This window comes from Argiope bruennichi, chromosome 7 (assembly GCF_947563725.1).
Source record: "Argiope bruennichi chromosome 7, qqArgBrue1.1, whole genome shotgun sequence".
In the NCBI taxonomy this organism is placed as follows: Eukaryota; Metazoa; Arthropoda; class Arachnida; order Araneae; family Araneidae; genus Argiope; species Argiope bruennichi.
Window position 1 is genome coordinate 48151048 of NC_079157.1, and position 69057 is coordinate 48220104.

Sequence of the window (69057 nt, forward strand, 5' to 3'; positions counted from 1 at the left end):
AATATGCAATGTACTTTGAAAGAAAAAGTCAGTTGAAATTATCAATAAAAGTCAACTAATTCAAAAGAACAAATCCTGCAAAAAGTCTTTTTAAATAACGTTTATGCATTAGTAACTTATTAATTTATCTAGCCGTTTATGACGACTAGTTTCTTTGCCTAGATTATTGACTTTTCGGGCTTTTAATCCATGAATAGAAAGTACTTTTTTAAAATTTTGCCTTGTTACTAAATACGACTAAAATGAAATTAATTGAATCAATTTATTATTAATTATTGTGGGTGTTAATTAAAAAATATATATGTTATGGCTAGGGAGTGCAATACCGGTATACCGGGATACCGAATACCGGTATTTTGAGCCATTTGTACAATTTTGTAATACCGGTATTCACAAGTTTAAATACCGGTCTTTCGGTATTTACAAGAATTTTTTAAAATTGACTCCACTATATGTTCAGGGATCACGAACATAGCAAAATAGTATACGTTATTGTTTTTATCTCCCTAACGGGCGAATTTAATTAGCTAATGAATGCCTTAATTAATTGCTTAAATCTGAATTAACGAAACATGGATTATCCCTGAAAGAAAATATTGTATCCATAACGACTGACGGGGCAACATTTATGAAAAAAGTTGGAAAGTTGATTGGTGCAAATCAGCAGTTGTGCTATGCACATGGAATTCAATTAGGAGTAATAGATGTATTATACCAAAAAAAAAAGAACAGAAGAATCCAAATACTGTGGATATAGAGACTTCGAATTCCAACTTTGAAAATAATAAGAGTGAGAGTGATATTGACACTGAAGATAATGACAATGTAATTGTTGAAGAAGATATTGCTAATGAGGATGAAATAGTAACCTATCAAGAATTGCTTCCTATAATTTATAAAGTTCGAAAAAATGTTGATATTTAAACGTTTCCCTATAAAAAGAATATATAACTAAAATATATTCTTACTGAAAATAAAACAGAATATATGTTAATATTAAATTCTAAAACACGTTGGAACAGTTTACTCCTAATGATGGAACGATTTTTGAAAGTGAGAAATCCAATCCAAAAAGCAATAATCGACTTAAGCCTGTAAATTAATTTTTCAAATAATGAATTCGACTTAATATCCAGAACTATATCAGCTCTACTTCCAATAAAACTGACTATTGAGACATTATGTCGGAGAGATTCTAATTTATTAACAGTTAATGTAACAATAAATTTCATGTTACAGTCACTGAAAGAACAGCACACATCACTATCTGAAGAATTATATATTACATTGAAAAATCGCACAGAAGATTGGCATACCGAAATAGAAAATGTCTTATGGTATTTACATAATTATAATGATTTTAAAAATGAAAATGAGAAAGAAGAAAAGAAAATAACCAATTCAAATTGAATTAAGTTTATAGTAAATTTTCTTAAAATTGTTTACCCACAAACCTATCCACATTCGGAAGAATTCGGTTCAATTATCGAAGATTATGACGTCACTACTGTTGATGAGGAAAAGGAATTGTCTCTTGAACAAAAATTAGAATTAGCGACAAATAAAAAAAAATTTCAACGTTCCAAAATACAATACAGAAATCAGCTATATCCAAAACCATCCGACGAGAAATCGATTTATTTGAAGATGAGGGATTTAGAGGTAAATACTTGGAAAAAGTATATCGCGCATTGCTAACAGTACCACCCACTAGCGTAGATGCCGAAAGAGTTTTTTCGACAGCTGGTAATTTTTGCACAAAATTACTTTTCTGGCTTAATGACAGCACAATTGATGCATTATGTTTTTTTTTTAAGATCACATTTCAAAAATCTGTAATAGTACCACAGACTGAATAGAGATATTTACACCTTTTTTGTGATTTAAATAAATAAGATGTTTCTTTACTTTTTTGTGATTATATACTGTTATAATTTATAAGTTACAAATTATTTTTTGTGATATTTACACTCTCTAACAAAACTGGCAAATGAAACAAAGAAACACCTGTGTTTTCTTTCTTTTTCTAAAATTTCTAATACCGGAATTAAAACCGGTATCCCGGTATTAAGATTTAAAAAATACCGAATACCGGTAGTGAAATTTTGGTCCGGTATTGCAAGCCCTAGTTATGGCCAATGTGAATAATTAGTTGTTATTAATACTAACCGATCATTATTAATATTAACCGGTTTGTTTATTATTAATAATGACCGGTTCATATTAATAATAATCAATTACTCACAACATAAACACTACGAAATAAAAGTGGTAGTAAAAATACTATTTTGGAGTTGATATCCAAAGGGATTCCATTTTTTTTTTAAATTCTTAATTCTAATACTGGCAAAAGCACGCGAATGTATATTAAGATGATGAATTTGAATCTCATTATAACATAAAAACGTCATAATAATACGTGTGGTTAAACCACAATGGTTGGTGATTTGTTCAAATAGTTTAACTATAGGAAATAAATCGAACGCTTAATTTTCTACTTTATCTAAACGATCACTCGCAAAGCATTGTTTGGCCAGCAGCTTAAGTCAGTAAAATTCAATTTATCATCGTTACAAAATGCGTATGCATTTTAAAAATTTTACTAAAAATAATGAACAAAATGTTACGGAAAGGAAATTTAAATCATAAAAAAATAGATGTTTTAAATCTTCAGTTAATGTTTTTTTTTTTTTTTTTTTTGTAAAATAACAGTTTTGGAAGATAATAACCTCAATTTCCAAAAATAAATCATTGAGATACCTGTCTGATGACGATTAAGCGTGTTTTAGTGCTGGAAATACCTTTCAGTTTGATACCAGTTTCTCGATTTCTTTTACATCTTCTTTCCTTAATTTTTGGAGACACGGTGAGTTCTCCCCAGAGCATTTCTAATAATATTTTATAGTTCCATTAATTAGCGATGCGTTGAATAAATTCAACTCTAAAAACGTTCAATGAAGCAGGGTGAAAAAATAATATAACAATTTATTTACATTTACTCTACTGCTATTCGACGACAATAAGCAGTAAATGCGATTTCTGTACCACTTATTTTAGCGTTTTATGTATGTAGATTGCTGTTCTGTATTTCGTGTACATGATACACACAGACAGAAAGCATGGTGTGCGTCAAAAAATCCGGCCTTCGTAAATAAATTGATTAAACTCCATTATAGCTCCTAAAATCGATAAAAGTATTTTTTTTTTTTGAAATTTGTCCGTCTGTCTGTAGACACGGAAACAGAAAAATGGAACCATTTTGATGTAAAAAAAGGTTATGTTGTCTAAACGTCAAAATTGGTGATATGTATCTAAATTTGAGTACAGTCATCAAAGAAAGCTTGTCTATCTGTGTTGCATGCGAAGATCTCTCTCTCTCTCTGTCTGTCTGTCTTTGTGTGTGTGTATAAAGCTAACGCACATGGCACATAAATCGTTCTTATTATTTATTGCCGAATGTCAACAGTAAAATGTAAACAAGCCATCATAGGAATTTTAGATTACTTGATTGAACATTTTTGCAGCTGCATTGAATTCATTGCTTCGCCTATTTAATTGATGGAGCTACAAAATATTATCAGAAATGTTCTGGAGATAATTCACGGTGTCTCCAAAAAATTACATTTAGTCAGAAGAAAGATATAAAAGAAATCAAGAAATAGGCTTCAAACAGAAAATTTAATCGAGCTCTAAATTAGACTTAACCGTCTGTAGATGGCTTGCCTGTTGAAATCGATATTGATATTTTCCAAAATAATTATCTTACAAAAATAATCATTACAAGATCTTGAGACTAAATAAAAAACTGCCTTTTTAATGATATCAAATTAATTTTCATGTAAAATTTATCTTAATTTTTATATTTTTAATTCAATTTGATAAACTGTTTATAACAATGCCTTTGATGCTATGACGGAATTCAAACTTATCCATCAAAATATTCTGTACCATGTTTTTACCAGTACTAACTCCTTAGAAGAATACTCACAATCACTTTTATTTCATAATATGCACATTTTTTTTATTTGCAGTAAGTTGATGAAATTCAATTCATATTTTTCAATAACATCAAATAACGAGATGATTGTTTTTTTTTAAATACATTCCATAAATCATTTAACAATATAATAAAACAATAATCTGGATTAAAAGACTGGTCGTCATAGGAGGCTAATTGTTCAAAAAGCAATAAATAAGCTGGAAGAAATTTTATATAAGGTCTTATTTAAACAATGATACATATAAATGAAATTTTTGACCAAGTCTGTTGAATATTTGTCTAAAAATATGCAATGAACTATTGTCTATTCTATTGATCTATTAATGTGTACTATAAACAATGTGTAAAAACAAAACTATATAAATAAAATTTAGGATAAAATCTTAGCAAAAAAATTATAGTATCAAAATTTGAAACCAGTTAATAAATAGAACTGGATCGAAAATGTATTCTGTAATATCTTAATTTATTTGTTACACTAAGCATAAAACAGTTCACAGAGTATCAATAATCCAGAAAGAGGAAGTAAATAACATACATAATTGTTGTACACACATCTTAGATTCCCTAATAAAAATACAATGTGAATTGATAAATGGCAATTATTTACCGCGTTTTTTTTTAAATTTTGAATAATTTCATTGAAAATAAAAGAAACAAATATTGCAATTAGTTAAAGAAATTAAGCAGAACAAATATTTGCCTATACATCGATATAAAATATACTCGTGTGTGTCCAAAATGTAGATGTGTTTCAAAAAGTGAAAGTTATTAAAATTTTAAGAAAGCATTTTGAATGAAAATTTATTATTGGCGAAAAAACTCAAATGACTATTGCTACTAATTCTACAAACATATCACCATATTTATTTCTCTCCATTTCAAGAGAAAAGCAAGCTTTAATTTATCTAAGTCACGTTAACACGGTTTTCGTGCACGCGAGCTCTTAGACGTAAATAAATTAACGACCATTTTCTAATTAGCTAACCATTTTTTTCTGGGCATAAAAGAACAAGATTGTTGTGAAAAAACTGTCCGAATGCCTCCGTGATATTGGCATGGCAAAAAAAAGAACGTTTTTAAAAAATAGGAAATATTCTCCCCTCTCGACATTTTTGTATTCTTTCATTTGAGATTATTTTCTAAAATGTGCATATATAATGAAACCATTTGCTAGAGAATACAAAAAAAAAATTATAAAACCGTTTTTTCTGATAGTTTCAGCGTGCTGTTTTTCAATTTCACCATTTGTTTTCTCCTAATAATTTTTTTAAAAAATTAACAAATTTTATGCGATAAAATATTATTCTCTCAATAATATCAATTTTATAATCAGTCTGTAATTAAATATTAAGGATATCTACATTAAAATAATGTTTTTAATTAAAACCTCGAAAATTTGAACGCAAATAAATGTAAGCATATTTTTACATAAAGAAATGGCAACACATATGGAGCAATTACAATATATCGTTAAAAACGCACATAATGATTTTTGTAAAATAAATATTAATAAGTAGGCACATTTTTTTTGTTTTGTTTTTTGCTTTCTTGTATACGTAATATAAAGAAATTTATTGTAATCTTCAAAAGATTCGAACTAGATATTTTGACGAATCCCCACGTTGTAGATCTTCCTGAGTTTGAAAAACACATTTTTGGAAAATGACCGTCTGTCTGTCTGCAAAAAAAATAACTAAAGAATACTTTGATCTAGAAGGATGAAATTTGGTATACGATCTTAACACCAAATTTGCGTATTTCTATCAAATTTAGAGTAAAATCTGTTCTGTGAATGTCTGGCTGTTCGAATATAAATTAACGCGATAACTACAAATCGAGGAGAGCTAAATTGATAAGATTCAGTACATACAGATTTAACATATATAGTGTAGGCACTTGCCAAATTGTGAGTGAAATCTAACTACTGGTAGACTGTCTGTCGGTCCGTACTTTCAGAAATAAGTAAATGCGATAATTCAAAAACGTAATCAATTAAATATATCAAATTTGATATAAGAATTTATGACTATAACTGCAGTTTTGGGTCAAAATTTTATTTCATCCGCTTGAGAATAGCGCGCCTATTCTAGCGCGAATTCGATTCTTGAATACTATTAACTGAATGCCGGGGATATAATCGACAAATAACTCGCCCAGGAGAACGCTATAGATTTATTAAAAACGCTAAATTCACGCCAAAGGTTAATATTTAGATAATTATTTTATGCCATTATCTGGCATTCTCTGGAATAACGCTTTTATTAAATAGTTCGTGAGAAAGTTTTGAAAAAAACACTTCCAAGTTTGTTTTTTTTTGGGGGGGGGGGGTTTGGTTTTTTAATATAACACTTTCTTGAATAATTTCATAGTATGTTAAATAGAATCAAGCATGAATTGTGAAAATGCATTTCTTCCCTTGATCAGGTTGGGTCAAAAAATCGATGTGTATCAAAAGTTTTAGTTAAAAAAAAAATATACTGAATTCTGTCTATTCACTGCGTTTTTGAGTGATTGTATTAATCCAGGCATTTGCAGCTGACAATCTTCTCTTAGATGATTTTCATCAATATTGACATTTAATTCATACAAAAAGTGTTTAATTAATCCTTTAAAAGACAAGAATTTTCCTAAATATTTTGAAATAGCGATGGAATTTCAAATTGGAGAAGTCGAAAACAACTGTACGGTTATCACGTGACCATGAATTTATTCCCATATTTGAGATGCCATTCTGAATCATAAATAAAATTCCTGCTTCTTTTTTGCTATCGTTTTATTACAGAATAATACACGAGAAAACTAACTATTGAATTTAACCGACAGCAGAAAATTCTGATTCACGACGCAAACGATAAAGAATAAATAATATCGTGAGCAGTGAATATCGCATATATTACACAAAAGAATAAAAACATCTGCTATCCGTTATGATTTTAACTTTCAAATAGAAAAAAAAAGACATATCAAACAAATGTGGCTGCGTTCGACAATTTTTGCCGTGTCTTGTTGCTCGAGGGAAAAAAAATGCAGAATCTCCCGTTTCTTAAACGGATACGTCACACAAATTTTTTGAATAAGAAAGCAGCTATTATGTGAAAAAGAAACCCGGATTTGAAATTCTTTTTTCTGGCATATTTCTAATATATGGCCATAAATCATATTGAAATGGTATGGAAAAAGTATTATCCAAAACCGGAAACTGTAGTTGAGCACAAAAATATGAAATGAAAAAATGTGAATTTGACTAAAGGTAGTGAAAGTATTGGAATAAAATTTGAAATATGATTTCGGACAAATATGTTAGTCACTTAAAATCTGTTGTAAAAAGACTGTTTCATGACTCTGATTCTTGTAGTGGTATCTCCCACTTTTTCTTGCACAAACCTCCTGTGTTTGTGTGAATTTAACCATTTTTAGATCATTTTTTAACTATCTTTCTCTTAACTACTACCATATCTTAGCTATGTAAATTGAGTTTTTCTTTGTATCTCATAATATATAGGATTCTAAATAAATTTATTCATAAGTACAATTTTTTTTTTCTATTCATTATAATTTTTTTACAAAAATAAGATGGGATGATTTCGTTCTAAAATAAGAGACTTCTAACTGCGCCAAGAAACTTAAAAGTTTCAACATATTGCATTTAACAGTTTTCCTTATTCATCATCTGTCGATTTGAGGAGGAGTGTCACGGAGCTCTTGAATCCAACGTTCTTAACCTCCGGACATAACAGGTGAATAAAGCAATGGCATGACAATGAGATTATTTTACTTAGCAAGTGTTTATGCTAAGATAAATGGAGGATTAATTTAATAGGTAACAATTTTTTGTTAAACCTCTCATCATCAGCCATTGCACAGCAAATTCTAAAAACATTAATAAATTTAAACAAAAAAATATTTTTAAAAATTCTACAGGTGAAAAGCAAATTTGAAGTTATGTAAAAAATAGGGGGCAATAAAATACTCAAAAATTACTAGAAACAAACATTAAAATTCCGAAGGATTTTTAATTAATTAAAAATACGATAAATCTTTTGAAACGCTTAACACTTACGAAGTAACTACAATTAAATTTATTAAATTTAGATCTAAGGATTGCCCTGAAAAGTGTTACAAAAAATTTTTGAAATAAATGTCACCTAGATTGCAGCAAGTGTAGAACCTGAAACTATAACACTTAAAAAAAATTCTTGAATGGTTTCATATGACAATCGAAACGTAAACTACATATTTGAAATAGTTTAAGATAAGAAAAATTTTCCAATACATTTCCACATGAGAATTATGGTATCTCTACTAATAATGATGAATGTCTGTTTTTGTGTCAGTACTCTACGGGAGCTCTGTGCTCTCTACAGACCAGATCGTCTGACCTACATCTACCATAATTGGCACTGATATACCTTCGATGATGAAAATGTGAACTTATGAGCAATTTTTTGAAATTTTATTTAATTAATAATTCATTGAAATTTGCCATTTCTTCTCGATAGCTTTCGAAAATATAACTACACAAAAATAAATTTTCTACCGTTTTCTGAAAATCTTAAAAAATTATCTTTTTGATAACACTTTTAACTTTAAATACTCGTATAAATTTTTCCTGAATTTTGCGATTTTTTTTAAAAGGTTTTTGCTTGATTTCAAACAATAGATTACAAGATAATTCTAAAATTCAAAACGTTTTCGTAATGTCATCAAGTAGTTACTTTTCTGTTTTTTTCCCCATTATTACAAACCACCCATTCCCATTATTATTATTTTCCTCCATTATTACAGATATTAAAAATAATCTTTTTAAATTTATTTTAATATCTGTATACTTTATAAGAAAAATAAAAAATCAGCAAGAATGACTCTCCCCGCCTGCTCCGTCTTAGCGGCATCTTTTTCCCATTCCAACTGTGGTTGCCATGGAAACCAGCGCATGCGCAGTTTCTGTAGAACTTTGATACGTTTCTTTTTTATATACTTGGCGATTCAAATTTTGTGATGTCTAATTAGAGATGTAACGTAGAACGATGTCTCTTTGTGTTCGTGTTGGTTATTCGTGTTGTCAATAAATGTTATTCTGTGTTTTATGATATTTCCGATTCATTGGAAGGTAGAAATAGATTTTAAATGTTAGATCTAGATAATTAAAACCACATAATAGAATTAGAATGGCGCGATTGCATTTAGATTTATTTGACGAAATCTTTGGCGCCAACCACCGCCAAAAAATAACGACAACTTCCGCTTTCCGCAAAAAATTGTGAATCTTGGGCAAGAATGCGAATGTTTTTCAAGGCATTTCCGAACAATACTGACAAAATGCTGATCCTTGGCATGAAATAGCATTTTTACTTAATCCATTTGGCGTTCATTGGTGATTTTTTTTTTTTTTTTTTAGCGTTTAATCCTTGTCATGCAAATAATAGTCCACGAAAAACTAAATTTTTGTTTTAGACACTTTTTAGTATTTCGCATAAACGTAGTATAGAGAAAGTATTGTAATCGTCAAAAATTTCTAATTCGAGATTTTGACGAATCTACAATTTTAGACCAGTCCGAGTTCGAAAAACACATTTTTGAAAAATGTCTGTCTATTTGTGACAAAGATTACTGGAAAACGCTTTGAACTAGACGGGAGAAACTTAATATACAGTCAATTACAACAAATGTACAGATTTCCATTAAATTTTGAATAAATCTGTTCAGAGGAAGTCTATCTGACTGGCTGTTTAAATATAAGTGAACGCTATAACTACAAAACGCAGAGACCTTGATGAATAAAATTCAGTATAGAGATGTGGTGATAACTTCATAAACCAGATAACAACTACCGGACACGAGTGTGCACTTTTGTCTAGTGGCTTTGTTACTCGGCTATGAACTCTAATGTTGCGAATTCGAACCTCAACTTGTACAGAGATTTAACATCCCTGTACCAGATCATCCTATCAAATTGTAAACCAAAACCAACAAGGGGTTAGACGTCTTTCAGTTTGTACTTTCAGAAACATGAAAACGAGATAACTCAAAAACGCAGTTACTTAAATATGTCAAATTGGTATGTTATTTTGTGATAACAAGCGTAATTTTGCCTCAAATTTTTGTTTGAGTCGGTTGGGAAAACGTGCATGAAACACAAATTCGATTTTCGGATACTATGAATGCATTCTAAGGATCACATGATAGATTCAGTAAAAATGCTAAATTCACATGAAAGTTTAGTATTTCATAACTATTGTTCGCCAATACCATGCATGGCATTATCTGGAATAACGCCTTTATTTGAAAGTGTGTGACAAGTTTGGGGGAGATGACTCCCGCTGGTTTCCAATCATTTTACACCAGTTTTACACAGAGCTATAGGTGCAGTCACAAAATCAAGCACCGAATTCTATGTATTTAAGTCCCTCCGTTTTTCAGTTATCGCGTTTGCATGCTTCTGAAAGTATAGAAAGAACCGATTATTCAATTTATGAAGTTCCCCCTTGATAGATTTAGTTCTGAATTTAATAGATATCTACACTTTAGATATTAAATCTGTATACCAAATTTTATTCATGCAGCTCTCTTCGTTTTATAGCTATCATGTTAACTTATATGCGGACACCCGAACAGACATACTTCCTCTGAATGGAATTCGCTCATAATTTTATTGAAATATACAAAGTTGGTTATAAGACCATATACCGCATTTCATCAGTCTAGCTAAAAGCAATTTTCAGTTGCCACGTTCTCAGATAGACAGGCCGACAGACAGACAGACATAATGTCAAAAATAACTTTCTTTCGAACTCAAGGAACCCTGAACTTTATGACGATTGCTATATTATCATGTGAGAACATGATGTTGTTTTGGTTAGGGGGTTTTGAAGATCGAAATCGCGTAGGCATTGAATAAAGCACAAATGGCAATTTTCATCATCATCTTTTCATCGCATATAATTTTTTACCTGTTTTTACCAGTATTGCATTATTATTATCTATGCTTCTTTGACAGCAGATGCGTTTTTAAAAGGTTGACGTAGAACTATGACATCATAGCTGTTATTTCATCTCAAAACGATCTAGCTCCAAAATTTGTTTGCCAGTTACAAAAATTGAAAATGAAAGTTTAAAAAAAATTATCATTATATATATATATATCGAAAGAGAGAGGGATAGAGACCGATCGAGAAGTTTTGTGATTGTTTCAAACCGGTTTAAACTGGTTAATAACTTAAATTAATTAAGACAAATAATGACTTAAAAATAATAATTTCATAATAACATGAAATTTGCAATCGTAGATTTCCTTTTAATTTTTATTTATTATTTATTATTTTCTTTATTTCATTCATGAAAAAATAATGAAGTTATTATCCTGTGAAATTTAAAAGATAGATGAACAGTACGTGTATCTTTTGTTAGCGTTATGATGTCATGGGACTGGTCTTCATTAGAAAGGTTCAAATACACAAAGAAGAGGCGCATATGTAACTCAATTAAAATGACATGGATTTAATGTCTGACAATTTGGTGTAATGAAAGACATGAAAAGGACCAATATTCCAGAAAAATAAGTTGATAGTCAAAGACGTTTAACAACTAAATAAAATAAAATCGCTTTTTTTATGAGATTATGTACTTTCACTCTAAATAGATAATTAATAATTTTCTATCTTTTCCTTGGGCTAAAGTAGATCATATTGAAAGTAATTATCTGTCGACATAAATATTTTTCAGTCACATTCTAAAAACAAATATTAGCTTTTCAGTCTAGTAAATCAATTACATTAACTTTATGACAAACCGCCAAACTCAGAATAAAATTTACAAGAAAAGAATATCTTCAATTCTCGAATGGAAATATGATTCCAAAATGGATTGCAATGTTTTAATAATTATAATTCCGTGCAACAATTTCACCGTTTCAAGGCTATATCTTCCACAAGTTGACGGCTTCTAAAAAAGAATCGGCTAAACATTTTGCATTTTTTGTAAAAAAAAGAGAGAGGGAGAAACTTCCATTAAATCTAAATTTATGCATTCCATTAGAATAAACTTTCTTTGTATGCATTATTCATAGAGTTCGTGTAAATGTATTCGCTGTGTGAAGTCAGAAACGGAGAAACACATTATTAAATTTCGATACTACAATTTTAGTAGAATGGAGGAGAAAGTTTTTTTTTTTCTTTTTTTTAATAAAGAAACGGAGTGAGACGCTAATTCTTAAAACATTAAACCGTGTGGCTCTTTCCGATATTTTCATATATTTAGCATTACTAAGCAGTTATATTTGTGTGCATATTCGAAGCAACACAAGAGCGATTTTGAAATGGACGAAATTTTGAGCTATACTTAGATGACGAGAAAGCTACCTATGTCGGCTCTCCTCTCATAATTTCTATTGCACGCTAATGAAAGAACATTTGGTCTCGACGGTTTAAATATGAGCAGTATCGGGTTAAATAAATAGCCGATGCTTTTTGAGAAAAATAGTTCATTTGGCTATCTACAAAAAAAAAAAAAAAAAAAAAAAAAAATGTTTAGTCATTAAGAAAATCTGAAGAATTCACTTTTTAAGTTTGAAATCTTCACATCACACGTGATCAATTCAATCATTCACATTACGCATAGTATATGCCTCCTAAAAAAATTTTTAATGAATAATAAAGATATAATAAAGACAATTATTGCAGGATTTTTTCCTGTATTCCAGTTTTGTGGAATATTATTTAGTAAATAAATGTATATTGCTTATAAATTTGAATATATTCTACAAAGGTGATCACATGGTCGCTGCCATCTCTTGTACTTGGATAGCAAACATATCTTGTATCGTAGACGAGTGATTCAAGATATGTGATATCAAATAATGTAGTTTTTTTTAAAGGTTATATTACAATGCTATGAAGTAAGATGCAGGTAGAAAGTGAAGATATGAATCCTATTTTATAAAATAAACAATTAAATATGTGTATACTAAAGACATTTTTAGTTATAGTTTCAAGTAAAGTGAGTAATGTTAAATTTGTAACATTAATCGCATCGGCGTTTAAAATGTCTTTTAAAAAACTTTTAAACCTTCGGTTCGATATTTGATAAGCCTCTGGAAAAGAAAAGGGTTTCTTTAGAAGAGTACAACAATGCAACAAGGTGCGAAGATAAATTGTGGATTAATGAAAAAAAGTGTCCTTGAATATATAGTTAATAAGTTTGCAATCGGCAATAATAAAATATAACATGAAAAGTGAACTGAAGGATAAAAACAGTCGAAGAAGAATACTTGAAATTATTTATGAAACGATACAGGTTACAAAATTATCCAATAGAAACTCAATACCAGAAATATCGAATTTAGCTCGGCAGTGTTTGTTTTTTTTCACCCTCAAAATCGTGATTTTTTTTTTTGAAGAAAATATTTAGATATGAATCACATACTGATTACATGTGAATATTTTTCAGTCGTACCTACATATGAACGGGTCCTTTAAATAAAAAAAAATAATAGGAATGCACTTAGTTTAACATGTTATTCGAAACAATCTGTTATATTACAGCATTCATTTTACAGTTTATCAATCATTACTTATATTTTTGAGCTTACACTCAGTTCTACCAAGGTGGATTCGAGTCCGAGATGGCGCTATATGACATTTCCGCATGATAGACAGAAAAAGAAAACTGATAGAAAAAGCTCTAATAGTTAGTTATAAATAAATGTTACAGCCGTTTCAGAAATACACGATAAAATAAATTTATATATATGCAAGAATTGATCGCTTAAAGTTATAAGATTTTTACTGGAGCTCCGATGTTTACCTCAGCTTGTTTAGGTTCTGTTTGGACTAGTGGCGCCATCTCTTGGACTAATACTTATCTAATAGTTATAAAAAGTGTGTGTCTGTCAAACAGTGTTTTTTCAGGAAAGATATCTATATAGAAATACTTGAAAAGCAAAACCTTATCAAAATATAAAATTTCATCCAAATCGTTAGAGCCGTTTCCGAAATACAAGAAATAAATATATATATACAGGAATTGATCGTTTATATGTATAAGATAAAACACAAGTTTGTGAAGATCAATAGCTTTCAATCCTACCATTGTTGAAACTTTCATTAAAACCGCGAAATTTTCAAACTGAACTAAAATCCTTTCTCTCTTCATCTCATCTAGAAACAGGACGAAAGAAGATTAACAACAAAACACACAATAGTATGATCCAATATATACTTTGCATGGATTTATAATTTAAAATTTACTGCTTTTGCAAGAAATAATGATTGCATTTCAACTCACACAAATCTTTTATCCATAATTCGATACTGTTGATTCCTTCAAAAAAGCTATTTTTAAGCATCAAATTCTGACAGATATTTAAATCACACAAGTCTGTTCTATTCATCGAGTGCATCCTAATGTAGTCAAATCTCATGATAATGTTATTAAAAGCTTAACTACCCAGTTTAGTCATCTCCTGGTTACTGCATTAATGTAGCTTCACTTTCGTGTTTTAATATAAGATATAAAACGAAATCCTTCTTTTTATATCTTACAATATAATAAGATATAAAACAAAATCCTTCTTTTTTAACTTTCAACAATGACAGGAAATTACACAATTAAATATTGGATGAAACAACGAAAATAGCTTGGATTTTATTTCAATAATGAGATTAAGTGTTGAAAATTAAGCAAAAAAAAAAAAAAAATATTCTTAAAAATTACCAAAATTCAAAAAAAAAAAAAAAAAATCTCGGAAATTGGTAATATTAAAAGGGAAATTTTACATATTTTAAAATAAAATAAAGTCAATTCTATATAAAAATATTATTGGAAATTTTAGTAAAAACATGCAAAAGCTGAATTTAATTTTTTAATAATTAAAATTCTAATTATTCTTCAAAAAATTCTTTTGGAGGTATACATTTCAAACCTGTCAAGTACATTTGTATCAAATTTTGTAGTTTTTGATCAAAAGATCTGTTTATAGAGTTTCAGCAGACACATACACATACATTTACTGTATATATATATATACTGATCTCATATTATCCTTTATATATATATTGGCAACTATACTGAAAAGTTTTAACATAAGGTAGGATGCTCATAACTAAGAAAAAGAGTGTCCCAAAATTAACGCAAGATTTAAATTTGTAACCTTTCTGGCAGTAAAGTGTGGCAACCGTATTAAAAAAGCCATTTGACAGCTGATAGTTTAGGATTAGCAAAAATAGAACTTAAACGATAGAATAACGAGTTTTCATTGTTAAACCGTAATTAAAAAATAACGAAAGTTTGGCTATCCTAGTTTGAAAATTTGAGAAGTGGCCCCCTAGATCGTGTGATTTAACACCATTGGATTTCTTTTTATGGGATTATTTGAAGTCAAAAGTCTATGCCAACAAGCCCACAAGCACTCACGCATTGAAGGAGGAAATTCAACGCTGCATCAGAGAAATTCAGCCACATTTATGCAAAATAATTGTGGAAAATTTCTATAAATGTATGGGCCAGCAACGCCATGGAGGCCGTTTTCCCTATGTGTTATTCAATACATAATTCTATCCTGTGTATTTACGATTCGATAAAAATATAACAATTTAAAGGGAAAAGATTGTATTTTATTTATTTCAAATATTGCGTTAATTCATTGTTCTATCGTGTAACGTTCCACTTTTATTAACCTTAAACTATCAGCTGTCAAATGGTTTTTTTAATAGGGCTGCCAACACTTTACTGCAAGAATGGTGACAAATTCAAATCTTGCTTTATTTTTGGGACACCCTTTACAATTATAAATTGTTAGTTTTTAATCGCTTGGCAGAAAAAGTGATCCTAAGTATAGCAATTTCTTCTATTTTATTTCTTTATATCTAGTATAAATAAAAATTAAAACAATAATGTGCATATTTTTATTAGGTTTAATTATTATAATATAATAAAACTCTGTTTCTAGGTTATCAATAGCAGATGAACTCGTGCGTAAGGGTAGGATAAACTTTCCCTCTTAACTATTGGTTACACCTAAACTGTAGATATGGAACAAAAGCGGTTCACGTAGGAAGAAAGAGCTATAGATAAAAAAAAACAAATAGAAGATAAAAAGGCCAAACGATAAAAGACGCAGACAAAAGGAGGTGTGCGCATCAAGACACAGGCGAAGAAAAACAGAGCTGAACGATGAAGCTGCAGGGCATTCTTCAAACCACCTGCGTCGAAAAAAGATGAGTTGACAAAAGAGGGTAATTGAAGAGGTTTCGAACAAAAACTCACTTACCCTTTCCGTGCATTATTAGGATGCAAGACACTCTAACTATTTTTTGGGGAAAAAGTGGATTAAAACGGGAGAAAAAAATAACTTTCTCGCAGGAGATATGGGAATTATTGATTTTTACGTGAGTTGTTTTTTCCTGATATAAATAAGATTGATAGAGCCTGTTAGATTATTTCACTATTTTTATAGTTCCTGAAAAAGTAATTTCTTTTAAATTGGTAATTTATAAAACTGATCCGTTGTCCAGAGAAACTGATTAAACCAACTAGTTGAAGGAGACTAAAGCTAAAATTATTAGGTGTCTAAAGATAGTGGAACTCTAAAAATAATACAAGGAGTGAAAACAACATTGCAGCTAAATCTAAAAAAACCAACAGTTAATGATAAATATTGATGCAAAGAGCTTTTGAATGAAATTAAAATTTTCAAAATAGATTCAGTGGTTGTCACTGAGGAACTCTGTCGTGGGATTTTCTTAACGTAAATTTCTCAATAATAAAATAGTATTTTCATATTTGTCTCAAAAATAGAAGATAGATAAGGGCAGGTACCAACTGATGACATGTCTGGAGTATATGAGATTTCATATAAATCAAAAATGGGAGAAATTAGACCAGTTGTTTGAGCTAGATATCTGGTGCTCTTATTTTCCTTATTATTTTAAATGCATAGATTTTTTCAATCATTGAAATTTTTGTTTCGACCTACATAGGCAAGCATATTATTTATTTACACATTATTCATTTGAGTTTTTCAAAAAATACAACTATGCGACAGCTCACAAACAATATTTTGATATGTAGATCATATATTAAAAATCACTCATTTAACTGGTTGCTTTCTTCAATTATCGCGTTTCTAAACACACATATGAACAGACCAACTTCTCCAAAAACGATTTCATTCAAATTTTGATTTTTGAAAATTTTAATTCAATGCAAAGAATAAATAATAATTTTCATCTATCTGGTTTGTTGCGCTTTTCAATTATTATATCGGCAAACAAACAGATTTCAAAAAGCACTTTTTGGATTCATGGCAACATAAAACAAAGAGATTCATCAAATGGTCGATTTTTTTTTTTTTTTTTTTTACAATAATCTCTTATTGTTCATGTCGTATAATATACAACATGAGTGGTTTTAGCAAAATTTCCTCGCATACTCTCTAATAAAGGTGTTCCACCCCTTACACACACACTCCGTATTAAATGTAGGACCTTGGTTTAGGTCACAAGTGTCCTACATGGCATTGGTGAACAATAGTTACCAAGCATGGATTTTTGATATGAATTTAGCATTTTTGCCGAATCTATCATGTTATCCTTAGCTATCCTTTTTTGGCAATTAATCCTTGACATTCGAGTAACACTATCCGAAAATCAAATTTATGATTTAGAGGCATTTTTTTTAATCGAATGAAGCTAAAATTTCACATAGAATTATAACCGTAATCGCAAAATCATGTACCAAATTTGATATAGCTAAATCATTGCATTTTTAAATTATCACGTTTGCATGCTAGTGAAAGTACAGACAGACAAAAAGTCAGCCCCTTGAAGGATTTGGTACCTAATTTGATAAGTATTCACACTTTAAATGTTATTCATTTTTTTATCTATCTTGCTCTTTTCGTTTCGTAGCTATCGATCTAACTTACTGTCGGATAGCCTTACAGGCAGAGTTCTCTGGATGGATTTTGTTCAAAATTTGGCATAAATTTACAAATTTAGTGTCTAAACTATATATCAAATTTCATTCTAATATCTGAAAGCAGTTTGGAGTTATCTTTGTCTCAGAAGGAAGGACAGACAGACAGACTTAAGGCAAAAATGAATTTATCGAATGCATGAAAATATAAAAATGAGAAGATTCGTAGAAATCTCGAGTTCGAATTTTTGACGATAACAATAATTTCTTTACTATACAAGAAAGTAAAAACAAAAATAACAAAATCGGCAATAATATATATATGGAACTTTGCCTTCTGGTTCAGAAGAACGGTCTGAGTTTTCAGGAACAAAGAGCGACCATTTAGATTGCTGACTTTCTCTCAGATATTAAAAGGTTCAAACGGGAAAATAGGATTGTTTGTCGTGTTGTTGTTTGCGTTGTTTATTGACGCAAAAACCCTTTTGGCAATATACTGCGCCAAGCAAATATTAAAAATCGAAAAGCAGATTATAAAACTTAAAAACTTACTTATTAAAAAACAAAAGAAGCGAGATAAAAATGCATGAAATATAAAGATGCAAGAGAAACAAAATGCAAAAAGGTTTTAAAAATTCCAGCATCTTAAAGCGAAACAACGATTCTAAAAAAAAGAGAAGGCAATGGTTCAATTTAATTTAGAAGTGTTTTACCTAAACAGAAGTAAGATTACTAAATGCAAGAATAAAAGCGAATAGCTTTTAAAGTTAAAAGCCTTTTGGTGGCATTTCTCACCCACCATGTCCGGTAATCTTAAGAATGATGCATCAAACAAACACGATAAGATTAAAAAAAGGACATTCGATCAAAATATGATGTATATTAAAATAAACATGATAAAGCATTTGCCACGCCTAGCCCTTATCGGATGAAAGCTTTCGATACAAGATTCTCACGAGATTGTAGCTAAATATGAGAAACATTTTCAAAATTATAAGAATAACATTTTTGTTACAAATCATTTATTATTTCGAAGGAATATTACAAATATGTGAGTTTCAAATAATTATCTATAAACTTGTAAAGTATAATCTCCAACATGAAAAAATGGTTTTTCTGTTTCATATTTTACAATAATATGCTGTTGTTTTCCTTCCACCATGAGCACTTATAATTAAAACATACTAAGCAGTCATAATGTTTGCTTACAGCATCAAGTTGCAAGATATGTAGTTTTCAATCTAATCTCACCTTATGGTCTGTTGTTGATGGCATTCCACATTACACAATTTCTCTTTCAAATAAATTTTGTGTAAAATTTTACGGCATTCCTGCTAATCTCATCACTGAAATCAAAATCACTCTGGGAATCGTTTTCAAAACATTCGCTGCCCCTATCACTATTATATTTATAATATTTTCTTTATTCATTTCGAGGTACATTATATTAAAAACTGAGCACAAAAGGCACTGATATATCACTGGAAATGCAAATTATTTCATTGCTGATGCTTCACTCACAAGATCCACATTTCACAGAAAGCGAATTTCGACAAGTTCCGTCTAGTCACCTATTACGTAACGTACAACGATAAAGTAATGTTATCCCCTGCGAGGCTATTGATTACCGTTAAATGTTTAAACAGAAAAGTTTATTTTTAACAGTGTTGTAACCGTAACTGTTTTCCTTAGTCCTCTAGCGGCAGCTGCAGTAAACAGTAGTTCAAGTCTTGGAAGCAAGCGGTAAACATGATGTTGCCCCGAGTATAATTTTAATTTATATTTGCAATAAAATGGTATTGTCCCAAATAGTTTTGTTCTCTTGTAAATGATGTCCTTTTATTTCATTAATTGTATTTTAACTTAATTGGCATGATTTATTAACTTTAATCGTCTTCCCTGATAGAATTTAAATTTTGGCGCCCTTACGGTCACAGTTAAAAATTCAGCCAAAATTCAGCTGCTACCCCTTTTGTGAGAAGTAAAATTGCTTGGCGAGCAACACATATGTGTTACAATAATATTACATAATGCAATTATATGCATTGTTGTATGTGTCCCTCATTCGTTATTCTCTGACTAGTAATCATGCATTACTAACATTCACTGCTTCATGCATTACTAACATAACACTGCTTCATACTATGTATAACTACTGGTTGTAAAGTGGTAGAGACATCGGAAGACGCTTCTGAACTATCCTAAGTGTCGCCCAAATTGCTAGCCATCTGACATTTTTTGACTAAAATTTAGTTTGGGAGTTTTAACATTAGGTAAACAAAATAGAAAGAAATAAGCTGGCTGAGACTCAAATGAGAAATGGCAGTGACTTTGTAAGCAAACTATCAATGAGAAATTGAAAACCTATGCTGTTCTGGGGAAACAAAGTTCATTTGAGGTAATAAAATTCAGGAAATAATAATAATAAAAAAAACATGTTAATACAATAAGATTTCTAAAAATGAGGACTGATATGAAAAAAAAAGAACAAGACAAATACAAAAATGAAAAATAAAAATACAGAAACAAGTAAATGGTAAGTACAAGCTCAAAAATAATGGAATGTAAATATATATATTACTACCATTGACAGCTAAAATGTGATTGTCAAAATACGAACACTTCTGGATTTATTTCTATATTCACCCTTAACTCCAAAACTGTTGCAACTTTAAGTAAGTAAACTATTTTTCACTTACAATCTCTTTCCTAATTTGAACTTTTATCCTGTCTTCATAAAATTTCTTTCCATTACTGTCGCTACGGCGAAATGATGGTAAAAAGTTTTTATTAGTGATTTTATAAATATAGATGGCATCTGAGACATAGCATTATTTTTTATAATGCGATTATTTGTGACGAAATGAGGGTTTTATTAGTGGTTCAATAAATATAGATGGTATCAGGGTCAGGGCATTATTTTTTTTTTATTTTTTCATGATCTTTCAACTTAAAAAGTGATAAAATGCTTCGTTCCGATGGCGTCCTAGTCACCAGTAGGGCCGCGATGGCCTGGTGGTAAGGTCTTAGCTCGTGAGCCGTAGGATTTCATGTTCGAGGCCCGATTTCACCGAAGAACCGCTGTGTAAGGGGGTCTGTTGCAAGTTAAATCCGTCAGGGCCAAATATCCTCTCGTTGGTGTGGCGTGGTGTGGAAAGGGGGGGGGGTGCCAGTTCAGGTGTCGTCCTCGTCATCTGACCGCGGCTCAAAATTACGAGGTCCGTCCCAAAATAGCCCTAGTGTTATTTAAAACGGGACGATAACATAACTAAAACTAAAACCGAGTCACCAATAAACCTTTGCTTCCCGTCGCTGCACCACTGCCCTATCACAAAATAATGAACGGACACTATAATCGGAATCTAAATCATAAAGAGAGTCATAAATCTTCGCGCTATTCATGCAAACAAAGCAGAGAAAAAAGAGTCTGGAACACGGCAAAAAGAACCAGGTTAAGCGCTAATTGGAAGAACAGCGAAAGAGGGAAACATTGACACTTTCAGAATTTTTTCTTGTTTTCAGAACAGAAAGTACCGAAAGTCACAAATGCATACCATAACTCTAACACGCCTTTCTCCCTCTCTGAAGTTTACCGAGCAGTCTGGAACGACGTCTCTCCAGACTGAAGGTTAATGTGTTATTATGGCAACTTTGTTTAGCCAAAACTTCCAGTTAATATAGTTTGTTAAAGTTTATCGGCAGCTGGCTCATCTATAAAACATTTTCTACACTAGAAATTCTAGAACAAAATTCCGCTTTCAACGTTAACACACTTAAAGCAATTCCCTACTCGGGAGACAAGTAACGATTTTTAAACAGAAAACCTCGTAACAGGCTTAATACAACAAAACTCCGTTCCTTCCAAGTATCTGTTGCTCACGTCATATCAATTCAGGTGAAAATGCCTGCTCGACCCCCCCCCCCCGGGAAGCTTACCGCTAAATTACCTATCGTTAGGCTTCCTTTTGCTCATTAGAAGAATGACAATTCTCGGTCGATTTCGGATATCGCATTTCTTTCCGTGCTTCAGTGCTTATTTCCGGTATCGTCCTTATCTTATACGGCAATTCGATTACGTCAATACCACCTGCTCTTAGGAATCATTAATGTCCTCGCTGACGATTGCAAAGAAAGAGAAAACTCCACTGGTTGTTTAGTCTATAGCTCATCTATATGGCTAATGAGGTCGATATCCGTTATCCGATATTAGATCCTTAACGATGTCGAGTTCGATTTAAAAATTCATGAGAAGTTTCAACCTTAAACCTAGTTGCTAACGTTTAATCATATATTCTTAGAATATTTTACTTTTTCGTATACTAAGTATAGAAAAAATATTGTAATTGTCAAAAAAAATTCGAATTCGTGATTTTGGCGAATCTTTACATTTTGTTCGTGCCTGAATTCGAAAAACACATTTTTGGGAAGATGTCTGTATGTCTGTCCATCTGTCTGTGACAAAGATAACTCAAAAACGCTTTGAGTTAGACAGATGAAATTTGGTAAACGGTCTCTACAACAAATCTGTAGCTTTCTATCAAATTTTTAGCGAAATCCATTCATTGGAAGTCTCTCCGGTTGCTCAAATATAACTCGATAACTACACAACAAAGAAAGCTAAATAAATAAAATTCGGTACATTTTATTAACATCTTTATTGAAGTCAACTTTCAAATTTTGAGCCAAAATCAACGAAAGGCTGAACATCTGTTGGTCTGTACTTACTGAAGTATATAAATGTGATAACTCAAAAACATAACAACTTATATCAAATTTCATATGTGGTTTTGTGACTACAAGTGCAACTTTGTGTCAAATTTCGGTGCAATATTTTGGGAAAAACACAAAGCACGAATTCGATTTTTGAATATTATTAACCACATGTCATTCATTTATCGCCAAAACGCTCGCCAAGGATCACAAGATCGATTCAATAAAATTGTTAAATCCACTCTAAAGGTTAATATTTCTTAACTATTGTTGACCAGTGCCGTATAAAGCTTTCCTGTCTTAATTTTTTTGCGAGAGAGGGGGGGATAACACCTTTATTAGATATTATGCGAGAAAGGATTGATGAGACCACTCCAGGTGGTTTATTTCGAGTTGGGAGAGAATTACATTTAGGTTTAAAAGGCTTAGTGTAGTAATTTGTAGTAGGCTCAATTTGAGTTAAATTTCTTGTAGAAAGACTATTTAATGCAATGATTGTCTTGGCACAATTTCTAGAAAACTAGAGATCTTCACCAATCACGGTCCTAGATTCTTAAATCACCCTTCGTATACCTGTTTCTTCTTTGAAGGAACAGGTATGATGTTCCTTTACGATTTTTATTCTTCATAAAGGGGATAATCTTGTTTTCAACTTTTGACAACATTTCTTTGTTAAAACCATCGTGTGAGCCGTACAACAAACCGCCTGGAAGGCAGAAAGCCAGAAGAAAATGAAAAAATGGTCAGAAATCATTTTGAGTTTATATATGTTTCAAAATTGGTAGATTTTATATGGGTATTTTTCTGGGCGGGGGGGGGGATATAACCCGCGCAACTCGGAAATTAAAGATACATTAAAACCTGAGTTCAAGTGATTAGGAAATATCTTTTAGAATATATATTCATTAATACTCATTATGTACACTTTTACATACACGCATGCATACGCACACACACGCGCCTTTATATTCATTACTACAGAACATCCTCACGATTGAAGATAAAAAAAATCATATTAGATGAATTAGGGTCTTATTAAGATGAAAATTTTTTGTATAACAATTGCAGTTTTTTAGAAATTATTAGCTAAAAAGTGATTTTCATTTCTTAACTTTGATTAGTTATTACATGATGTATATTGCCACATTAAAAAAGATAATGATAAAACTTATAAGCTTATTTCCTTTCCTTCTTTTGGTATTTTTAAATGCACAGAGATTAAAATTCAATAACTTAAGGAAAATTAATTAACTAAAATTAAAGGACTTAAAAGATTTATTGGCAACATTATGCCCAATAACTAGCTTTAGAGAAGCCCAGATAGTGAGAGTGGTTTCATTTTTTGAATGAATTTTATTATATATTTTTTATTAAATTGAGAGTGTATTTGATTTATAATTACTTCATCTTTTAAAATGAGACAAACTATCTTCCAATAAAATTTGACCGAGAAATGATTGTAAAGATATATTTTTCAATTCTTTTTACCTGGGACAAGCGAAAATGGTAGGATATATTTTTAATTCCGTCCAGCGTGATTTATTAATATATTATAGATTCGTTTTATATACTTATTTATTTATACATATTAGTTTATTAACAATTTAAATACTTGTTTTCGCAATTTTAATTTTTAATTATAATCATTTTACTGAAAAAATTACCTGTTTAGTTAAATTTTTTAAATAAAGCTTATCCATGTCAAATTAAAAGTTACAATGAACGAGCAAATAATTTTGATTAATTAAGAAAGTGAATAGTAGCGACACAGAATATAAATCACACCACAGACTAGAGCTAATTCCACCATTTTCTTTAGACGTTTTAAGCGAATTTTGGAATTTGTTAGAATATTAACATAACTTTTATGCAATCTTTTCTAAAGAAATTCTATTTAAAATATTTTTAAAAAATACGCAGATCAAATAAAACGGAAGAAATAAATCCCTGATGTAAGCAAATCATGAGAAAAAGGAAATAAAATATATATATTTTGTTTGTTTGTTTTATTATTCCATTAAATCTCACTTTATGCGATGATCGTGAAACGTGACTTTTCGTTCAAAATGGGGATATCAAGGACACATTCCAGGCTATTTATAGCGAAAGATGAATGCCGTACGCAAAACTGATTTATTTATAGATCCATGAAAGTCATTTTAAATCTGTACATTTGCAATAGTCAGGAAATAAGGAGTTTTGTATTGGACTCACTACACGGCAAGGAAACAACACATCATTGGATTTGCTTTATAAAACATTCGCTGTTCTTGAGTTTCAAAAAAAATCTAAATGGAATTCGTATCTATAATCCAAAACATTATAGAATGGTAATGCTATGATAGACTCATCTTTTGTTTTATTTTTTAGGTTTTGCTGCTAAATATAAAATAGCGATACACAAAAAGAATATCTGATATCTTTATAATTCGCGTGCGAATAAATGCAATACTCAAACAAGGAAAAGTATTGTCGCAAAATGTATTTAAATATAATTTTAAAAATTTATTAAAATTAGAGAAATTAAATCTTAAAATAAATTGGTATCTTAAAAAATTTATATATTTTTTATTTTATAATTGTTTAAATTATTTTTTATCGTTATTAAATAATTATTTAATTGTTATCATTAATTTTTTATTATTATTATTGTTTAAATTGTTATTACTATTATTTATAATTAATTATATTAATATAATTAGCTAATAGTAATTATAATTTTTAAATCATTTGTTATTTTATGTTTATAATATGCTCTGTATTTATTAAGAAGAAGTTGGTTTAGTTTTAATTAATTATTAATTTAAAAATCTAATTCAAATCTTGAAATCCCTTTTTCAATGATCCTCTATGGCTCAAAATGATATTATCAGCCAAATTTGATAGCATTAAATCCAAGGATCAATCCTTTCGGGCGTTTTGAAAGATTTTTATAATATACAAGACGCAATTTACACATAGTATCTAGCTTGTAAACATTATCATATTTAAAGACTTTGGAAATACTTTGTAAACGATCTTTAAAAATTAATTTTCTTGATAAACTTCGTAGGAAGAAGTTAACTGAAAAAATTATGAATGTAATTTCCTTTTTTGCTGTCATTTTGAATTTTGAAATCACATATAAATTCATTTTGTAGCTTATTTAAATGAGCACACAGCTTTTATTTTATATATTTTATCAGTATATTTATAACATATATATACTGTAAACAAGCAGATAATATTGAGCGCATTTTTTTTCGCAAGGAACATTCAATACAGATAAATTAATTATTCGATTTGAACATCATATAAAATCGAATTTGTTTACTTATTTAATGCTTACATATTTGGGTGCTTAATGTTTAATTATTTAATGTTTAAATACTCGGATATATAATTAACTTTTATGTATTTATTATTACGTTTTCATTCGGCCGGCATGCTGGCCTAGGGGTAGCGCGTCTTCCTCGTGATCTGGACGTTGCCGGTTCGGGCATGGTTGTTCCTCTGTATACTATATGTTAGATGTGTGAATGTGCCCTGTAAAAAGGGGCTGTGTAAGCGAATGGGCCGCATGAAGTAGCTAAGCCGCACTCTTGGCCCTAGTTGGCGTTACTGAAAAATAAGAGTCGCTCAATCGGCTTAAATCGCTGACAGATAACTGTCAGCGGGCTTGTAAAGTATTTTTTTAACACTTGAGTAGCCTCTTAGCCAATGCAGTTCTAAAGAACTGCACCGTTGCCCAGGGAACACCACGTGGAGGTGGGCTACTTTTGTTCCCCGCCCACCCACCCTCCATCGCTGCATCCGAAGACAGTTCTGATCTGAAAACTGCATCGGGCAGCCGACGACAGTTTCGATGTTAAACTGCGTCCTTCTGCGACCGGTATCTCACTGGAATATCCAAGGCTAAGCAGAACTGGTAGATCGCAAAGGATTCTACAACTGGCACTCCGACAGGAGCCATCCGTGCAGGCAAACCCAGAGCAGAACACAACTTGTAGACCGTATAGGATTCTACAACAGGGATATCAGACTTCTGGGTTGCAGATGGAGCCAGTTTCGCTGGAAGTTCTAAAGCCTGGCAAATCCTAAATACCGTGTAGGAGCGAACCACTGGGACGGATTCTACTCTAGTCGCAGGTGGATCAGATAGTGTATCACCATCTTGATCCAAATCGGGATCGAAAAACAGATCTCCGATTGAGGGTAAGTGAGGGAACATGTAATATTTCAACAGTTCCGAGATCGTCCATAGGGCGATCCATCCAATGATGGCCGTAACCTCATTGAAATGTTCACAAAACGCACCAAGCATAGCTCAGCAAAAAAAAGTCACACAACGATCAGTTGCAAAAAGAGAAATGATTCTTAACAGAGCAGCAGAAGGTGGATTCATTGTTTCATCTATTATATTGTTTGTATTTTGTGCGTTTGTTTAACATTAAACAGTAATATTTCTGCGAACAACAATAATGAGTGATTGTTGAAACCTTCTGCATCCAATAACAACTGAAATATAACCATTGATTATTACAAGTTAACAATGGAATAAATCTAATAATCAAGCATAGAATACTAGAGGGGGGCAAAGAGGGGATATAATATTTAATTAAATTATGTGGGTTTTAATTTATATATTTTTACGAATATTAACTAGATTTTTCATGAGGGATTTAAAACGAATACTATCGATCGAGATTGAAATTGATTAAAATTTGTAAAAAATGTGTTGAGCAAAATTTGAGAACAAATTTCCTTTTTACTTAATATGTTAAGAAATAGGTTTCTGCCCTGTGCTGTATTTGAGGTAAATTGCCATTTCATATTAGTTTAATAATTAGTTAAGCAAAGGAAGTGGAAGGTAAAAGAAAAGTTAAAGAAAAAGAGAAAAAATGCACAAAATTACGCTGAAAGATAAAATTCACGTAAAACTAATGCAAAAAAAACATCCATTCAAGAAGCACCCATTTTTAAAATCCTTTACATGAGCCTTTAGTGCTTTGTAGACTAATGATTTAAACCGAATATGCATTTTGGACGCTCATTTGTCAACCAAATGAAACTCAAAATTCCACACCAAACTATTTTAATGATAAGATCAATTATCAGATTAAGTCGCTGTTACTACGTTATCCAAATTTGAAATACTTTAGATGTTTAATCGCAGGCATTCTGGCCTAGGAATAGCGCGTCTTCCCCGTGATCTGGACATCCCGCTTTCGAATCCTGGTTCGAGCATGGTTGTTCTTCTCCTTGTATTCTATCTGTGAGGTGTGTGAAATAGACCCCTGTAAAAAGGAGTTGTGCTAGCGAGTGTGTGAGTGCTATCTTCATATGAGCTGGAAGTCAGACTTCTGCCCACGGCTGTTCAGGGGTCTTTACCCTCAGAAGCTACTGGACCCTGCTTTCTGTTATAATGCGAACAAGACATCATTAGATGTTAAATCTGTACATCAAATATTACTCATTTACCGTTCTTCGTTTTGTTGCTGTCATGTTAAATTACTTTCGGACCACTGAATTGTCAAATTTCCTCTCAATGCACTTCGTTCAAAACTTGATAGAAATTTAAAAATCTGAAGTAAAGGCCATATACAAAATTTCATCCATCAAGCTGAAAACGCTTTTGAATAATTATATTCACTCATAGGCTTGATTTTATTTAAAAAAATAAGTTTCTCAGATTCTGAGAGGCCTAAAACATGCTGATTCATCAAAATGTGGAATTCGATTTTTTTAAAAAACTATTATAAGTGCAAATTATAAAACTATACTTAAACTATTATGTGTAAACTATAAACTATATTTTTAAATTATTATAAGTCCTGGCTAGACACATTGTCAACCCATTCTTATTTGATTGACTGTTGCCGAGTTTTCAGAAAGTTGGTACGATTTTGTCATGTTTTGAAAATAACTGGACATTAATCTGAAGTCTTAACGAACCTTTAATTACTGTGTCTTACTATAAAAAGTATCCAGAAAAAACTGAATTGACGCTTCAAGTAACACAAATAATGCTCAAAACATGGAAAGTGAGATGCAATCATTCATTTTGTTAAAATTTAATAATATGGAATGTATTAAATATAATTAGTATTTTGTAGCTTTTTTCATTTTCTGTTAAACTTATCTTTAATTAGGAATCTATTTTATACATGAAATATTTTGAAAAATGATGATATAAATAATTTATATACTTTCTTCCTACATTTATCCTTTAAGCTTTATACATGATTTCAGTCCCTTAGGAACCACAAAGACGACACAAAAATTGAAATTTATTCTAAGTGAGAGATTAAGAGCTATTAAAGGTGTTTGCGTAGCTGCCGTCAGACTTTGTCACGAGATACGAAATATGAATTACAGAAATGTTCCAAACACTTTGTAAAGTTTTATAACACAGGTGTAGATGAAAACCTAATCCAAGAAATTTGTTTGTTACGGGATTTGATTTTGAATTAAAGAGATGTAAATATCACACAAGACATGTTGCAATGCATATGAAACAATAATTATAATGAGTTCTTCTTAAATGTATTAATTGTGTTAAAACTTTTCTTTACGTTGCCAGTTTCTACAGCTGCAGGGAAGTTTAGATATTTTTTGATAATTACAATTTTTTTCCTCTATAACTCGTATGCGAGAAAGAATAATTGAGAAATTTAATCCTAAACATAGGAGAAATTTGTAAAAATGTTAACTGGTGGGATTTTGTAACCATATTAACTTCAGATTTAGATAATATGATATTTATTAATGGTACAATGACATAAACATTTAGGTTTAGTTTTTAGTTTTAATTTAGTTATATTAAAGTCTCGTTGTAAGGCAACACTTCTTCTTCTTGCGTACAGCCGACCACCCCGCCACCACTGAACGTAGCAGTATCGACAGGATTTGTTGTGGCCGACTGCTATCTTAAGCATTGTCCATCCTTGCATTGACCAATTTGTCAAACTGACATTCTTTTCGATGTAAAGCAACACTAGGGCTATTTTGAGACGGACCTCGTAATTTTGAATCGCGGTCAGATGACGAGAACGACACCTGAGCTGGCACCCCCCTCTCCACACCACACCAGCGGGAGAACGTTTGGCCTTGACGGATTTAACGTGCAACAGACCCCCTTACACGACGGTTCTTCGGTGGAATCGGGTCTCGAACCTGAAACTCTACGCCTCACGAGCCGAGACCTTACCACCGGGCCACCGCGACCCTAAAACATTTAGGAGGATGGTTATTTAAATGTTTTAGTAGGCAAATTAAATTTATTACTTAAATAGGTGAATTTTTTGGTGAATAATATAATGGTGAATGGCACTTTTTTAAAATTATTAATATTAATACGGTAGCAATCCTAAATATAAGGCTCCTGACATTTGCCTGTGGCTTTTAAAATTGTGTGTTCAATTTGGAAAAATCATCGTCTTACTCATCATTTAAATCCCAATAATAAGCATTTAGGATGGCGATGGGAAAAGTATAAAGCCGGACAAAAAAAAATTGATTAAATGTAGTACAGGTTAAAGGATAAAATAATATTTTTATAGAAGTTAAAATAGAACTAATGAATTCTTAACAAAAAAATTTGTAAGTTGATTTGGATGTTATAATATTTTGCTAAGTATAAATCATCGAAATGCAACTATATTTACAAATTTTTCAATGAATTAATGGATTTTAATGAAGTAATGGAAAAATAGATAGTTTTTAAAGTAATTTTTCTTTTATGCTTTTTTTCTAATATTTTCATTTTCTGAAATCATTGTTCAGTTCATCGAAGATAGTTTGCGTAGTTCGTAAAGAATAGAACGCAGAATTTTTTTTAAAGCACCACAAGGATATATAAAGTTTTATTTAAAGACATGAAATTGTTTCATAAAAATTACCAGATGGCCGTATACTTTTGAGAACCACTGTACATTTGTTAGTTTTATTCAATGGAATTTCAATAAGTAACAATTTTGAATATCAGGGTTATAAAGACAAAATTTCTTTATTAACCCAGAAAACATAAAAATTTCAGTGAATCATTTATTTTACTAATGGACATTTAAATCAAATTATAGTTTATTATTTTAAGGGACAGAAAATTGTGGATATCATTTATATTATTTTTACTCTTTTAATCTAGCAACATATTAAATTTATTTTTTAAATATTTATTAAAGCGGATTTGCATATATAGATTTTTAAAAGCTTCATTTTTAAAATGCAATGGAAAATAAAGAGTTTATGAAAAAAAAACAAATCTATTCTAGAAAGAAATTTTAATTTTTTCCCGGGAGCGTATTTCTCCACTACATAGCGAAATAAAAGAAAAACAATTGCGTCTCTTTTAAAACCAGAGCCTACGCATTTGTCGAGAAGTTTTAAAAGAAAAAGTTATGACGTCATTTAATTGAGAATTCGCAAAACAGATAATGAAGTTCAAATTAAAGCATGTGAGGCCCGCATTCCTCCTAGCTTTAAAGCTGCTTTTAAAGAAACAAAGGAGAAAAATCGTCTGCATTTCCAACTACAGACAACTTCTTACAAACAAGTTAGACTAACATTCGTGGCAATCAACTTGATTAAAATGTGAATAATGGAGTATTTTTTTCATTGTTTTTCCTTTTTAAATTTTTTTTCATTAAATTGGAGTGCCATTTGTTTTAATGCTATTTTCTCCCTTCGAAACAGATTCGTGAGTGCGTATGTGTGTGTGTGTGTGTGTGAGAGAGAGAGATGATATTTTAAAATCTAATTTAAATTTAATCAATGTCCTAACTTTTATCTTAATTTAACCCATATTACTAATTCTAAAAGGCCCTCTTATTTCCTGATCCAAATCTACTCTTTTTATTTAATTAATGCCACACGCGCTCTTTAAAAATGCTTACTTTTGCAAGTCCACACGCTTCGAATAAAAGGATAAAAATTCCTAATTCTTAGCAAATTCTTTTAAAGATACCAATGTTTACGTCTATTTTTCCCTTGTCAAAGAAATCTCTATCAAAATCTCATAGTATAAAATCACTGAGGAAACAAATTTCGGTCTCTTTCACTCTTATATCGCGATGAGAATGGATGTCAGTTTCATCATCGCTTCTTGTGCGTAATATGCCTCCCGGATGATATAAATTGAATTAAAAATTTAAAAGTATCTCCTATTCGTCCCCGCAACTGCTAAAAGATATATATATATATATATATATTAAATATATATAGACACTTTTAAATATATATATATATAAACACGATAATCGAAAACGTTGTGATTTAAATACATAAAAAATGGTATATGATTTTGTGATAATAATTGTAGTTCTGAGACAAATTTGGTTTTCCATCGTTTGGAAACAACGCATTTAAAACAGAAATTTGATTTTCAGGTAACTATTGCCAAAGATTAATCGCCAAACAAATCGCCAAAGATTACATGATATATTCAGTAAAAATGCTGAATTCAAACCAATATATTGTAACTATTGTTCGCCTATGCTATGCAAGGCATTCGCGATCTTACCCAAGGCCTAAATTTTTATTCTGGGGCTGAACGGGGGCACTTTTATGAGAGAGTATGCGAGACAGTTTTGGAGTCATCATTCCCACTGGTTTCTTCACTCATTTTATGGTGATGGATTGATTTTTATATAATCAACGTCTTTTTATCTTTCCGTTCCTTTAAGTGAAATATAAACGAACTCCACAGTAATTTGCTTGTAAAATTAATTTTTTAATGATCAATGTTAAGGTAAAACCTCTACTGGATTTGGAAAATGTAAACATGATAATATCTTATGAAATAATCTTTTAAAAAGGCCGTAATTAATATTTTAACGATTTTACTTATCGTTGATTTAAATCTTTTTCTAATAAAACTTTTCTTTCATTTTTTTAAGAAATGAGTAAAAAACAATGACGGTTATATAACTAGGTCAAAAATATTCCAACTCCTGAGCCTGCAGTCATTGTTTCAAACAGATAAAGATTTATCATTTGAGATATAATCTTAACGGAAAAGAATATCAAATCGATTACACCAAGTAAAAGAATCTTTCTTTTGCGTGTTTCTATCGATCTTTTTCTTCTAAATGGAACATTAGAATTTTTTTTTTATTTGATGATGATGCTGTTTGTTCTTAATGACAATAGTTTATAGATAAATTTCCCGAGAGCGGTTCTTTTTATATCTATAAAAAATATAGAAAGAGATATGAATATACTTTATTCTTGCTTCTTTTTTATCGTCTGCGAATTTAAAATTTTCAAAATAGTTATTTAATCATTTCGTGAATTCCTTAATGAATAATAAAACATAAAAAAAACACTACCTCAGCCAAATTTGCATAAAGTATTTATTTCAATTTGTAGATTAAGTCAAATTAAAACGATCTGTCATTTTACAAAATATGTTTTAATACAAAATTGCTTTTACTATACAAAAAAAAATTGCATTACAATTTCTTATTAACGAATGAAACCAGCAGGAGTGGTCTTCCTAAACTTTCTCATATACTCCCTAATATATGTATTAGTATCCCTCCTTTCACATAAAAGTTATGAATCCAAATGCGAATGAATATTGTATATTGTGAATACTATGATTGCTCCGATTTAATTTTCAGAGCCCTGAGAGCATTGTGTTTCATAGTATCGGTAATGTAATGTCCTGATCTAGACAGATCAAATAACGAGGCAAAATTTCCAGACAATTCTTTATTTTACAGCCCTATATATACAAAAAACAGCTGGTTCTAATCTTGGTTAAATAAATAGTTATTTACATCTGTAGTAAGAGATACAACAATCAAAGTCGAAGGATTTTCTTGAAACTCAGTTCTCCAACACGTCAATACGACCACTCCAAGGGTAGTTTATCAGACTCCGAACTCGTGGATGTAGTCCTAGCGTCTCCTGCAATTCGTTCTTCTCTCCTCCAAAAAAAAAGAAGAAAAAACAAATCTCCGCACTTTATTTCCTCCTCTTAATTTACATTGGTCATTTGAGCTCTCTTTCGGCCAATCGGGGTTCAGCAATAGGCTCTCTCAGCGGTGCCAGTGGGTCGTGAGAAAGTCCTTTCACAAAGAGAAACATCTAGCATCCAGATGTTTGGACACCCCTTTCTCTTTGAAGGTACTATCAATACCTTTTGGACGAGGAATTCTACATGTGGTCTTTCATTTTAATCGCTAATGAACAGATGCGAGACCACCCAGGGGAAAAGATCCACCATCTGGCTATCTCGAGGAGTTTAGTAAGTAACAGCGACGACGCAGCTGGCTGTAAATGTCTTATCAGTACTGGGAAACGGAAAATGTTACAGTAAAAACAAGTCCCCCCCCCCCTTTTTTTTTTCTTTTTTTTTACCAGTTGAAAGCAAAATTAGACAGAACTACGATTTTAGTACCAAAATTACATACTAAATTTTATTTATCTTAGTTTCATTTTGGAGTTGTCTCATCTGCATACATACGAATGTACAGACCAACAGATATTGAATCTGTTGACGGATTTGGTTCGAAAATTGCTATGAAACTGCAGTTTACATGCTAAAATTGTTCGAAATATTTTATTCATCTGGCTCTTTTCGTTTTGCAATTAATGCGTCCATTTGCACTTGGACAGAAATATTGCTATGAATAGATCTCATTCAAAATTTCATAGAAATCCACAAATTTTGTATAAAGAATGCATTTGCATTTACCTTGCTCAACACGTTTTTGAATTATTGTGCTCATTACCAAAGACAGTAACAAAGCAAAGAGACACAATTTTCCAAAAAGATCTAGAATCTCGAGAACCGAATTTTTTTACCATTACAATATATTTCTCTTCATATCGACAAATTAAAAATTCATATAATTTGATCTTGGAAAATAAAACTTATACTCAAAACTTAAACTTTTCCGCAACAATAAATGTAGTTTATGGCCCGAATTTTCAACTATCGTTGATTAAAATAATAATTAGTTTGTTTTTTTTTGTTTGTTTTTTATCCAGCCAGACGTTCTCAGTTTACATCGACATATCATTCCTTTAAAAGCATCGAAATATCATTTCCTCTTTGAGAAATGGGCAACTTACTTTTAAATTTCATTTTTTTTTTTTTTTTTTTTTTTTTTTGTGGGGAGAATGTGGGGAACAAAAATAAACTTTGAATTCAAATGATGCATATTTTGAATGCAACATTTCATCAATTTTCCTAAATTAAATTTTTTAAAATTTATTTTGTTTGCATATAAGTATATATCCTTAATACTTTCACTAAAATGATTGCTAAGCAAATCCCTTATCAACATAGAAACATCGGCAAGTAAACTTAGGAACATTTGAATGCTATAGTTATCTGGATATTATTCATTTATTAGATAACACAATTTTTATTTTTAAAAAAATGTCTAGAATCGCATTTTAGTTACTTATGTCTTTAATTAGTGATTTAATTCTAATTAATTTCTTGATTTCAAATCAAAAGATTTGTTATTAAATGGAAAAAATTAAAATTATAAACCGGTGTCAATATTTTTTAGAAGTAATTAAATCTGCCATTTTTATGACTCTTTAATATTTTTACAATAACTATGTCCTTCGGAATGAAGTCAGAAATAAATCGTTCTTGATGAGTAGTTCAAATTATATGGTTGAACAACGACACCTTCTTTGAGAAGAGCCAAAATCCAGAACAAGGTATTGGAATTGAATACAGCCCCCTCCCGTCTTCTCCATATTACGACTTGTGAATTAGTCAATCTGAAGCAAGTAAAAGGATGATTACTGATTTGTAATCTATTAAGAAAAAAAAAAAAACCCTAAAAATATTATTTCGAAATTTACATGATACATTATTTTAATTTGAATAAATTAAACCATATGATCTTTGTAAACCGAATTTAGACAAACAGTTAAATCTCCCTAAAAATTTCATAAAATTAATTTCAAGGCTCTTAAACGCGATGTTATTTGAGTCTGGTCCTGTAAATAGACATATTTCATTTCACAAATTCTTTTTATTTTGCCAATTAAAAGAATATTCAGTTTCTGTCATGTTCTCAGCTCCTTTTAAATGCTGGAACACCATCTTTGTAATTTCTTCAACGATCATTGAGTTTATAAAAATATTTCTCGAATATCTTTACTACAAAAATAATTTTTAAGATATTATTTAATATTTATAACGAAAGAATTTAGAAAGCGATATATTCTATCACCATTTTAAATTGAAGTGACATTGCGGACTGAACATCTAAACTTAGTTTCTAAATGTAAATATTTTTTTATTAGTGTCGATCAAAATGTGAATTTATGATTGGCACTAAATATATTACATATAATTAATCAGTAGGCAAAATTAATAATTCAGGATAAAAAAAATAAAAATGATTTGACAGTAGTTATTAGTAGTTTGTACAAAAATAATTGTCGTATCTTTTGAGAAAGTAAATGAAACATCTCTTGTGAAAAGCAAATAAGAATTTTAAATAGTTACCAACTCAAGAGAAACTCCTAGTTCTATGGTGATTTCTGTAAATTATGCAATGAGAAAACACAGATCTTCTATACTATGCCGTTATTTCGACGAAAATCAGGTACTTTACGCTATATTTGTTATATATTTCTACTCAGTTTAGTGTTTAATTCTTCTATGTTCAATTAACATTCTAAAGCACCTCTTTTATTATTTTTTGTTTCAAAAATTATAATTTATATGGATCAAAGTTCATAGATAAATATAAATCGATGCAATAGAGTACGCATCAAAATATCAAAAATGTGAGAAATGTTTTGACGTTTTATTTATTTATTTTGTTATGAAAGTCGTAAAAGATCTTATTTATTTAGTTTAGGTTTATATTCTTTTTGACTTAGTGAAAACTAAAGCTTTTGAAGTTCGGTGTATAGTCTAAATTATTCTTGAGCCGATTTTAGAACTTTTGTATACATACCAGTAGAGCATCTAGTTGCACATAATTTAAATTGATATCGAAAATCGTAAACCGACACATGCATTCTTTTGGGATTTACAGTAATTGTATTCCATGGGAGTCTTTTTCTTTTCTTCTGTAATGGGCTTATTTTTAGATATATGGCTAATTAAAAATTTGTAATGTTCAAATTTGAATTTATTGTGAAGTGAATCATGCTTATTTGTACTCCAGTTTATGATTTTTTTCTTTTTCTTATTGACTTTCAGAAAAAATGAAATAGATGAAATCTAGAGTAATGATATTAATTTTTATCATTATATTGCAAAATGACATATAAATTTCTTTAAAAGAATGCTTGTAGATCATGATCCTAAATGCATTAATCTCAACTTTTTTTTACATTTCGTACTTTTTTTTTAAATATATTTCTGTATTTAAAAACAGAATTGTTTTTCTTAATGATTTCAAACATTTCAATAAAATTACTGGATAATGAAATTGAACTTTTATTTATTTGCCTATTTATTTTTTACATGTGTTCTAAATGGCTTAGTAGCACATAATTTCATCACTATTTTCTAAATTTTGAAGAAATCAAAGCTTTTGTAATGAAAATGAAGACATAAATTTTCTATTTATTCTTTTATTTCTATTCTATTCTTTCCCCTGTTATGAAATTCAAACCATCCATATTGCTAATACATATATTTAATTATGTATATCTTTTCCATTCTCTGATGCCACTAAATGAGGATTCTGTTTAATTTTTATATATATACTTTGGTTAAAACTTTAATGAATCTCATTTTCTCTCTTTATTCTATGAAATTCTTCATGGATCCTGTAAAAAATACTGTCTAATATATTATGTATATTTCCAAATATGATTATGGTTGCTTTTTTTTATTGGCAGGTTTTAATCTAGAATAATATGCAGCTCAATTTAATATAAATATTGTATTCTTAATTATGAGAAATAAGTGTTGAAGAAAAATTGAAGTTATTATTGAAAATTTGCAATTAGATGTAATAAAAGTGTAGTTCTGTCGAGTTTTTAGATTATCTTTGGGATATTCATGTTCACAGTGGGCAAAATAAGTATGTGACTACTAAAACAACATAAATTATTTGATTATTACAATATAAATGGCATTCTAAAATATATTATTGAAGAAACCATGAGATATTAAATTAAGTGTATGAAGTTCAGTAGCACATAAAATTTGATTCATATTACTTGTGAAAAACTGCTTTATAAAGCCAGAAAGTGAGTTAATAAATAAAAACATAAGTAAGTGATAAGAATACTTTTAAATGGAATAGAGTGCACATTAAAAAAAATATATCACTGTGTTAAATTATGTGCTGTCTATTGTCTGAATCATTAGATGTTATATTAGGATATTGTTTTATGTCTTTTGAAACATTTTATGTGAATGTGCTTATGACATGCTAGTACACACATTTTCACTCCAATTTGAATTTATGTTCTCTGTTACTTTGCTTGTCATTTTGTGTTCAAAATTTGAATAATTGTAATCCATATTTGTATAATATATCAACAGGCAGATTTATTGTATTCAGCACCTAAAATTACCAAATTAGCAATGATTTTTATTCAGATTTGTGGAAATACAATTAACTTACTCTCAGATTTTTAAAAATTATTTGCTGTCTCACAATGTGCTGTTGATATTTGACTAATTCCCAATTTGAGTAAATGTGACTAATAATAATTGAGTAAATGCACGGTATACACTAAGAGATAATTTTCCTTTCCTTCTTACAAAATTTCTCATTTTTAATGATACATTGTGAAAAAATAATGCTTTTTCTGAACTAGCAAATAGATCAGCATAAAAGCATTGTAGAATTAATAATTAAATTTCAATTAGTTTACAGAGCTGAATTGGTTTGAAATTTCACTTATATAACAGGAATTCTCATTTTATGTTTTGTGAAATCATGCTTTATTTATTTTATTATGATTTTTTTTTATCAAAATAGCTCATGCATTGTTTCCAGAATGCTGATTACATTTATTGTCTTGTGTTTCTACATGATTTAATCAGTATTCATAATAGACAATTTTTAAAAGTTATATATTAATATCATTGAAAGAAATAATTTGTTAGATTTATTTTATGTGTATTTGCAATCTCGGAAATTGTAAATATTTCATTTTAATAGCTAATATCAAATGTACAAATTGACTGTTTAGGAAGGGATTATTGGTAATGAAAAAAATAAGTTTCTTTAACATCTTGACTGCCATAAGAGTTGCCGGTGATCGGCAGACCTATATAAATTATATTGTAAGAAATTCAACACGACAGTCATCTTAGAGGATTAGGTTAATTGGGTATATGATTGCATCGACTGCAGAAGGCAAGAAGCCTGTTAACTTTTAAACAGACTCTAAGTAATATCATTATTCAATTATGAATATGATTTCTATGCTGATTATTGAATTTTAAAAATTACTCTATTTTGCGTCTAATTATTTATTATTAGTATTTCTTCAACCATTTATTGATATTCAAAATACTACAGATATCAATCCCAATAAGTGTCATATAATGTATGCTCTCCAGAAGAGTTATATGTTTATCTTATCCATAATTAAAGTTTAGAGTGCTTAAAAACCTTCTGGTAACCAATTAATTGGAAAATTCGTTAAAACTCAATGGAATTCAATAACTTATTTTATTGAAAGATTTTTATTTTCATTTCTTTGAGTGTCAGCAATTCATATTGAATTTATGTTCAAGTATTATCATGTTTTATTTTTTTATTTTTCATATTAGAATTATATTGAGAGGTATTTTACTTTCATAAAATTTCCTATATCTATCTTGCACCTCTTGAATTATCACTGATTATAATATAAAAGGGAAAAAATCATACTAGATAATGTTTTGTGACTATTTTATTATTATTATTATTTTAAATATTATTATTGATGATTTATTTTATAGCTGCTCCAGCATTACCTCGAACTAGTTCCATATCTGTATATGGGCAAGGAAGAGCTCAGGCTCTACAGAGATCTAAGCATTCTGACAAGAGCTCAACATCAGGCTCTTTTTCTAGCATTGACCTGGATGACAGACCTCACCCACTTGCCTTTGGTAATTTTTTTTTCTCTATGTGCTGCAATGAAATAGGTAGAATTTTACTTTTATTAAAATGTAATTATGCATTTTTACTTTCAGCGGAGGCCACATTCGACCCCAGTCTACCCATCAAAACTAAATCTCGTCTGTCAAAGGATATAGAAGAGATTCTTCATGATAATGCTGCTTTGGCTTACTTTATCCAGTTCATGGATGCTCAAAAGGCTAAGCATCTGGTTAAATTCTGGCTTGAAGCAGAAAGTTTTAGAATATCTGCCGAAATAAAAGAAAAGAACCAGATTAAAAAGCTTGAGGAGCCTCTGACTGCTGATGCAAGTGTACCTGTTATAGTGTCAGATAGCACAGGAAGCAGTGGTTATGTGTCAGACAAATCAGATAAAGTCTTCCAAAGCTCTAGTCATACTATTTCCTCTGATCTGAATAAAACAAACTCTGAGAGGGAAGAAGTCTCTAAAGTTGTAATAAATAAAAAAGTACCTTCTGTAAATACGATTGATACGAATTCTGTTCCTCCTGTAAGTGACCATAGGGACACAAATGAAACAGACTCTTTGAGTGATAATACTCTGAAAGCTAAATTAGGGAAGGTAGTGCAACAGAGCTCTTCTGTGGATTCTGGTTGTGAGGATCGATCTAAAGACTCAAATCTGAGTGTTGAATTTGCAGTAGAGGATGATTTCAACGAGGACCAATCAACTCAACTTAATAGTGCACAAAATAATGCTAAATTATCTACAGATCACAAATTAAAGGGTGATAATTCTATGAATGGGCCTTGTGATGAAATTAAATCTACAAAAGTGTTGACAGATGGGCTTGTTAGGTTGGAAACCAGTAAGTATTTGTTTATTGTTAAAATATCTGCCACTTTTCCACTAAAATTGTCTACTTAATTTGAAACATTGATTTCAGAAAATTTAATTTAAAATATTGGGATTAAAGTGACAGTAAATTAATATTAAATTCTGGATTTTTTTAAAAAAAAGTAAAGTTGAATTACAAGGAAACAATTATTTTAAAACGTAAATTTTTCAACAACAACAATAAATGAATAAAGATTACTTTCAAATTTTGTTTATTGCCTCAATAATAAATCAAAGCTAAAATAAAATACTTCAAAATGACAATACTTTAATTTCATGATCTAGCTGATGTGCGATATATACCAACTGAAAATTGGTCAAGAGCTTTGAAATGCACTTTGGAAGTTTACTTATAAGAAGAAAGAAAGAATGCTGTGCATTTTATATAATAATGAAAGTAGCCTATAAATAAGATTCATGTGAATAAATTAAATTTTTACCACCTTCTGTCACTTTTCATATAAAAAAAATATTTATGTGAGCTTAGAATGTAAATTATATTGTATCTTTAATTAATAATAACTGAAGCAAATTTTGATTAAAGTGTGCAATTTAGCAAGTTTTAATAAAATCTGTAGTGATCTGATACTTGTTTTGTTGATTAAATAAGTATTTCTGTAGATTTTTGACTTGGCCATGGGTTTAGATTATTCGCTGGAAATCTTTCAGGGAAACTGGCCAACATTTATGTACCTTTGGAGAAAAATCTTCACTTTGACTTCAAAAAATAAACATGCAATATGCTTTGACTTCATTGCTAAAATGTGAATCAGTCTATGCTCCCAGTTTTTAAATATTGTTAATTAATAGTACAATCAGTTGAATAGAACCTATAACAGTTACTACATATCAAAACATATGGGTTACCTCATTTAAATATTCATTACTCAGAACTTGAAGTTATTTCACCTCTTAGAGGATTAATAATGGCTTGAATGCAGTAAAGATATTATTATTTTTTTAATACTGCAATGCTAATAATTCTTTTTTATTTACTGTTAAGCTTGCAGATTCTCCTTCTATCTTGATTGAAAATACTTGTATTTTTATCAAAAAAAGAAAAGAATTTCATATCTGTTATCCTTGTTTCAGGACAAACAATGTCATTATTTTGATTTTATATCTTAATTAAAAACAAAATGTACATTAATAAAATAAAATTGAAATTTTTGTTAGAAAATATCAATAATGGAGATAATAAGTAGCTGGTAAAATTATGATTGTCTTTTTCTAATAATTTATGCAATTAAGTCTGATTTAGGTTTAAATTTAATATACAAAAATTGCAATATTTTCAATTGTATCTTATTCAGAAAACTACTTTTTTTTAGGCACAGAGCAGGATGCAAATGCTATATACTCAAAGTACATTGCTCCTGATGCTCCTTATCCTATAGGTGTTTCGAATGAGCTTAGATTAGCAATAAAAAGTAAGTTTGTGTGATTGGTCCATTTGTTTTTCCACTATTTTCCGTGCAAAGATAACTTGTTCACTCTTATATCAGTTGTTTCTAATCACTATTTAACATCTCACTATAACAAAAATGAATGTGATGGGAATATTATTTAGCTAATTATATGTCAAAACTAATTGATGATTATGCATCAATTATTTACTTTCCCATTTATAAAGTATACAAATAGAAATTATTGTAAATGTTAAAAAAATTGTGTGGATGAATCTTCATATATCTTTTTTAATTAAAAAATATATTTTCTTTAAGTATATCTATCTATATGTGTGAGCATCTCAAATATGCTGTAATTTGATTAATACACTTTAGCATGTCTTCTAGTTATTATAATTGTAGTCCTTTCTCAAATTTCAATTACAACTGATTGATAAAAAGGTGTCTAAATTATATATTTTTCTTCATTATATGGTAAACACAAAATGAACATGTTGAGTACTCTGAAAATAAAAATCTGAGCAATTATGACATTTTGAACAGTGCTGAAGATCCCCAGTTCTTATATGAATGGAAAGTGTGATAACATCTTTATTAGGGTACATGTAAGAAAGTTTTAGGGGAAAGCATTCTCACTGTTTCATTTCTTAGTATTTTATATTACAGATCAATCCTTTATATTTGTTTTATTGTTTAAAAATTAAATTTGTTAAATATTAACTGAAAGATTTTTTAAAAATACGATTATGTGTGGAATTTTATTTATCCTTACCTTTTTTTCCAATAGACAGTATATTCAAACCTTCTGGTGATGTTGATTCCAAATGTTTTGTACCTGCTCAGGAATTTGTTGTCAAAAAAATGGACAATGAGTAAGTTCCATCTGCTATAAATTTATTTTCAATTGCATTTATTGTCTGTATTACATTAGGAACTCTAATCTATAAATTTTAGGAATCATCATTGATTATTTTCTTTATTTGGATATCTGTTTTTGAGTAAAAATCTATTGTCAATCTAAAGGTGGGGTTCTGACTAAGTGGAAATTTTTGAAATAATCATTTTTTTTTTTTTTTTAATTTTGGCAAGAGAAATAATTATTGACAGATAAGTATCCATATTTACTTATTGTTTAATGACATTGCAGGACAAATGAAACTTATGAATAGTACCTGTATCTCACTTGAATTTTTAATCCGCTCAGTCAGCTATGAAAAGTTAATCTGCTTGTTTGGGATTTGATTCTTGGCTTCAGTAGTCTAACTTAAAAACTGACCCTTTGATTTATATTATTGTTTTTATTTTTTTTTATGTTCCAAACAATTTTAGATCTTTCTTTAAAAGTCTTTGCAATTATTGTAAATATATATATATATATATATACAACTGTAGAGGGCAAATTATTTTTTCTCTAATATTTTTGCTATTTTTTATAATAGAAATTATTATTGTGTTAATAGTGGGGGGAGGGGGTATAGATGCTCTTAAGGGGCTAAATGAAGGCAAACCATTGATGTATTTATGCCACTTTGTAGAATAGAATATCATGAAAAAAATAAATAATAGTATGTCTAGGTGCTGTTTAGCCCCTGATGGTAACTGGAAAGGGGGGGGGAAACCCATATTTTCTCCTTGCATCACTTAATCTGGCTACACTATTGATGATTCCTTGTTATTCATGACTGAATGTTAGATTTTGCAAAAAATTTTCCATTTTGTCTAGACATTGAAAATTCTGCAGAATGTCTCCAAATGTAACGGTGTAAATTTTGTAACACTGTCTCTCAAACCCTTCCCACATTTTCTGATATAGTACTTTATGTAGATTTTGTTTTCATTTTTAAATTTCTTGAGTGAAGTTTAAATCAACTTAAAATTGTATTAGGCAAAATTCATGTAGTGCAACCATTTCAGTTGATATTGAATCATGGTGAAACTCATTCTGAAATGCAGCTATATATTCACTGTAGATAAAAGCATCTTAAGATATACTGTTCTAACATTCCCATCAGAATGATATTGCTTGAAATGGTATTATTACTATGAACAATAAAACAGAATGTCCTCACTCTCGCACTTGTTCCTTAAGTTAAGTATGAAAATCATCTGGCTGGTTTTTCTGCCTACCTCTATAAATATTTCTTTATATTGTTATAATTTTAAATAATCATTATTTATATTATATTAGTTATTACTTTATATTATATTAATTTACTATTCCTAAAGTGGTTATTATAAATACTTTTTTTAATTTGTACTCTAAGGATTTTTGCAGACAATTCATTCAAAAAAATTTATTATCAATAATATCTAGCAGCTTTTTTTAGCTATTGAAAAGTTCCAGATACACAAATTATAATTGAATGCTTTGATATAAAAATGTGACCCAGTGTTATAAATATATGTAAAGGTTGTTTTTAAAGAATAGTTTATGATATACAGAATTTAATATTGTAATTTGTACATCATTGTGTTAAAAAAATAAAATAATTATAGAAAAAAATTACATTTTATTTAAACTTTTTTAAGACTTATCTAATCCATTTGCTAAAAAAATCAAAATAATTTTTTTTGTCCTCTGAATTATGCAACCTTTGAAAATAATTAATTCCAAATTGACTATGGTGGGATGGTGTAGGATTTTCATAATCTAGCTTTGTATGTCTATTAGTTGTCTGGAAAAGAACATAAATTTTTAATGAATTAAGCAAAAATAATTTATTATTCTATTGCTGTAATTTTTAATTCTATTTATATAAAAACAGAAGAATTATAGATTTTCACTACATTTAATAAACAAAAAAAGCCTGGTTTTATTATTCAGAAATGATATTTGATAACTATAAGCTTACAATTCATTTCTAAAAAATATTTTTAAAAAAACTTTTAAATAGGTATCACCTGAAGTTCAATATCATTAATATTTTCTCTTTTCAACTTAGGTATTACCCAAATTTTTTACGTAGTAGTTTCCACTGTAAGCATCAAATAGATGTATTGACCAGTGGTAACGTCTTTCTTGCCGATGTTCTTTACAATGATTCTGCCCTTTTCTTTTTCATGGAGGTAAGTTTCTTTTAGTTTTATAAATATATCTGCTATTTATTCTGTACATTTATATATTTACTACTATTATTTTCATTTTAACTGAAAACTTTGTGTGTTAATTTGTTCATTTTTATAGAAGGGGGGGCCGAGTTAATGTGAACTATTTTTTTTAAAGGCAACTTAGTTCTCTTTTACATCACTTGAAAATTAGAATATAAAATATCACTGGTATTTTTCTGATCTTAATACTGATTGATTTTTATCTTTAACGATCAGAATAAGACTTAAAATTTTAATGTATTTTCTCTATAATCATGTTTTTTTTTTTTTTTTTTTTTTTTTAAATTTTATATGAACTTTTTCTGGAAAATTCTCCTTTTTGGACAATAAATTTCAAACAGGATATTTTAATTTTATTTATAATTTAGCATTTTTTTTTTTATATAAATACTATACTTTTGCTTTTGTCTGGTATGTGAAACTCTGTAAAAATAAGAAAAAAAAAGTATTTTCTAGTATTTATTGCAGTTTATAACATAAATGTTTAATTTTCTTTTCAAAGTTCATGGAGCAAGAAGGAGTTCGACATTTGGTAGATTTTTTACTAACTGCTGATAATTTTCGAAAGCAGTTGCTGGCAAAGCAAGGCAATTATGATGGAATGCAAGCCCAAGCAGATGCTATGGTTTTGTATGACAAGTAAGTGATAACAGCTATTAAGATTATAAATTATTTTTTAATCTATTATATATTCTTAAATCTTCAATCCTTTTTTTTTTCTCTATTTAGATTATTATGGAAATATGTTATTCAAAAGTATGTTGTTTGAGTACAGTAAAAATGGCATGTTTTATGGCATTTTGTCTCATAAACAAAACAAATTCTCTAAATTAGAATATTTTTATAATGATGTCTGGTAATATTAATTCTTAATTTTTTTATGTTTTAAGCTTTTTTTTTCCCCTTTAAAGTTTTTTTTTTTTTCTATTCATCCCAATTGCTGTTTATGTGATATATGACAATTTTTCTAGAAATTGTGAATTTTAGTTCAATACTAAATTCTTTTATTCACATTGCCTATTATATCATATCATTTAATTTTTCATAATTTTTTTTTTATTTATATAAATAATAACTGATACACTTTAGTTTCTGAAAAAAATTAAAGAAAAAAAATTACATAAGGATTCTGTTTTATTACATAAGGATTTTTTTTTAAACTTATGGCCTCATTTTTGTCTTAAATAATTTTTGTATTTAAAATTTGAAGATAATTAATAACAAAGAAATTAATTTTGAAATAATTTACCAGCATGTATTAATTAAATTATTTAAATACAAGATGCTTATTTCTAACATTTTCTGCTTTCAAATATTTGAAAATTGAATAGAAAACTGCTTATGGAATTTTTCTGAAGTATAGTGACTTGGTATGTAACTTAACTTTGATTCAACAATCACAAATGAAATTTGTAGAAGCCTTTTATTGATCATCAGTCGGAATTAATTCATTTCATGAAATTTTATTTACATGCCATGGAGAATGAAAATATCCTTTCATTTTTAATGTCTATAATTGCAAGATGTCCCTCCTAAGTTTGGTGCATAAATGAAAAATGGAAAAGAAATATACTTTCAATTTAGAATGCTTATTAATAACAGAGAATTTTTATTAATTAAATAATAAATAGCAGAGTTATTTTTAATACTAAAAATAACTTGCATGATTTTAATCTTGTGAGTTAATTTTTCAAAAAAAAAAAAGTTTAAAATGAAATTTTTAGCAATGTATTCAGAATTATTTAGTTTCACTTTAAATACTTGCTGCTTTTTATGAAAATGAAAAATTTTCTCCTCTCTCCTTTAAACTTCTGGAATTTTTCTTCAAAATCCAATATTTTAGAAATGATGCATCAGTAAATGTTTCATTTTTCTTTATATTAGATTTATTTTTTAATATTTTAAAATATGACTGATAGTTAACCCTTTGTACTCAGAAGAGTAATTCGATGTATACTTGTTCGCCCAATGCAAAGACTTATTTATTGCTCCGGAAAAAAAACTGTTTTAATTTGAATTCTTCTATTTAATAATTTGCATCTTCTTACTACTCTGCAGTTACTTTTAACAATAAAAGTCAAATAAATAATTAAATGAAACGTTGAATTGATGCACCGTCTTGAATGATGAGTGAGTGTCACCATCCGAATGCAACTTGGATTTTAGTTATTTCAACAACAAATAACAAAAGTTTCTAGAATTATTATTTTTTTCTTCAATGTATTTCATTTTTTTTATTGGAAATTATTAGTTAATGCTCTGAAATAATCCTTGTCATTTTTTTTCATACATATTTCATATCTGTATTCATGTATCATATGTGTACAACATTTGTACACATATGATAAAACATGCAACTCAGGGGAAAAAAAGTAACCTAAGTTTTTCATTATATATGGTATGACTAGAGTAACTCAAGTAAAATATGTATTGAACTAATGCTTGATTTTTTTTTTTCAGATATTTTTCTTTACAAGCCACAATACCTCTAGGTTTTAGTGATTCAGTACGTTTTGAATTGGAAGCTAATATATGTCAAGAGAAAGGTCCTGATCCTGATTGCTTTTTGAAGCCAGTTAAAATTTTAACTCAGTATTTAGAAAAGGTATTTAAAAATGATGTTAATATAATGCACACTTTCTTCCTACTTTTTGATAGATTTTAAATTTTTCGTTACATTTATTTCAGACTTATCTACTTCAATTTTTGAGCAGCCAACTTTATTTCAAGTACATTTCTGAATGCATCATCATTATTCAAAATGATGGTGCTGATTCATCATCACATCAAAAATCTACAGGTATTTAGATGTATTATTAGTTTGAAGTGATTGTTTATGCTATCAGCTTTGAAGTTATTTTTAAATTACTGAAAAAATATTCACATTATTCTTTCATTACATTGTGCATTTTCTTTCTCTGTGACATTTAAAATATTAGGGATTAAGTAAATTTTAAAATAAAATGCTTTTGGAAATTTTTTTTTTTTTTTTTTTTTTTTTACTATATCAATTACAGAAAAAACTTTTTGTTTCCAAAATTTTCCTTGTTAAATCTGGCTCTGTTTGAAAGCATATGAAGGGAGAAATGCTTGATGGATTACTTACTTTAGCAAAATACATTTATTCTACATAATAATGATAATTTAATTCTGTATAATAATAATACAAATCTATTTATGTGTCTAATGATTATTTCAAGTATAGGTTGATTTGTATAATCCTTATATAGCTTCTATAGAAAACTAAAATTTGGTTTGAAATTATCTTATGAAATATTAATTAACAGAATTTATTGTGAAAGAACTATTTCAAAAATGTCCGTAGCTGCTATTTTGTATTTTAAAAACTTGTTTATCTCTCTCTTTTTCTTTTTTTTTTAGTATTGTTGTTTAATCTTTTTGAAATTATGTGTAATTTTATTTCTTATTTACATAGTACAAAATATAACAAAACTATATATATATATATATTGTTACAAAATTTTTCTTCTTCAATAACTACCGCCAATAAATCGTAATGACACAGCGCATTTAATTGCTATAGTTCATTAGTTCAGCAGCTTTCTTGCTGTCTCATCCTCTAATTTCTCTTATTTGTCGGCGACTCCGACTCCTCTCACACACACACAACTTTTGACGATCCACACAACTTCTTCCGATACACACGACTTCCTCTGACGATACACACGACTACTCCCGATACAGATTCAGATTGCCTGTCTTTTATAGCTCCGGGAGGCGGGGCTAGAATGTTCAGACCAATCAGGGCGTAGCTGGCTGTACCTCGTGTCTTAGTGGATGGATCGTGAAAGTTCTCGAACTTTCTGGTATTATCCATTTAGTCGCCAAATTTATCGCCAAGCCGCCAAATGCTCGCCAAGTCTGTCGCCAAGCTCTAAGTTCATTGATCTCAGCACGTACAGGACCGATCGTACAACGGTCTTTCTTACGATGATTATTCGTGCCGGGTAGCAATATTATAGGTTTGTAACAATATACACACACACACAAAATCCTTTCCTAATGACCAAAAATGATTTCTGTTCAAGAAAAGATATTTGTCTAAATGAACAGATGTTGAAATTAGCTGTGCAAATAATCTTGATTTATTTCATTTTATATATTTTAATCTGTGAATTTTGCATTCTTATGAATATTCTTATTGATGATGCTTTGCTGTTTATTAATACATTATGTAACGTGTTTCTTTTTTATTAGTAACATTATTTGTAATCTCCCATAACATGGAATCAGAATCTGGAATCTATTTTTTTTAAACATTGATTTTTTAAAAAATCTTTTAAAACAATTTTATTCTTTTTTTTTATTAGATGCATACTTTAATATGTGCTCAGTATATATTGTAATTCTATTTCATCTCTTAAGTCTGTCAAGTGTTATAAAACTTTTTGTACAATACTAGCCCTTTCTATTAAAAATTATCATAATCTACTTGCAAGTTTGTCTTTAAAATATCCATTTCAATTTTCTTGAAAAAGGGAAATTCAGTTTTCTTGTAGGGGGGAAAAAAAGAAAAGAATTCTTCTTAGAACTTTTAATATCAAACTAATGGTAGTGATAATTCATTCATGCATTTTTAATAACTATTTTAATATTGCCTACTCTGACAAAATTTTAGATTTTTAAGAAAACTATTATTGCATCACTTAGTTAATAAAAAATTACTTATATATATTTTTTTACAAATTTGTTTTTCGTTTTAAATTTTTTAAAAGTAGGGCTAAACCGCAATGAATATGTTTCCAAATTGAGGGAAAAAGAAGAAAAAAATGTTAAATATAATGTAAAGTTTATTTGACAAAGACTAGCATTTTTTTGTATCTAGAAATGCATTATCATGTAGAATTGTATTTTTGTAAAATGAACAATTTAAAAGTGATCAAACAAGAATAATTTCTGGAGAAGTTAAAAGACAGCAATCAGTATCCACAACAGATGACAACATTGCTTGCGAGATGGTTCTCACTTGCGGAACTAACTCTTGCCTGCACTCAATCCACAAGAACTCAGTTCTACATGATAATACACCTCTCTTATATTGCAACAACAACCTATGGTAGATTTCTGAATTTTTACATTTCTGTATTAGAGGAACTGCATTACTTCTTGTTATTTCTGTTTGGTACAATCTTCTAATGGTGAGGCCATGTTTTATCTGCAACAGAAGGAAAAACTATGGTAAAATAATCTTAGTAATTACCTCTACTATATAACCATAAAATAAGTGAGTGCAGAAGACAATTTAGGAAGAGTTATTCAAAAATATATCTAATTTTGGACTTACCCTTAGCTTTTTGTTATTGGTTATATTAATATTATTATAACTGATTATTTTCTGTCATGCATAGCATAATGCATTTTTTGCATCATGAGAAGTTCTTCAAAATTTAGCTCCCGCCTCCCCAAGAAATTAATCTATTAATCTGCTGATCCATGAGATGCTAGTTTTACTCCTTTATATTATTAAAGTACTGAATTTGTGATAACTGTATTGGTTTTTAATAAGACAGTTTATAGAAAGAGACCACAAATATTGTTTTGCCATGATGTAAAAAGTTATTTTTTGATTCTGTGCCAGATATCCCCAGTTAACCAGACCATTTTGACATTTTATCTTCCTGAAATGGAAATTTAAGGAATGGAGCAAGCAAAGTTATTAAGGCTAAAAAATTAAATATGATATGTATTAAATAGTTTCACGTTAAATATTTTCATTTATAGGTAGCGATAGTGGAAGTGAACAAAGCCTTCCAATTTCATCCATCAATACTTTACTGGCGATGGATGGCAAACAACCTGGTACTTCTAAAGCTAAAAGTGCTGACTCACAAGAGATGAGGATAGATATGTTCCAATTTAAACCTGAAGCACTGTGGCAAAGACCATTAGCTGGGTAATATAAAAAGTTTTCAGTGAAAAATGAATCTTTTTTTATGTGTGTCTTTTATATAAATCCACAGTTTTTGTCCAATCTTTGTGAAATTTGGCTTGTGCTCTGACCGTCTTTCAAAATATAGGAGTTTTGTAGACTATTGAATTCATTTTGTAGTTGAATAAAAAGAATGCAATTTAATTCCTACAGATGTTTCTAATCACATCAGGATTCTATTGTCTAAAATTATCTGAGAAAAACATTTTCAAAACATTGGATGGATCATGGAAAATTGATTCTGCAGAGTTACCTTACATGATCCTTTTAGCTACTTAAAAAAAAAAAAAAAAAACCTTTTAATTAGGCATATTTAATGTTTATGTATATGCTGCAGAAATTGATATTAACTTGTTGAACACATGTATTTTATTTTAATTTTACATCTATAAGTATGTCATAGTATAACACTAAAAGGTTGGCTTATTATCAGCCATCAGGGCATTATCTACTATGTCACTTTGTATTAAAAATATTATTGGCTTAAAATGAAAAAAAAAAAAAAAAAAAAAATTGTGTAATTGAGAGGATTATGGTTGAAATGCTGTAAAACAATTGTCAATGAATATTATTTGTGAAGGCTGAAATTATTATTAAATGAAATTGAAATGTTTTTATATATAATCGAATATATAGATAATTTATTTTTCCTCTTTCATTCAATTCTGAAATGGATTCAACTATATATATATATATAATGTTAACTCAACATATGTAACTTTATATATATAACATTTATTCTTTATTAATAGCTTTTAAGTATAGAAATTGAAATGTACCATAGAGCTATTTGACTTTCTTTTCTGATTTTTTTATATCAATATTTGTGTAAATTAATAAGTTATATTTAAATTTTGAGGTATGATATTAATCAGTTCAATTCAGATTTTATGTTACTTAGTTTAATATCCATTTTCTCTCCACTTTTAGCAAACTCCAGATGGCACATGTTGATCACCTTGGAAGAGTAACAACTGAGTTTGAGCCTCCAGATCCTGATAAAAAGAAAGGAGGTAATAGATTGCTGATATTTTATCTGTTTATCTTCTTTTTATGCTATGAAACAAATTTATTCTTTTGTTTTTTAGTATTCAGGACTGTTTCGAACTTTCTGGACTTAAGTGCAAAGAAAATATATCCATTTTATATTGCCATTATTTGACAAATATTTTTTTAAAACCTCTATTATGAGATTTTTATTTTGTTATGCAATTGATTATTGTGTAGTGCATTGTAAGGTGTTTACTTGGAAATTTAATCTGACTTATTGAAATATTCACAAATTTATTTTAAACCTTTAAGAAATAAAAGATTCTTTCCATTCTGTTATGTGCTCTTATAATCAATATTTGGCAAATAAGAATAAAATAGTCTTCTGTTCATTCACATAAATAATAGCTTATAAAATTTATTTTACTTATTTTTAAATTATTTATAAAACTGTTTCATTGTTCAGTCTCTCTTTCCTGAAGTTCCCGTTATGGTTGGAAATTTTTTGCAATTTTGACTTGTTTAAAAAAATAAGAATCACAAAAGAGATCAAGTTATCTATTTGAGATCTTTCAGATGATATAAAAAGAGTTTGTTCTCTATAGAGTGTGTAAATGCATTCTCATAATAAATTGACCTTCAAACATTATTTTTGATCTTCGAATTTTAAATTTTATGCAACATAAGTATGTATATATATATATATATATATGATAAAAAAATTCTTTTTGGCGTGAAAATCTGTGTACTTCACTGTCAGTTGTGCATTTACTGTTTGTTTTTTTCTATTATATTATTCATTTTACATTTTTTCACATTAAATGTCTTTTATAATTTTATTCATTTTCAGAATCTAAAATTTCAAAGGCAATGAAAAAACTAGTCAATTGGGAAGAAGACAAAGTGAGTATTACTATGTTTATAATTAAATTCTGAATATCTTTATATACCTTCTTTATAATTTTAAAAAGCAAAATTCGACTCACATTCATTAAGATTTTTTTTATTTAATTTATGCCTCTATTTTTATTCTTTACAAAAATTTATTATATAAGGAAAAGTCATTGCATTTTGTACAGAAAGTGAAAGAAAATAATATATAAGCAAAAGATAAAAAGCAAAAAAATTAAAATGTAACAATTAAATAAAAAATAAAGTGGTAAGTAAAGATATAGAAGAAACATATTTAAAAATATATAAAAAGGAATAGGATAAGAAACACATGCAAAAAGCTGTGAATCAAGGTACCAGCAGTGGTCCTTGAATTGTAGCATGGGAATAAATTTTATATCATTATTAAAGGTAAAAACAAAACGTGAAACCTGTTAACAATACATTAATTTGCTCATCAGGAAATGAAATCAGTGCAAGTTTAAAGTAAACTATATTCTTTGATCATTATTTTCATCATACTCTACCATAGTTATTAGCCCCCACATTCAACATACTTAACAATAGTTCTAGTAACCCCCACAATTGCATAGCTAAAGTCATGCCACTACCATTCAGACTCACCAGCCACCCATGCCAAGAATTCATCAAGTCCATTTTCTTTATTATTTGCCCTTCTTTATTTCCTTTATTCTGTTTCTGTTCAGCCTTGTTATAATGCATATTTACTTATGTATTTACATTATTATTTTCATTTTGTATATCAGATTTAAATTGCTTTCCCATCTTTGTAATATTGGTCTGTTATAGCATTTGGGATTAACACAGCATCATTTCACTTAGTAATTGGCCAACAATATCTGCAAAAAATACTATAATTCTTTTTATGATCCACATTGATTTCATCCCTTAATAAGCATATTAATGTATTCTTTGCAAGTTTCAGACTTTATTTCCACTTTTAATAATGATATGCAATTTATATATTAAAGAGCATAAGTTCATGAATTTTACTTGTAATGCAAAACATTTATTAAACAAAACAAATTTCACCATAGAAATTCATGTGAAAAAAGGATAATATGCTCCATTCTGGGCGGGAAAACCCTCTCAATTTATAAAATATAATTATTATTTATAATGCATGTTCTTTTTTTACAAGAAAATTGACTAAAGACATTTGTCTTCAGCTATGCTTCAAAATTTGGCAAAAATGAGACACAGCATTACCATTAAACACATTTGTAGCGTGCATAGTTTCTGCCATATCATACAGATACTTCACAACAAGCGATACAATATTTTTCCAAGATTTCAGCATCTCTCTTATTTCACTGGAAGGCTATTGCTCTGTTGCATCTATTATTTCCTTCTCTTCGACCAAATCACCACCGTAATTTTTTGCTTTGTTTAAATCTCCACTGTAGATTTTTGCTTTGACATAGAATTCAACTCTATATACTCTTTGATTGTTCTTACTATGTTCCTCCATCAGCTCATCAATGAAATTTCTATCTGCCTCTAGTCTCATAGTCTTGGTTGGAGACAAAATCTCATTGATTAAAGCTTCACAGACACTTGCTGAAATATTTAGTCATGTTCAGCAAAGCTATCTAGCCAGAACTTCTGTCATGTAGATATAAGGCTTACAGGTCAATACAGATTGAATCCAGCATGTGATGTCATTATGTCTCCTCATTATTCATTCTATGAAGCATCACTTGTTAAGCAAAATCACTTTTTTACATTTTGTTTCTCTTGCTATGCCAAATGCTCTTAAGCGAAGTTTGAATTTAATTTGGAACAGCAATACATAGAAGAACAAATTCATTTTCTGAGTATAAATACAGTTTTTTAAACTCTTATTTTGGCATAGAAAATAATGAAATAAAATAAAAATACATATCTTTTTTTTTTTTTTTATTTTGAAAAATTTAAATGGTTTATTTGGAGAACATAAAGTATGAAATATTTTTTGATTTATTTGAAAATATTCAAACAAGGTTTTTATTTGAAATGATTAACAACCTAATCAATCACATAATGTTCTCAAAGAATTCTTAAATTAAATTGCTGTAATCAATTAATTGTTCAACCCCAATATGATATGTTTCATGAGTGTATGGACATTTTTCTAGAAAAGTTTGAAACTTTGGTTTATTCTACTTTTTTAACCAATGGTTCATTATTCGTATTTTTACAAGAAAACAAATGTTTTTAATTGATATAATTTTGAAAAGCTTTGTGCCGAAAATACTAATTCTATTCAATCTCTGTAAAAAAGTGTCTTCCATAATGAGTGATTACAGAATGAGCATGGTAAAATGTAAAAAAATAAATAAATAAATAAAAAAGACTTTTAACAAGCATAGTTTTCTAAAATGAGTAATGAGAAGACATTATATATTATCATATGCAGGATTGGCCTGTATCTGAAATATCATTCTGTGTGAAATGCATATTTGAAGATAATCCTTATTTCATCATGAAATAAACTTTAGCTGGATAGATAGCATTGTAAGATGCAACTTTGAGGGGTTTTAGCAAGTAAAGCATTATGCTTATATTAATGATTTTGTTTTTTGAGAGAAATTGCAAAAATATGTCAAATATATATTTTTTTATTTCAACATGAGGAATTGAAACAAAACATAATATACAGGTTTTAAGTTGAATTTCTTTCTTTCTTTTTTTTTTTTTTAATACAGATATGAAATTTATTTTCATGAATTATCTCAGATAAATGGAAGAAGTTAAATGTTTGTCCACTATATTCAAAGTCTATTTCTTCATAATCATTATTTAAAAAATCATCTACTCTCTTTTGCTTTCATATACAGTTGCCTTTTTTCATTGTAACTATCCTTAAGTGTATAGCAGGTGCCGTACATGTGGTTGGGCAAAGCACATGTCCAGTTCCACCATCCAACAGCAAACCTTTCAAAAGAAAAGAAAAAAACATTGGTAAAGTACCAATCAAAACAGAAGATTTTCTTTCTTTTTAAGCTTCAGGCTGAGTGAAAAACAACAAATCTGTTGACAAATTCTGCGATGACTGAGTTTCTTTGTGATTATAATTAATTGCAATATATTCAAAAAAGAGATAATTCATTATAATTAGGGGAGCAGTTAATCAATGAAATTGTGTCTCTAATCAAGATTATTATTGTAGAGGTGGATAGCAGTGTCATTGATTGGTAATGTTAGAACACAAAGAGAACTGCTGGAGAACTTATTGAGCTGTAATCTTTGTTGCAGTAAAAAGTTTCCAATGAGGAATTTGATTAAGAGAGGGATAAGTAACAGAATTGAGCGCAACAGATTTTTAATGAAATAAATCAAGGCAGAAAGCATGAGAAATTATTGTTTCATATGTTAAAAAGCATCATTTTTTGAAAACAAAAAAAGCATGAATTATAAATAATGAATTACATAATTATAAATTTGTTTGTTTTCCCCCAAAAGTAGAATGAATGTATTGTCTTATTTCCATGAAAAAATTATTTCACTTAACAAGTGAAATTTGAGAATGAATTATGCTCATTAAGGTATATTCCAATATAATAACTTTTGAAAAGTGAAGGAAATCCCAAATAAAATTATGCAATCTCATAAGCATAATATATGCTCAGCATGCTTTTCAAATATTTTTTATTTTATTTTCAAATATATTTGTAATGTATAAAAATATTTTAGAACCAAGAAGAAATGGCTTGGAAAGTTGCGGAAATGATTGTTAAAGATATATGCAGTGTTACGATGCCAGATTCTAAGTATCCTATTACAACAGAAAATTCCCAAGGTTTGCAGTCCTCATCATGGTGAGTATCAATAAAAATGTTCATTTTTCTCGATATAATTTTGTTATATTATTTCTGCTGAGTGTTCAAGTCACCAAGGAAATAAAAAGTACATTTTATATGTGTGAAAAAAAGTTATATCAGTATATGTTTTAGATGAAAGAGCTTTATTATTGTGCTATGCAACAGAAAAAATTAGCATTTATTTTTATTAGAGGCATAACCCAATGAAAACTGTGTGAATATTTATGTTGGAAGTGTTACTATTGCAAACCATTTCATATATCTTTAATATCTGGATAAATTGGATTTTTTTTTCTTTATTTAATCCATTTTCTTGGTAATTCTGTATTTAATGACTTTTAATTTTTTATCCTTCCACAGAATACTAATTAACCTAATTAAACAGACATAAAGTACAGAAGACTGTAAATAGTATAAGAATTAACATAAAAAATATCACCAAGACAATTTTGCATAATACAATTGAAGGGTTTGCTGCAAAAAGGAGGTAGCTCCAATTATTCAAGTTTGCAGAAAACTGGCTGTACAACAAACTAATGAGACAAACAGCCCCATCGCTTGAGTTAATGCGAGAACTAACAATTGGAACTATAGCTTTCTGGCTGAAAACGAACAAGTTTTTATTTTACAACATGATAGTGCATGTAACTCCAAATTCCCCTAATTGGAGCTACATCCTTTTTGCAGCAAACCTTTCAATTGTATTAAAATTACAAACTATGCACAAAATAATAAGAAATACAAATTAAAATAATAATAATAATAAAAAAAACTGTAGATAATTGAAACTTTTAATAAACATTTTTCCTTCAATTAAAAAAAAATCTTAAAAATATAATTTTTTTGTTGTTGTTGTTGCTCTTTGTATTATGATTTATATTAAATTTTTTGCCTTGGTCGCAGCATTTTGTTTAAAAAAATCGAAACATTTATTTAAGATCACTTATCAATATGGTGTTGTTTTGTACAAGGAGTATTAGTTTGCAAAACTGCTGGATAACAAATAAATAAAGCTTATAATCAAACATCTTTTAACAAGCACCTGGCATAACGTTTGATTCAGAATATAAGAAATTGATTTATTAAATAAGCAATGTTTCACAGAATGAGAAGAGAAGACATATAATATCACATGCTGGATCGATCTGTATTGGTTAATGTTGAGCACTTGCTTGAACCCTTATATCTTATGAATAGCATTATTGAATGCTACTCTGGGAGATTTAAGCAAATGCTTATGAAGCCTTAATTGATTAGATAGTCTCTCTGGCCAAGATTATGAGGCTACAGGTGGATAGCAATGATACCGATGAGTTGCAGGAAAAACATGACCAGAGAAGAACTTATAGAACTGCATTTTTTATCTCAGCGAAAAGCTATGGAGGAGATTTGGTCAGTAGAGGAGTAAATTGACTCACCAGATCAGCAGACTTCTAATGAAATAAGGGTGATGCTGAAAGCATAGGATATTATTATCATATGTTGTGACACATCACCATAATAAGGCCATAGTTAAGCACATTACAAATTCATTTAATGAAAATGCTATGTCTAATTTTTGTCAGATTTTGAAATGTAGCTAGACAAATGTACTTAGATAACTTTCTGATTAAAAAAAGCATGCTAATACTAAATTATATAATTATAAAATTATTTTAGTATTTTTCTCACATGGAATGCTTTTTTTTTTTTATATATTTTGCATGTATTCCTATTGGAAAAATTGTTTCGCTTAGTGAGTTTTTTGTACTCAGGAAAAATTATGTGTATTAAGTGAGGTTGCACTATAATTGTATAAAATCAGCTGTATATCACAATGCCAACAAGTAGATAATTAATGGAGTTACATTTTTATCTGAAAATAATTAATAAAATATCTGCTTTGGCCTGTCATGTTTTTGAACTGGTTTAACTCATGAGCATGCAGTGTTGTACATTTGAATTTCATGGCTAAACCTAGATTTCTAGTATTTAGTATATACAGATTTCAAAATATTATACAGGTTTCAAATGACATATGCCAGCCATTAGCCAGATTTTGAAGTCAAATGTTGCCATTTTGAAGCACTTTTTTTCATATCTTTGATTACTTTTATATGTAATGAAAAGAATTGGAAAGTAATAACTTTTTTTAGGCATTTTGCTATAATTAAAACATTTTTCTCTATTTATATCTGAAAAAGTTATTTTTAAAAACTGATTTATTTGATTTATAAAAACTGATTTATTTAAAATGATTTATTTTCTTCTTTAAAAATGGCTCATCGTGTCTTATTTATGATAGTAATTATTTCGGACAGTAACAGTAGGAAGGAAATTTTATTTCATGATTATCTTAGCCTGAATGGTTTTCTCATAATTTAAAAGAAATTTACTGAAATCTATGCTTTTTATTATTGGGTTTAACAGGGTTTGATTCCATACTAATTATTCATTTAACTCTTTCATCACTTAGAAATATTTCAGTATCTCAAATGCTTCTTATAGAAACTAAACACACCCTAAATGTCCCAAATAGGATGTGTTATCTAATTAGGTATCGAAATAAATCACTAGATCAAGATGTTAAGAACATAATATAAAAAATTGTCTTGCTTTTAGATGTTTAATGCTTTTAAGGAGATGCATAACTTCTTGAGTCAAATTTCAGTTTGATATTTACGTATAGATAAGAAGATAAGTTTAATTTTACTGATGAAATCTTAAAACAAAATTGGTGAGAATGGAACTGGAATATATGTATCTCATTTCAAACTTCTTCCTCATAGCCGGCCTTGGCTGCATAGAATAGAGTGAAGATATGGAATTTGACCTCCATGTCGTATGCTCTATTTTAAGAGGTTTAAAGTTCAAAATGAATGGTGGTGAACTTAATATACATGACCTACTTTACAGCTTGCTCAATCTGAGGAAACTGGTGAAAGAACTTTTTCCAAATAAAACAAATATTGCTATTATATTTCAAAAACATAACTTTATTGGCACAAGCAAAAAAAAAAAAAAGTTATTAAATGAGGTCATCTCTCCAGTCATTAACTTATTAAAACCTCCCTCAAACATCAAAAGGAAAAATGTGGAGAAAAGAACATGCATGCGATTGAAAGTGTAAATCTTCAAAAACGGTTTCTATTTGGGCCCATACCTCCTAAGGCCCAGCTAATTTCCTCTTCTAAACCTCAGAAGTTGTTACTGTGGCCATCAAATGATCAGGAATTTTATAAGGAATATTATCTTATATGTTTGATGTTCAACTTAAAAAAGAAAGTATTCATTCACTAAAAATCCAGGATGATGTTTGATAACCTCAGATTATATATAACTAGTTTTATTTTTATTGTACTTTGACATTTTTATCATAATTACAAGATGTTAAAATCAGTTCATTCAATATAAAGTTATATTTAATCATTATTGTCTTTTTTTCCATAGATGGCTCCTGATGGAATTATGATTATTCAAGTCTGAATGATTTTAAGAAATTTCAAGTTTTTACAAATATGTTAGATTCAATTGTGATATGGACCATTTTATTTTCTGCCAAGCTTTATTTTCTCCCTACTCTTTAACTCTGCTTACTTTTGTTTGAATCACCTATGGTAAAGGTCACATCAACAGGTGTACAGTATACAGTTATATAAAGATAATAAGTATTTTGATTTAATATTTGTCTCATTTTTTTTTATTTGCTCATATTTTGCAAACTTTGTATCTCAATTATTTTCTTTTCATTAATTTTTATTGTGCTTTTAGTTGCACATGTAAATGTGTTTACAATTATTGTATTGTGAACTGTTATGTTAATATGCTTGTGTTTTATTGCTTATAATATATTTATGGCAGCTTATCTTACTTGATCTTGCCTCTCAGTTGTATTTTACAGAATTTAATTTCTGTTTTACTACAATTTTCTAGGCCTTTTGTGTTTTGATGAAAATATTTATGCATCATTCATTTAGAAATCAAATCAATGCTTTTTATCTCAAAAATATTGAATTTTTTTTTAAATATGCTTTTTTTATGCTTAATATTTATTTATAATTTAACTTGATAAGTATATACTTAGCTTCCGATTTTTGCTATATTTATTACTGCTTTCAGAAATTAGGTGTGTTTAAATTATTTCTGTTACTGTAACTTAATTATTGAGAAGTTTATTGTTTATTACCTTTCAAAGTTATTTTTCTTAATGATAGACTTCTTTACTTTTACTATAAAATGTACTTAGACAGAATGTATAAGGAATGTTAAGTCATAAATAAAGAAGGCACTTTTAATTCTAGTAACAAAAAATTATAATTACTGAATATTAAGGTGAATTAATGAAAATTAAATTATGATATTGAGTATATATATATTTTTAATTCATTGGAATGCCTTCAGAAAATAACATATTCTTTTTTCTTTTTTTTTTAAATCTATGATGTATTTTATTGAATTCATAAAGTTTGAAAGTTAGTTGTTATTGTTATGCTTATTTTTTAACCTTTATTTTTCCGTTAAATAAGGGAAAATTTATTTTTAGTTATTAATACATTGGGAAAAATAAAAACCGTCCTTATACAGCTTTTAAAATTCCAGTATTTACTATCTTAGTCTGTCAGCACATTTTAATTTTTATTCTTTCTTCATTTAATAAAAATATGTTCATAATTTTGTATGGAAAAAAAAGGAAAAATTTCCAAAATTAAAACTAAAATCCTTGGAATAAATTTTTTTTCCCTAATTATTAAATATGCCCATTTAAGGCAGTAATGCATATGACAAGCACAGGAATATTAAAACTATTTTCTTTTCTATCCCTTTTTTTTTAAAAAAATTCAATTTTAAAATTTACTCACAAATTTTCTTTTTTAATAAGCATACATATTTCTCATAAAAAAGCAATACTCATTTTATTGGATTTCATTATTTCTTTTAAGATCATAATATCAAAAAAATTGACATATGTGGTGCTTTATATGAAAAGATTTAAGATAAAAATTCTTTAATTGAATCCTTTAAGCTAAGAATGTTTATTTAGAAGAGTATGTGGTAAGTTGACAGATAATTATTTTGTAAATTGTTGGAAGTTTTTATGTTTGTTATTATTTTGTGAACAAATAAGTTGTAATATTGATTACAATTGCATCAAAATTTAAATAAAATGTTAAGTTTTGCGCTTCCACAACATTTAGAAAAATTTAGATGATTTATATAAATAGAGAGCTTCTGATTTTCAGGTTAACTACATAGAAGTGCTAAGAAATGCCCAGATTTTTTAAAACAAATATTATAATTTCATTTAATAAAAATTATAGTTTTAGTTAGACAATAAAAATATTACTTATATAAACTAACAAAAAAGTTTTTTTTTTTTTTTTTTGTGAAAGTATTTTTTTAAATTATTCATAAATGTTAAATCCATGCTTTAAAAAAAAAAACTCTAAATTTATATGGCTTTATTTGATATATCATTTTTATAGATATCCTATAATTAATTTTTGACAACTATATATGTAATATTTTTTAATTCTTTATAAATGATTTTACTGAATTGTATTTTGAATTTTTAACTAAAGATTATAATCTTTAATTTTATGCGTGATAAAAAAAGTTATTGCAATTCTTTTCTTTTATTAATGTTCTTTAAATCAGAAAAGGAAATCTCACTGTTGTGATTCTTGATTGTAAATGTGAGATCAGCTTGACTCACTCTTTATGTTTAGTTCATTTCAAAACAGCTGTACTTTTTATTTATATAACTATTAAAGAACATTATATATTTTACTCATAATTGAAGGAGGGGATATTAATGAAGATATACAATGTGAGATTACTGTTGATTTTTTTTTCCAACCAATTTCTTATCACACAAATTATGCTAATTATGTGGATGGATTGAACCCATAGGTCTTGAGCTTTAATTTGGATAATATATGGAGCTTATTTGATTCATAGGGTTTGAATAATTATAGCGTTACAAAAGGTGCTTGATCCTCGACTGACTCAAGGTCAATATGCAGTGTAACTTTTATGTAACAGTTTTCCCTTTCTTCCTATACTGGTGAAATATTGGCTGGATTTGGGGTTGAATCATCATGACTCCATTGTTTCCATTCCAATGTTATTAATGTTAAGTTTGATCAATTTGTGTACAATTTCTTTCTGTCTTTATCAAAAGAGGCTGCTTTAAAAGATAAATGGAAATGGATATATAATTTCATTTACTCATTTAAAAAAAAAAAAAAACTAGGGGGAAAATCATTTTTTTATGTCATATGAATGCTAAATTGTTGTTAAACTGTTAATATTTTTAGTTTTTTTTTCTGTTAAATATTTCGTTTTTTAATTCATTCATAAAAGTATTATTGCCCTAAAATATTCTTTGTGCTTCCAGCAAATTTTGTCTGCGGTGAAGCATTCCTACACAATACTCCTGCATGTCTTTCAACCACTTGTTGCATTGTTAAAAGTTTGTTGATCACATATTTGAGTTGTGTAATTCTCTGTTTTGTTAACTCATTCCTTGTTGTTTCTTGTCTGCAGTCGGGCATTTGTTTAGTGTGAGTGTGATTTCATTTGTGAATAAGAGACAGGTGCTCTGTAATTTTATAGAGTAAGTGAAATGTACAGAATATTTTAATTTTAACTGTATATTACCTTATATTGTTGAATACCTGATGTCCAGTGTACAAAATTGGTGATTTGTAAATAAAGTATGTCATACTTTTCAAGCTTGGTTGTTTTCCCTCATTGTTTTTCTTTCTTTTGAAGCCAGCAAAAGATGTTTTTATGTTAAAGCAAATCATTCAGAGTTTATATCGGGGGGAAAAAAACTTATAGTAATAGCATCTTTTTAGTGGGAAATACAAAAAAAAAATCACCTATTATCGGAAATGGAGGAAAGAAGTTTCTCTAGAGTTTTCGAAAAGTTTGATACCCTTTCTATTTGTTAGCCAAAATCTTTGCAATTCTGTAGCATAAATAATAGTTAAATATTGTGGTGTTACTCTGGTTCCAAATAAATAGTTAAATATTGTGCCAAACTGAGACATTGTCTCCAGTTATTAAATATAGGTAATAATGTATTATAAATAGAATCAATAACAGTAAACAAATGTTGGTACTAAACTTTGATGCTTTAACACTAATGCCATGGGTGGGTTTTTTTGTTTTTTTTTGAAGAGTTTATTTTGATTAAAATATTTTTTCTTCTAGTTTTTTATTTTTAGTTTATGATATAATGCAATGATTTTTAATTTGACGACCTAGAGTTTTATCATATTATAATGCATATTTATGCATACATATTTTTATTCTATACTAGAAACAAACTAAAAAATCAGTCATACAAATGTTATATATTAATTATTTAAATTAGTCAGAACTTTATATTAAATTATGCATTTGAATAATTTATTTTAACAATATACAGTAGAGAAAATTTGAAACTAGTTTTAATATTTATAGTATTTCTCTTTGTATAGTATTTCTATTTTTCTTTGATTTTTAGTATCATAATAGACATAGTTGTTAACCCTTATGTTCATTTTGTATAGTATAACATACATACAACTTTATAAAAATATACTACCACTATAAAATAATTTTTAACTTAGTTTTATTACACGATTTTTTAACTTATTTTTTGATGTTATTTATAGTTGAAAGAAGCTACCTATATACATTTTTTTTTTTTTTTTTTGCTTTTCTTCAAAAAAGCAATCTTGCCACGATAAGGGTTAAAAATAAGATATGTCCTAATACTAATTCAATAATTTACTAAACCACTTAGGGGCAAGTCTTCCTGTATTTAAGCTTACTTAAACCTCAATAAAGAATTTTTGAGTAGTTATTCTCGTATCAAACTTTCTAAACTGAACAATTATATCAATATCATGGTGCAGGGTAACTGTTCAACTATCCAGTTAGATTGCTTGGAATCTATATTGGTGATAAATTGTCACCCCAAAAATGCAATTTCATCCTTATATCTTCGTTTGGTTATGAACATTGAAACTGAAGTTAATAAAAGATACCTGTATCAACACTCGCTTTGTGAAGTATTTACAGAAGATCCAAGTCTTTTTAACATAACTTTTTCATATAATCTAAAAATTAAACCACTTAAAATTAAGACATTGTGCACTATCGTATATCATATTATAATTGGAAATATGCTAAAAACTTATATATTTATCAATTCTTATTTCAAGAATAAAGCCCAAATCTGCAAAAGTGTTTTTTAAAAGGAAAGCCCCTAAAGAAATTTATCTACATGTCATCATAAGAGCTTTTTAGATTGGAATAAGAATACCTTCTAATACATTGTATCCTATGACCAAACATGGATGGTTCTAACTCATTACTAATGTCTCACAATTTGAAAAAAAAAAAAAAAAGTCACCTTGGATCAACCCTAGTTTTCAATACTAAACCAAATAAGAGGTTTAAATTTTTGACGAATAAGCAATTAATTGACAATTTAAATAAATAGCATATTTATTTACTCTTTTTTTACTACTCTGCTTTTTTTAATTTCTTTTTTGATGAATATACAAGACAGGTTTGCTCTTTATATTAGTTATTATTATTATTTTTTTTATTTATTTATTTTTTTTTTTTTTACTTTCTAATGTACGAAGTATACAAAGAAGTATTGTAACTGTCAAAAAGATTGTGCTTGAGCTTTTGATGAATCTTTACGTTTCAGATCTCTCTGAGTCTGAAAAACACATTTTTGGAAATGTCTGTCTGTCTATAAACACAAGATAACTCATAAAACGCTTTACGATATGCGGATAGAATTTGCTAGATTAACTATACACCACATTTGTAAATTTCTATCAAATTTTGAACGAAGTTCATTCAGAGAAAGTCTGTCCGAATACGAGTGAACATATTCAATGCAAAATATAAAGAGTAAGCTAAATAAAGTTTGACGCTATAGTGGGTGTGATGTGATTTTCTAAGGAACTGTCCAGTTTTAAATACCCTATTTTTAATTTACACAAACACTTATTATTACAGACACACATAGAAAATTAGGTAAAAGAAAACAGTATGGTGGAGGGATTCCGCGATTTCCAACCGAAAGCATTTGGCGTTAACGCAAGGGTTGCGCGTAGGGAAAAAGTCGACCTCAGGATGCAGGTCTGCCATTCAACTGCTTGTCTTGTGTAAAATGCCACAAGGGGGCGCTCTCTGTTCAAAGGGAAAAAGAGGTGCTGCAATGCATAAATTTAGCATCTAAAACGTAAATTCTTATCAAATGTTTAACCAAATTTATCTCATATCTGTATATCGGTGCTTTCGCATGCATATTAATGCGATAATTGAAATAAATAAAATTTGGTGTGCGGTCCAGCGATTAGATTTTAATTTGATGTTTGTTAGAAAGTTTTGGAAAGAGCTCTCCTGTTGATTTCCTTTGCTGAAGCATTCATCTGTCTAGCAATAACTTCGATACCTTTTCCTTCAATGTAAAAGCACAGAATAAAACCAGCGAAATTGGTCTCTCCTAACCTTTTTCGTATACTCTAATTAAATGATATTCCCTTCCCTTGCTTAAGTATTGTGGAACTTAAGCTAGACCGTGAACACTACAAGTGCTCAGATTTTTATTTTCAGGACATCACACATGAGTCTATGGATATGAAGAATATCTCCATTAGGATAGTAAAGAAAACCGAGTATGCATTCGGAAGGCTTTTTCTTTTGACTGATTGAAATCAAAATGTGATACGGAATTTAAATTATAGTAAAAAGATAATATATGAAACTTAATTTCTCCACGATGCTGCGTTTGTGAGTTATTGCGTTTCACATATCTGGACATACAGATCGATAGATATGTAACGACTTGCGAGGATAAAACCTGGGACCTTGTGGTTCGCAACCGAGTGACATGTCCACAATACAAAAGCAACTGCTCGTCCAGCGTAGCTGTTAACTGGCTTATAAGCTTTCACCACAGACTCTCCCTCCAGAGAGTCGGAGGTGAGACGAACGATATGGGTGTTGAGTGGTGATATATTAGCTGTTGAGTCTAATGCGCCTGTACCCATTTGAGCAGCGCCAAGCGTGTGTGGGTGAGTGGTTGCTGCGTCAAGTGAGTCTGACGACTTTGGTTTGCTGTGGGTAGATGGCGCCACAACAGCTGTACGAAGGTTGAAAGTTTATCGCCCGAGGTCACCAATGTGCGGTTTGTGGTGAGCGAGGATAGAACCTGGGACATTGTGATTCGCAGTCCAGTAACATGACCACGATACAAAAGCAATTGCTCGCATAGCGCATCTGTTAACTGGCTTATAAGCTTTCACCACAGATACGATGTTCATTCTTTTTAACGAGTACTTAAAAATTACAAAAAATTAAAAAATATGATTTTTTTTCTTTTTCTGTCGTATTCTTAAAAAGTTGGCTTCACTTGTAGTATCATAACTTCCTTTGGTATTTTTAAAACAGATCTTCACTTTTCTAAAAATATCGAAAGAAGGCTTTCAGACCTCGGAAGACTTAATAGAGGAAAGCGCCTTTTGATTATTTTTATGCAGGAAAATATAAACGATACAATAATTTTTGAGTTGAAACATGGAAATTTAGCGTTTTAGAAATTAAAAGTTAATACTATTATTTTGAGTATGAAAACATTTTTTTAAACATCGTAATGGATAAAAAGGGATCCGACACAAAGTAGAAGGGATGCTAGTGAAATTTCATTTTGTCATGAATTATGTTCATTAAGGTGTAAAATACAAGGTGCTAGGAATTCCTGCTTCAGTTCAGTTATATTAACGTCCCGTTGTAAAGCAACACTAGGGCTATTTTGGGACGGACCTCGTCATTTTGAACCGCTGTCAGATGACGAGGACGACACCTGAACTGGCACCCCCTTCTCCACACCAGCGGGAGGACGTTTGGCATGACAGATTTAACGTGCAACAGACCCCCTTACACGACGGTTCTTCGGTGGAATCTGGTCTCAAACCTGAAACCCTACGGCTCACAAGCCGAGACCTTACCATCAGGCCACCGCGGCCTCTAAGAATTCTTGGATAAATTGCAAAAGTATGTAAATGAAAAATTATGAATAATATCGTTTCTTTGATGCTATGTAGTACTAATATATCACATAAGGTTTTATTTCACAGCATTGTTATATCTTAGAATCCAATAGATGGCGCCTCGTACAGTTTGGTGATTTAATGAAAAAATCACATTTTATAAATATATCAAGCATTTTTCAAAATTATTCTTTAGATATTTTTGAAGTAAGATAATGGAAAGATTTTGAATATAAAATGCCTTGCAGTACTTTGATGTGTTTAAAGCAATATATCACATATGTAGAATTCTTCAAATACTTGCAGTTACATAGTGTAAAATTGAACATAGTTTGAGAGTACTGCTTGTGTAAAGAAGACCACCCCGCCACCACTGAACTTAGCAGTATCGACAGGATAGTTTGAGTGTACAGTTCGCAATTAAAAGATCTCGCATTAAAATTTATTATATTTAACAGTTCTGATGTACGTAATTAAAATGTTGTTTACTTTGTGTGATTACCTTACTTTTTGTTATCTTTTAATTTTGTTTTACATAATTATGTAATCTGGCCAATATTCAATTGACACCTTTTATAATTTTAAGCAAGTTATCAAATTGATGCCACAAGTTGACTCCTATCGTCCTGAGGCACGCGAATAAATATGAATGACCGGACCACTGAGACAACATTGACGAGAACTGAGATTGAATTCTAGGGGCGATCACTGGTTACGGCACAACACTTCCCTTTCGAAATATGTCCCCTCATCAGAAAGGGGTAACTGATCCGACACCATTTCTGTACCCACCGGGTGGCGAGAACCAACCACCATACTGGAACCTTCTCATTCTCATATCTGAGATGCCTCCCGATAAAATTATAAAATTATTATAAAAAGTTTTTTTTTTCTTAAAATCAAAGTGATAAAAATTATTGGCATTCGGATTTCTAGTCCAATTTATTGTCGCATGAAAATGTTTTCGGTGGATTCATTCGTCAGTGATTATTTTATTTCAGATAGTTAGTTATATTAACGTCCCGTTGTAAAGCAACACTATGGCTATTTTGGGACGGACCTCGTGATTTTGAGCCTCGGTTAGATAACGAGGACGACACCTGAGCGGACACCCCCTTCTCCTCACGTCTCACGCCACACCAGCGGGAGGACGTTTGGCATGACGGATTTAACGTTTACGGATTTAAGACTCATGACGGATTTACGGCTCAAAAGCCGAGACCTTACCACCAGGCCACCGCGGCCCTCAAATTTATTTCGGAAAATGTAGCCATTATTAAAGAGATGTGCAATACAAAAATTATATTTAACCCTT

General features: G+C 29.2%; 1 protein-coding gene across 1 annotated transcript; it reads left to right on the forward strand.

The window, feature by feature from the left end:
* The first annotated feature begins 35875 nt into the window (after positions 1 to 35875).
* LOC129976723 (A-kinase anchor protein 10, mitochondrial-like) lies at positions 35876 to 60358 on the forward strand. Its single transcript, XM_056090429.1, has 14 exons — positions 35876 to 36186; positions 39504 to 39656; positions 39741 to 40496; positions 41857 to 41955; positions 42722 to 42806; positions 44877 to 45000; positions 45545 to 45681; positions 47503 to 47647; positions 47731 to 47842; positions 50785 to 50956; positions 51923 to 52005; positions 52833 to 52885; positions 56570 to 56694; positions 60127 to 60358. Coding segments are annotated over exons 1-14 (2070 nt in total). The 5' UTR covers positions 35876 to 36161; the 3' UTR covers positions 60128 to 60358.
* The last annotated feature ends 8699 nt before the right edge of the window (positions 60359 to 69057 follow it).

Bases quoted from the DNA above. Each gene is read 5' to 3' on its own strand.
- LOC129976723 (XM_056090429.1), top strand. From the start codon at position 36,162: ATGCCGTTATTTCGACGAAAATCAG. The intron at 47,843-50,784 runs GTATTTAGATGT...TTTCATTTATAG, and splicing joins ATCACATCAAAAATCTACAG to GTAGCGATAGTGGAAGTGAA. The intron at 52,886-56,569 runs GTGAGTATTACT...AAAATATTTTAG, and splicing joins TCAATTGGGAAGAAGACAAA to AACCAAGAAGAAATGGCTTG.